The sequence below is a fragment of the Bidens hawaiensis genome, unplaced genomic scaffold (assembly GCF_021521415.1).
Source record: "Bidens hawaiensis isolate Kalapana, Puna unplaced genomic scaffold, B.hawaiensis_p1.1 tig00020431_1, whole genome shotgun sequence".
NCBI classification, from domain to species: domain Eukaryota; kingdom Viridiplantae; phylum Streptophyta; class Magnoliopsida; order Asterales; family Asteraceae; genus Bidens; species Bidens hawaiensis.
Genome location: NW_027493117.1, coordinates 184,345 through 256,433, shown reverse-complemented (window position 1 = coordinate 256,433; position 72,089 = coordinate 184,345). Strand labels below are relative to the sequence as shown.

Genomic DNA, 72,089 nt, shown 5'->3' with positions numbered 1-72,089 from the left:
CTCCCCTATCGAGATATAAGGTTGGGAGCTACGACAGGTGGGATCGTTATCAACCAATAAGTTAGTTGGGACTAGCAGCGACCAAAAGATGATGGCTTGAATTAATAAAAACAAATACACCTTTAATTAAATATAAAGTTAAAATCTTGTGATGATGAAGATGATGATAATAATCAACCGACTTTTTTAATTAAATATAAAGTTAAACTCTTGTAATGATGATAATAATAATAATAACCAACTGACGTTTTTATTATGATAATGTCAACAAAGAATGAGTTAGATTTGTTGTTAATTAAAGCCAGACTTTATAAAACAAACTGTCACATCCCGACTTAAGGCGGAATATGCCTGGGCGTAACACTGATTGTTCAAAAGCTCGAGACACTATTAAAGTGATAATAATTATTTAATTTATTAAATCAAATCTCAATTACACAATAAGAATAAATTCAAATAATTACAACAACTTTTGAATATACCCTAGGTGCAAAACTAATTGTCTTCAATCTTGATAACATCAAACACTTGTACCTGTAGCATGTATAAAAACAGATAGTGTCAATTACGAATAGTTGGTGAGAATACATAAGTTTTGATATATATTAGTTAGGGCTCGGATTTTCAGTATCCTCAGCAAACATTATATTCAGAACAAATCTAAGATGCGCTATCCTAACAAGGTAACGGGTATCCTAATTATGTTATATAACTAACACGTTGTCTGCTACTTTCCTTGTTTACCAGGTCAAAGACCGTTGCTTGATCTCCCGAAGACTCGCACTTGCTGTTATTAGAACGTGGCAGCTAAGCAAACATGCTGATTAGAAGGATTAACTGCTAATTGGACTCATTCCAAAGTTTCCTAAAATATAGAACATATTGTTAGCTTTATTTTTTTGTATAAATAGAGCCTAACTTGGATCACAACACACACACTTTTTAGCACTCGAGACTTACTAGTACCCGCTCTCATTGTAATCACGATCCGATTAAGATCCACCACTTGTAATCACTTTGTTATTAATAAATCGGTGGTGTTAGTTTTCACCACCCGGGGTTTTTTTCTTGTTATCCTAAGGATAACAGGTTTTTTCCTCGCAACAAATCTCTGTGTTCAAGCCGTATTTACAAGCACCTAGTCCTATTTTACTAATTTGGTTGTAAAATCACAATTGTTAATTTTTTACCAAAACAATTTGGCGCCCACCGTGGGGCTATGGTGCTTCAATCCTTAAAATCCGTTTATTTCATTTTCATTCACTTTCATTTTCTTTACAATGGCCTCACAACCAAAAACCAGTTCAGTCTATACTCCGGTGATCACCGCTGCTTCAAATGTCAACTCAGGACTTCCACCAGTGCCAAAAAAGAACGGTTTATAATATTTTCATGTTATTTAAGGTTTATAATATTTTCATGTTATCTCAAGTTTTGGCATTGACATGCCCGTACGTTTGGGACTTTCCCCAGTATTATCTCAAGCTTAGACATTTTCATGTCTCCCAAGTCAAGGCCTAGTCGCCAGTGAAAAGGATTTATCGCCAGTACAAAGGCCTTGTCGCCAGTAAATAGGCTTTATCGCCAGGGTTATCTAACATTGTTTTGACAGAACGAAGATCGGACAAATCGCTACATGTAGAAATATTACAAAGTTGTTGTTAACTTAGCAAAATTCCAGAAACATGATACTCAAAAAGATCAACAGTTGGGGACATCATATGTAAGCTAAATAGATTTATAAATGATCTCCACAAAGGTACTCTTTACACTTAGTTTTATTAAACGATTTATATTTCAAGGTATGATCTTTTGGTTTAATTGTGATAACTCACACAAGGCATAAGGATATATTATCATTAAGATATTTTATTTCAATTCCTAATAAGTCTTTTGATTATGTATTCTAAAAATATATAATCTATTTTATGTTCAAGATATGTGATCCTCAGGATATTTTAATGAAAAGTCTTAAAGATATATTTTCTGGAACTATAAATATTCAAGAAGCATGTTTTTAGGATACATTATCCTCGAAGTAACCTATTTCAGAAAATTAAAGACATGTAATATTCCAACTAAAACTTGTAAGTTACTGAACACAATGCTTAAAGCCAAAAGATTATATTATTACTAACCATAAGTGCAGGAAATTAAAAGGCAACACCCGGGTTTCGTCTTGAAAAGCCAAGATCCCTCCACCCGAAAATTGCCATATGTCCAAAAGTCAAGATATCGTGGGCTTCGTCTTGGAAAGTCAAGATCCCTCCACCCATGTATCCTAATATCCTAAGCATAATATTGTTTTAAGACAGAAAAGTAAATTGTTCAAACAACCATTACAACCCTACATCAGACCAACAAACACAAACACCAACACATAAAAAATTGGGCTCAAGCTTTTTCTTTACCACCATCACTGCCCAATTGATCGGCCTCACCAACCGCCTTCACCGCGTCCTTGATCGCCACATCTACTGCCTCCTCCACAACCTTCTCCACGCCATTAGGACCAGCATCCTCCACTTCCTCATCATTAAGCTCAGCCAAAACTTTCTCCTAAGCAACCACATCCTAGAAGGAAGTATCAACACCAGCATCTTTGTCCTCCTTAGCCATCTTGAGCCGAGACTGGAAGATGGAAATAGCAGCAGACCTCTTCGCCCCCTCAGTAACCTCTTGGATCTGCACCAGACGACCCGCCTCTTGGTGAACGAGCTCCTTCTTGGCCATTGAGAGTTCCTGCTTCAAGTCCTCAATCTCCTTTGTCTTCTTATCAAGAAGGCCGGTTTTGGCATTCGCAATCTTCAGCATCTCGGCTATGCGGGTGTTGGAATCAAGAAGTTCATAATGAAGGTCATTAAAGCTAGAGGATAACTGTTCCAGTCCCTGTCCAAAATAAACTTTCCTCAACATATGTTATCTTCAAAATACGAGGATACTATTGGAAGGCATACCTTGTTAAAATCAAGGCTACAGGTTGGAGAAGAGTCGGAAACTTCCTGGGTCTTCCTCTTTTTGGAACCTTTGGCACGACTGCTCTCAGGTTTTGGTACGGAGGCGGGAGCGGCTTCTTTTTTCTTGGTGCTACGAGTAGAAACCATGCTATCGATGTCATCTAAAGCAAAGACTGAGGCAGATTTACCTACGATTATACAGGCATAACGAAGCCTGCTGATAGTGATGATTCTTAAAATAATATCCCTAATCCTTAAAATATTTACACTATCATTTCGAATATTCCTTACCAGACATAACGAAGCCTGCTGATAGTGAGCTAAGCTTAGGCTCAGTTTTCGTGGTGGGAGGGGCAATCTCAAAGAACTACAAAGCTGCAAAAAACAAAAAACATATCAGTCATAAAAATTATCCGCATATATATTCAAGATAATGTATCCTACTTTTGACAACCCAAAAATACGGTAGATCCTCAGGATGAGGAAGACTGTCTCTCATAACAAAGAAGAACTGTCTCTTCCACTGATCGTTATTTTGGTTATTTTTAGAAACAAGTGGGGTACGGCTGGATCTAGTCTTGAGAAGGTATCTGAAGGAACCATGACTGCGGAGGTCATACATAGAAGCAAGCTCAGAAAGGGTGAAATAAAGAGCATGGTCGGCGATTAATCTCTCCAAAACAAACAAGGTCCTCCAAACCATGGACATAGTTTGGGCATAACTAAGACCAGTTCTGGAAAAGAACTCAGTGGTAAAGGCAGGAAATGGGTACGAAAAGCCGATTTTAAACGACAAAAACGGGAAGCATATCTAGGTTTTTGAAACATGATCAGAAGAAAGTGCGACATCAAAAGGCCTAAAAACAGTTCTAGAAGGAAACAACCCCGAGATTGAAGATTCACAATATCGGTGTTACCAAAAATACTTATCTCATTCACAAGACTTGCTAGGAGATTCTAAGACACAAAATCCTCAATACCGGAAGGACGAGGTTTCAGACTCATGATTTGAGAAGATGAAAAGTAAGAGAGATCAGGAAGATTACCTATGAAGATGGATGAATGAGATAAAGAATATTTATCTTGGATAAATATAAACATTCAAGGGTAACGGGCGGCTGACACGTATAACAAGAATGCACCGCACATCCCGGAATTCAAAATTCCAAATTTGAAAATTTTACAGCTGTAACCTATACCTACAGCTGTTAAATTTGGGGACAATTGTTAGGGCTCGGATTTTCAGTATCCTCAGTAAATATTATATTCAGAACAAATCTAGGATGCGGTATCCTCCAAGGTAACAAGAATCCTGATTATGTTATATAACTAACACATTGTCTGCTACTTTCCTTGTTTACCAGGTCAAAGACCGTTGCTTGATCTCCTGAAGACTCGCACTTGCTGTTATTAGAACGTGGCAGCTAAGCAAACATGCTGATTAGAAGGATTAACGGCTAATTGGACTCATTCCAAAGTTTCCTAAAATATAGAACATATTGTTAGCTTTATTTTTTGTATAAATAGAGCCTAACTCGGATCACAACACACACACTTTTTAGCACTCGAGACTTACTAGTACTCGCTCTCATTGTAATCACGATCCGATTAAGCTCCGCTACTTGTAATCACTTTGTTATTAATAAATCGGTGGTGTTAGTTTTCACCACCCGGGGTTTTTTTCTTGTCATCCTAAGGATAACAGGTTTTTTCCTCGCAACAAATCTCTGTGTTCAAGCCGTATTTACAAGCACCTAGTCCCATTTTACTAATTTGGTTGTAAAATCACAATTGTTAATTTTTGACCAAAACAATATTATAACAAAATTTCAGTTCACATAATCATGAAGATTAAAATGAAAGTATATATGAATATATAATTGACTACCTTGTATCACTTGAATAACTTGAATATTAAGCATTGACATAGGCACAAAGCAAGTTGCGAGGTAGCGAATCAACTCTTATATGAGGATGAGGTCAAACCAAACTTAAAATAAACACAAAAGCACATAATCATGAGGCATAAACACATAGCATACAACTAATCATGCATAAAAAAGGAATTGAATTGTGGTTGAATAATTGAGATAAAAACTTGAGTGCAATTGACTACGGTATATATGCTACCCCAAAATATGTGAATGCGGAAAAAAGGTACGTAAATTCACATTGATTGTTAAGTCCTAAAGAGAAGTCCCTAAAAAAAGAAATTTTATATAGGTTTAGACCAATGTTGCAAAAGTCGCTAGGCGGACCCTAGGCGGCCGACTAGGGAGTTGGGAGTAGTCGGAGTCAATGTTGAAAAAGTCGTTAGGCGGACCCTAGGCAGCCGACTGAGGAGTTGGGAGTAGTCAGAGTACTCGGACATGGTAATTATAATGAAAATTATTTTTTAGACATTATATATTTGTCAAAATAAGCATAATTCACATCAAAAGGGTACTCTAATTGACTCAGTAACTTTTGAATGACTTTTAACTAACTTTTAGAGAACTCTAGCCCGCGTAGCCCGACTTTTGACTGCCTACGCCGAATTTTGTCCGACTTTTTACCGACTTTTAGAAATTCCTAGCCCGGCTTTTGACCGCCTAGCCCGACTAGTCCGACTTTTGACCGACTTTGAGACCGCCTCCGACTAATCAAGGTCGACTTGGAAAAGTCTCCAAGGTAGGGGTCCTCGACTAGTCGCCGACTAGTCGGCCTTGGAATCCGACTTAAAGAAATAAAACTTGCAAAGGAAAAAGTAGATGCAAAACAGATTTTGACAGCAATCTGTTATAACTTTCGGACACATCATTAAAATAGTAAAAAATCATATAAAAATATGATATTTTACAGTCGACTAAATCAATGAGTTCCGGATAACTTTTGTTTAGATAAGATTTTGAGTTTTTGAGGTATGAATCTGCGCACTTTTTGGGCAAGGCTGTTGTAGAGTCGTTCGGATGAATTAGTATGAGCTTTAAATGTGGTTGAAAACCTAAATTGAAGAATTAAATCTTGAAATGTAACATCTCGGATTTTTCGTATTTGTTCAAACCGATTCGAGAATGTAATTCGGATCTTTTGAACTGATTAAAACTTGTATTTAACTTGGTTTAACTTATTTTATAATTCCATAACTTTCAATGTCACACCCCGGCTTAGGGTCTAGGTGTGTGACCCAACGTTGATACCTGTTTTGTAAATATATCAGAGTTTAAGTTGTAAAGCGGAAGACTTTGTTTAAAATATTATTATATTTAAAAGACGGGATTTTAAAACACCTGTAAATTTTTACAGAAGTGTTTAGATAATAAAACCATGATTTATAGTATTTTAATAATAAAACGTCTATTGAGCCATTAGATCGTCTAACGGCTATCCATTATCTCCAAACACCTACTCTTCATTACCTGTAAAACAGTTATGAAAATACGTCAGCAACACATGCTGGTGAACACGTTGACACAAAATATTTAAGTGACTTAGTTATCCCCTCGGGTATCTTATGACCCGACCCATCGTGGCTTAGGAAATAACCAAGTTAAATTTACGATTATAAACATCCAGTTCTACTTGAAACCTCTCATCGATACCGCAGCATCGAGGTCTTAGCAACTATTAATATACACGAGATAATCCCCTCTCGGACATTACTTGGGTCCGGCCCAACGTGGCGGAGGCATTAGCAAGTGTGGTGCAGTGTGCCCATCGTTTACCCACATATGTAAGGATCCAAACAAACGTATACAATAGCCTGAGGGCCATCATTACTTTTGTTTATAAAGTTTTAGGGATATAATCCCATGCAAACATTCACAGACTTGTTTTATAAAAAGTTGGACGTATTCACCTTCTCTTCTTGTTTGGTGTTTCTCACCGATTTGTCTTGTTCCCTCGGACCTATAGTACGAGAATAACGCTTTGTAAGTACTAGATCAATGATCTAGCTTCAGACCTTTAGTCCGATTGCATAACCTTTACCTTGACATTTATCTCTTTATAAAATATAAGGACCTCTAACCCTTTCTATTGTTAATCATTTATAAACCACGTTTCTTCTTCATGAAGAAACGTACATTTTAAATTTCTTTTATCATAATTTATAAAATCTTTATAATAGAGAAATAATATTTCATTTATAATCTTGACTTATAAAAATCTATTTTTCACTTTATTATATGATCAAGATATGGGCTATATCCTTGACTAGGGTCTAAGCCTTTTATAATATAATAACCGGGCAGAACCCCTACCTTGAATGGCTTATTATACGAAATGCCTATGCTTTACTTGGACCGCACTTCTACTTGGAGGAAAGTCGAGGGAGTATTTAGGTAGAGTTACGGCATGCATTTTGAGACAAAACTTGTTGGGATATCGGCATATCGGGGTCGTGGAACGCTTATCGAGGTTGTGTATGTGGGATGAATGAGGAACACCCCCATGGCTGCCATATTTATAGCGAAAATCCTGCAACTTCGCGTATCGCGAAGATGCATTAGCTTCGATGAGTCACCGCGTAGGCTTGCCACGTGTCACCTAGGCCTGCCACGTGTCACCGCGTGATGACACGTGTCCCGTGACATGTCCTACGTCTTCGCGTATCAGGAAGATGCAACTTGGATTCTTCGCGTATTTCGAAGATGCAAAACTTCAAATCTGTTCATTTTCAGTCCCTAATCTTTTGGTAACTTGCCATATCTTGATCTCGTCTAATCATCCAAAAATATAAAGGTGGATCTTAAGCGGCTCGCGGCGATGCGAGCGTGCGCCATCAAAGTGCCACATTGCGGCCATCGCCCGAGCCCAAGCGCGTGCGCGTCGGGTGCTTCGTACCCTCCGCTAGGACTAGGGAGAGTGGTTAGCCACATAAGAACATTATCATGGAAAGTGCCCTCCTTATAAAGTGCTTTATTTTCTTTACCACTTTCCATGTGGGATGGAGTCTCCTTACTTCATTCCCTAACATAAGCTTATTTCCATTCTTTATCTTATTTTACCCTTTGTTTATACAATGAATATAATTTTTTTAGTCCATCATCTTTATTATTTGTCAAAATTGGACCATATTTTTCGTGATGTTACATTCAGTCATGCCAAATAATCCTTAGAAACTTTTAAATCGCTTAAAACAGCTAAAAATCGCATTTTCGGGAACTACAGGGACTAATTTTGTCAATTCTTTCATATTTTCGATTAAATTAACGAAACTTAAACTCCAAGAAATGTTATAGCTGGTCCAATTTCGTTTTCTTAGTGTCCAAGCCAAATTTTTTTAGTTATTGTACCAGATTTTCTCATTAAATAGCTTATTTTGTTTCCTAATTTGTTTTTAGCAACCAAATCGCTTATTTTAGGCATAAATCGAGTGAATTAAGCTCCAAGAAAAGGATATTAACTAAAATACAAGTCCATACTCTTAGATTACTGATCAAGCACGAAATATTTTGGTTTATTTCATCGACTTGGTCATTAAACTCTTATTCGGTTACCTAAACGAGTAAATCTTCCAAATATGGTTCGTTTTTGCTATTCCTATATAAACAAGCTTCATAAAATCTTCCACAAACTTGATCCTAGCCCTAGAGAGAGTCTCCAGCAGTCACCTACCTCCAACCTTCATCAAACTCTTCGGTTTTTGCATTATTGTTGAAGATACACGCATACACGGTTGACTTTGCTTGCTTTAGGATCTTTGACTCTTCGTAACTGTTGATTATTTCACTTTTCGGGTAAGTTGTAAACAAGGAATCGTTCATATATATTTCATAGTAAATAACCTTCAATCAATTTTGGTGGTTGAAGGGTGTTGACTGGTCAATTTGATTAAACTCGTTAAAGGGCAAATCAGTCAACAAGTTTGACTTAACGTTTTCTCATACTTCTGGTCGGATTCAACGTTCGGTCCAAAAGACTTTTATTCTCGTAATGAAATTTTAAGTCTACTTACCAAAACCCGACTTCCGACTTACTGTTCAGATTCTGGTCAGTACCAGCTCGCTTAAATCTTAAAACAAACATAACTTGACTTCTAAACATCCGTTTGGATTGATTCCAGCGGCAACAAGTTTGTTTTTACTTATATTATCATATCCTAAAATCTCAGATTCTGAATTGCTTATATCTTTTGACGTGTAGTGAACGACTCGCTTATTCGTATTTATATTCGTTTGTCGTTAATCTAAGGTGAGTTTTATCATTCCACTATTTTGCCAACCTTTCTAAACATTTTGGGGACATATGCATACCTATCTGTATTTCATACTATATATATATATATATATATATATATATATCAAACAAATGCATACGTGTAATTGTGAGTGACTTAATCAAGCATACGTGTTATGTTCTTACTTGTGCCAATATTCATTCATTCGTATATGGTGTTGATATTCATTCATTCGTATATTCGGAGATGTCCAACGTATTCCCATGTATTGGGTGCTCATGCTATTGACCAACGCCCGATTCGCTTGGCAACGGTCTACATACCTGCTTGTGGTTTGATTATATTTACCGCTTTTATCACGTTATGCTTATTTATATTGTTATGTCAAAACTGGTGATATTCTCACTCAAATTTATGTTGACAAACTCTGTTTTCTACGCATATGCAGGTTGCTTGTATTGAAGATTGAAGTTTGGACACGTAGATAGGACCTTAGGATATAATCAAGATAATCATTATTTGAGCTTATATTCATATATTTAAATTTTTTTTGTAATTGAATAATGTGTGTATACTTTGAATAAAATAATTAATTAGATATTGTCACTTTTATATTATGATAGTATCTTCGAGCTGTGAGCAATTGGATCACACCCCGGCATTTCCGCCTTAGGTTGGGGTGTGACATGGAATCTGAGTTTGGTTGATTTCGTGTTTTTATCAGTTAGTTATGGATTGATTAGCTTGGTCAGTGATTGTTGTCCAAAACAGATACATTACTACAAGTAATGTTTAAGTTGTTTTGAGGGTAATTTTGGTATGATGATACTATAGACTAATTACCTTGGTGTTGTATATGAAAATAAATTATTCAAAACAGATGATAATATTATAAAAACGATTAAGGGTGACCTTAGTATATATATAACTAGATCATCTCCTTGTTGTTCTTATGTCTCCTCCACAACACACACCATGATGTACACTGATTATGTGGGTACTTGACATGAATATATGATGCTTTTGCAATCATATTAATTGAAAAGACAAACAAGAATGAAAGGAACATAAAAAAATTACAACTTGTGTTTCAAAAAATCTTGCCTACCTTGTGTTCTTGATAAACAGGTGAATATGAAAAAAAAAAATGAAGATGGCAAACGATTTTGGGGCTACGGTTTCATATATATTTTTTGTGTAAAAACATATATATTGTTTGTCTTGGTGAATAATTTATGTTTGAAATATGCTAGAAAAGATGTTATTCTATTAATAAAAGATGTCAGCTAAAATATTTAGGATAAAAATTAATTTAGGATGTCCATATTTATTTATGTCACGTGTTAAAAATATTAATCTACGCATTCCCGGTTCAACGTGTCAAATTACACATGTAAACTATGAAATTAATACATGTATTTGCACATATGATAATAATGCTAATAACTTGAAATGAATAATTTATGATTTAGTAATAATAATAATAATAATAATAATAATAATATAGATGATGAATGAGAACTTTATTACAATTGATCATGTGATTACGCAAAGAATAAGTTTTCGCAGGAAGTTTAGCAATTAACAGTTTTAACCCTTAGACTTTGATTTATAAGATACGTGAAATAGCATTTAAAATCGATGTTGTAACTTAACAAATACAAATCAATGATGAGTATTATAAATCAAAAAATAATCATTCATGAAAATCAAAAAATTAAAACGGGTTGGGTTTTCAGGTTCGGAAATTGCAGATGCCACACAAATCATTTATGAAATTAACTGAACATAAACAATAAAATTTTAAATTTTAAATGTAGGTGGTCCTTACAAATAAAGTATAATAAAAATATATAACAAACCTTTTAAACGAACATAAACAAACTAACGTGAACGAACATAAATTAACACATTACGACATGTTTATGAACACAAATGAACAAACACATTCTCCATTCATGTTCGTTCATTTATTAAACGAACAAAAGCGAACTTCCCGACCCAATGGTTCATGAACTGTTTGCTAAACGTTTGGGTCATTTACAACCCACTAGTAGTCGAAAACCTTGCTTTCTCCCATATCTTGTATGTTTTGACCTTGTTTTCTCCCATATCTTCTATGTCTATAAGTGGCTCACCTATCTCCTTCATGTCACAAATCGTGAGGTCGATCGACACCATCACATATCTCTTAGTTCTATCATTTTACACTATGTGGTATGATCCAAATGGTGCTACGGTAGTGATGATGTGGTTGCCATGAGTGTCACGTTGTGGTGAGGAAGAAGGCCACATGTGTGGAGATCTCCATGCACCGATGGATGCGGTGATCTCTATGCCGATGATGCGGCGTTCTCCACACAATGATGAAGGGAGCGATGAAAGTGATGAGCAACACATATACCGTATGATCTTATAGATAAACGATTAGATGTGAAAAACATGAAACTCTTAAAAACTCTCTATTTTTAAAATAAAATAATGATAGTTGATATGAAAAGTTTAAATCAAATAATATTATTACGATATATAATAAATAAACTTATTTTAATTGCAATAGAACATCTATAATTTAATACTTGATAAATTAATAACCTCGATAAAATTAATAATTTGTTTAGTTCCAACTTGGGACTAGCACAAAATTAGACCCCAATCGATAAAATAATAATTATTTTGAATCCTAATGTAAATATATTGGTCCTAGGGAAATGATAAATTAATAATTACTAAAATATTCCAAAATTCTAAGATTTTCTAGTAAAAAATGGATCTATAGTCACTTGTTTTTTGTGAACTTCAAATCTATATCGAGTTCATATTTAAATCTCCCCATTGCACTTAAGAGTTGAGGCACTGTATTCTCGTATTGAAACAAAAATTAGTAAAGAGTTGTTGCCGCATGCAATGCTTCTTTCCGAGTGACCGGTTCCAAAGGTACTGAATCATCATCAACCGGATTTTGAACGGTATCCGCCATAATTTCTTCAATGCTTTGAACCCCGTAACATGCATTATTTTCACATGGATAATCCAACAACTCATTCACATCCATTTTGTGCCGATAATGCATTCCCGTAATCAAGTTCTCAAGCTCACGAACATCTTCTCCAGAATTTACATCGTTTAAATCATTTGAGCCGGTTGGATTAGTCGAACAAATTTAACAATGTCGAAAACAATTTGCTATGGACTCTTGTTTCACATTTCTCCAAGCTGACGCAGCCAAATTGATGGAATCTAAAACATTAATCTTTTCTGGGGAAGAAATGTGCAACTCATAACCTTCCAAAATCTTACGATAAAACATTTTACGGTAGTACATTTTAAAGGCTCTAATAATCCCACCATCACATGGTTGAATTTTTGAAGTCATGTTTGGCGGTAGAAAAAACAACTTAATAGTTGCAACCCTTAAATATTATTTGAATGGGCTGGACAATTATCCACTAGCAAGAGAATTTTTCGACCGTGCATTTGATCATCTAGCCAACAAACATATTCTTTGAAAAGCAACCCAGTCATCCATGCTCTTTTGTAGGCACGGTATTCACAATCTAGGCTATTTATGTTGACATTCTTAAAACAACGTAGCTTTGCATACTTACCAATGATCCATAGAGGATTTTTTTCCGAGCCATCCTCATTGCAACAAATAACAATTGTAAGTCTTTTCTTGTCCTGTTTCCTACCTTCAAGTTGTTTTGTTATAAGTGAATGGTCAGCTTGTAACCTGTAAAACAAATCAGTTTCATCCATATTAAAAACATCTTTCATTGGAAATTGATTAATTTTTTCCTTTATAGACTCCAATTATTTTCCATGTCATGTGTGTCGACTAAGCCACTTTTTCCAAATCGGCGATACGATTTGTTACCATGACTAACTCTCCTGTTATATCCACATGCTCTTGATGTTGGAGAAGTCATTCATAAACAATTTTCTCCATGCCAGGATACTTGGCAGCTTTGTTACGCTTGGAAGATCCATCTTTGTCAAAGTTAGCCGATAGGAACTCTGATGATCTCTTAAGAGTGTTTGATACTATTCCTTGATAAACTTTCAAATCGAAAGTTTTGTCAACCCATTGCACCAAATCTTGTTGAGTGCATCCTTGGTGATTTCTCTTATACTCGCATAAGTTTTCGTTGTTGATTGGTCATCGCTGATTTGTTAACACATTTTAGTTTAGAAGCCATAGTTGATGCGATTTTAAATTTATCATTAGACATTTTATAGTGGCCAATCTAGATCTATGTACATTGAAGTTGACAAGTTCATTAATGTGTGAATGTACATGAAAATTTTGAATGTCCTTGTTTCTGTTTATTCAAATAGGTAAAGTGAACGGACATGAAAATTTTGATGGTTAATGCATTAATTTGAAAGTTTCTCACGAATATAAGCCAAACTCTTTAAATTAATAATTTATTAATTTATCAATATAATAATATCTCCCTAAATTAAAATATATCCTAATCCCAATATTATTAATTTATAATTAGTTAACTTACTTTTACAAGACAAACTGGGACTAAAATATTAGTTGGGGTCTTTTCTCCCCGACGTCTCTTTCTATGTGAGAAAAGCATGTATAACAAACAAACACTATATACTATCAATGTTACATTACCTTGTTAAGAACAATTATAACCAACTTACTAATTCAGTCTCAGACAATAAGTATATGTTTTTTAACTTACCAGTAAAAATTGTTATTAATGTATGATGGCTAGATTTGGAGTGTTGTTTTCGTTAGAGAAGAGCAAACGGGTACGTGTATCGAACCGGTACGGTACCTGTATTTTCCGAATTTTTGCCTTCAATACCGGTACCTTACCGGCTCAAAACCCAGATTTCGGTACCGAGCTCATCCTAGTTTTCATAGAGACAAAGTTCAATATGAGAGAAGAATGTTTGGCCATCCTCACTGCTATTCTTACTCTTTTATGAGGACTCAATTGTTAAGCCATTAAAGAGGCCAGACGAACACAACCATTATAATTGTATATGGAAACTCAATTGAAGGGTTATCTTTCATGAAGAGTCAATTTGATTGTCGTCATATAGTATCCATGAACATTATAATATGAACGTTGCAACTTTAAAATCATTAAGAAAAAACAAACTCAGATTAGAAAAAATAAATAAATAAACTAGGTGTAAATACCGGTTTATTTTTATAGCAAGTGTCATGAGTATCTCATCCTTGGGGCTACCACGCTTTCATATTATCATCTTTTGATAAGTTAAATACATTACAACATTGCATAACAACACTTGCATGGGTAATTGGTTCATATGTCACGAATCAATCATAATCATCGAATGGTACTATGATTTTAAAGACCTTAGGTATGGATGAGTACTGGTAATCTCAGTCTCACGCTCGATTATAAAAACGCATCTCATGTACAGTCTCATATCATATCATCGGTACCCATTACTCATTACCATTGGGTTCATAGGCATCAAGAATACTCGTTTATGATCCAATGTCATTAAAAAACATTCGTTGGGATACCTATTACCTGAAATCAACTTGAAATGTTAAATACCAAAGTATATGTCTAATAATTCTACAATATTAAAAAGTTACAGCATTTATGAACTCCAGTAAACTATTTATTATATCATCAAGATTATACAATATATAAATATATACGGTTTTGACGGCAGTAAGGGTAGCCAGGGGAGTTTTATCTCACATATTATACATGTTTCAGACCCACTGTTAATTTTAAAACCAATCCTGTTACCCATCATAGATATTTCAGAGTTTGAGTTTTCCCTCCGAGTTCATGTTGTTTTACCATCCTTAATCAATGTCGTTTCAAATAAATGTCCATACATTATGGTCCCTATATGTATGTGTTTAAATGAGTATGTATAGCGATACTAGTTGTTTCATTGCCTTGATTAACAAACCGAAGTAGCGTGTAATTTGTGTGCATGATATGCAAAGAAAACAAGTGATACATGACTTGGACTTGTAAATAATTTGAAGAAGCATTAACAAACTGCTATCAAAGGTAGTGGCAAAGCATAGAAGGCCGAACCCCCCCCCCCCCCCCCCCCCCCAAGCACCACCAAATTTTTTTGCTTAGTAATGTAACTTTTTATTCAAAAAATTTAGGGCATGCGAAACAAGGTCTTTGACTTTCGGCCCCTGATACAAAATTTAGGTCTAGTCTGATGCATAGAAAAACTAATGCTCAAGAAGGAAATAGATACACATACGACTAATAACCAAGATATATTCGGTACACTGTAAAATCATAACAATATTAATAAGCAACATATTAATCATAATAATGTATTAGTTTTAAATTTTTTTGACATTGCACAAAATATTATCTGTTAACATTTATAATGTGTTCTCAATATACAAAAATACTATTATTATTATTAATTTGTTAACAATGGTTATGAAAAAAATCAATTCTAGATAGTCAATCTTCCAAGATTAGACAACAACGGAAAACAAATTGAAACCAATTTTCAGATCTAACTCATGCATGATCATAATACATATAATATATATTAGGTGTTATATATAACCCAAACAGAACAAGGAAGCACAAAGGAAATAACCAACTACACTAATGACTAAACCCACTACACTAACCTACCGAAAATATGCAAAATACGGACAAAAGAAAACATAGGATAGGAGACATAATTCCCATGTTTTAGACTATATATTACTTATGGTGAATCTGGGGTTTTGGTTGGGTGCCTATCAGTAGAGAAAACATTAAAATTTAAAATCTTTAACATTATCAACTGAGCACGTTTATCTAAGGGGTTTTCCTCTAATGCCCTGCTATTAAATCTAAAAGCGTCGGTGATATTTGAGATTGAGAAATTTCTTATGATCCAATATCTCTCATGTATATAAAAACAAAACGGTGTGGGGTTCGCCTAAGTCGTTATAAAGTGAAAGCAATGTATTAGACCTCATACTTTCTATATATTAAGTTGTATACCATATTATGCTTAAGAATATATGGAATTATGTTTTTGTTCATACTCTATAATGATTACGTTGACCCATTTCAAGTCGGGTTATATCTTATTTATAACAGATGAACGACATGAGGGGTATTTCCTGTACATGTACTTATAATAAAGACATTAATAGAAGACCGACCCAAAGTATCTGCATACTAGCTTTCTGATTACCGTTATCATTAAAACAAAAAAAAGGAAATCATAATAATGTACATGCGTAAAACTAAAATAATGAGCAAGTTAGAAAGCAAATGAATGTGCATACACGAATACAAAGTTTTTTTTTTAATAAAGATGACTAACTCTATAATTCATTAATTCTACACCATCATCTAAATACAAACAATAGAGTTTGAACCCTAATCACTTGGTTCAACAGAACTCATCATCGGCTAAACCCCTCGTTTTAAAGGATTGACTATGTCCCCTAAATTTTTATTGTACGCCCATACTAAAGACATTAAATTGTGGGTGAATAGTAGATCGAGATCGGCAAAGTTGCTGTGGAAGGATTAATGTAGGTTCAACCTTAATTTGTAATCGGGTGTTTGGTGTTGTCCTCTGGTATTTATTTTATTGGGTGGTTGTACATGGGTGCTTCTAGCTTATTGCTAGTCGTTTTTTTATGAATAAAACTCGCTTTCGTTAGTAGTTAAAAGAAAAAAAAAGAAAAACTAAAGACATTAAATTAGGGCCATTGAAGAATATCTCATAAATATTGTCATTATGTTGGTAGCATGACAGCATTATTGTTCATAAATCATAATACTGTGTCATTGCAAAATCTCCAATCGTTGCACCAATAACACTACTACCAAACAACATCATGTATTAGAAACTCCCATACAGATATTATATTTAAGATGATAATTATATAAGAACTGTAAAAACATCAACATTTAAAATGTTTTCTCAAATATCTAAACGTTATTGTTTATTAAAAGTGGTTCTGTATATAATATAGACTGATTCGGGATTATCAATCTTTCAAAAATAATTGGAGCGAATTTTCTGATTCAATTCATGCATGATCATTAATAGATACGCAAAAACTTTTATATAGTCCAAAGTAACAAAACAAGAAAACAACCAACAACACGATCAAACTCATTTATTAACCTACGATCAGACTTCAAAACCCTAATGTTTACGAACCATCACTTCCACTATCACTCAACGGGAAACCAAGCGGCGTTGAAGGGCTTTCAACACCTTCAACCGCCTTTGCCACTTTCTCCGGTCCACTCTCAACGATCTTCGGGTCTGTTGACGTAGACGGCTTCGATTTCCGAACCAACATCTTTTTCAACAACTCCGATTTCTTGATTAATTTGGGTAGACTGAGTAGTACTTCAACAGCTATAACCTCATCTTCAGTAGGAAGTTTCAATCTACCAACGTTGCGGTTTGTAATCGATTTCATTGCAGATTGATTTCAAGTGAATATTAATATTATTATGATATGAGGTTTGAGTTATTTGGCAAATATATGATGTATTTATATAAGATCAATTCCTTGGAGAAGAGGAGTATGAGATATTTACGGAAAATAATGTTATATTTGCCTTATCATGATAGATTAGTAACGTGTTTGATAGATTTCCTAATATAATTCGATTATAATTTGCATAGGTTAAAAAATAAAAATAATAGTTAAATTTAATGACAATATCTTAAAAATCGGGGTAATTGGATTGGGGGTACACTTGTTCACTTGTTGAGCCGATTAAGTAGGTGTTGAAATTAAATGAAGCCATATTTAGTTTTTAAAAGATTTGAATCTTAATACAAAATTTAAATCTATGTTAATCAATAGTTTAGATAAGTATATTGTTAAGTCGGTTATATATTTGGTAATTAAGTATTATTTTATTTGGAAAAGAATAAAATCATTAATGAAGAGGCTTTCTAAAAGAAAAAATAAATTTAAAAAGTAGGATATCTGTTTAATTTAATTACACTAACATACATTTTTTTCCTTCAATTATATGATGAAAATTTTTTTTTCATTGGTGTATGGGAGGTTCCTATTATGATATGAATCAAACTTGATCTCATTCCACTAAAAGTGAGGGTACATATACAGAAGGATTATAACTAACTTGTAGCTATCTAGGGAAATATAATCAATACAATAATTACAATAATGAGAATATTATTTACAAATATAATCGGTTGACTAAGACACCCCCTCAGGCTTAGCGGTAGGGCCACGAACGCAAAGACTGGATTTGAATCTTGAAAATAGCGGACGAGGCAAGCCTTTTGTGAAGATATCGGCATATTGAAAGTCGGCTGGGATGTGTAGCACTTGAATGTCCCCGACACGAACTTTATCACGAACAAAATGTATGTCAATTTCCACGTGTTTTGTTCGTTGACGTTGAATTGGGTTCTCAGATAGGTACACGGCAGATAGGTTATCGCAATATACAATGGTGGCTTGGCGAGTTGGGACAGATAATTCAAGAAGCAAGTTTCATAACCAACTCATTTCGGCGACCGTGTTTGCAACTCCGCGGTATTCGGCCTCGGCACTTGATCGGGAGATGGTTGTTTGTCATTTCGATGACCAAGATACGAGGTTTGAACCCAAGAAAATACAATAACCTGATGTTGAGCGCCTAGAGTCCGGGCACCCTCCCCAATCCGCGTCCGAATAAGCGGTTAGGGAGGTGGACTTAGAAGGGGAAATATGCAAGCCATGGGAAGTGGTGCCACGTATGTATCGAAGTACTCGTTTAAGGAAGTGAAAATGAGGTTCCCGAGGCGAGTGCATGAAAAGGCAAATTTGTTGTACGGCATAGGATATGTCGGGTCGGGTAAAGGTTAAATATTGCAATGCACCGGCAAGGCTATGATATAGGGTAAGGTCCGAGAACGCAGGACCGGACATGGCACTCAGTTTAGATGTCGTCTCAACAGGTGTGGCTGCCGGCTTACAAGTTGTCATGTTGGTGCGGGCCAATATATCCTCCGCATATGATTGTTGAGAGAGAAACAACTCGCCATTTTTATGAGTGACTGAGATGCCTAAAAAATGATGAAGTCATCCCAAGTCAGACATGGCAAACTCACGAGATAGGGCTGCGATGATATTATTTAGCAAAACTTGGCTTGATGCGGTAAGTATAATATCATCCACGTACAATAAAAGATAAGCGAGCTGGCACCTTTTTTATAAGTAAATAGTAAGGAGTCTGTTATGGCGCTTGTAAAGCCACACTTTAGAAGGTAAGTAGCAAACCGTTGAAACCATGCTCGGGGTATATAAACATTTCTTTAGCTTGCACACATGAGTTGGACGTTCCAGATCCTTGAACCCGGGCGGTTGAAACATATACACCGTTTCATTAATATCACCGTGTAGAAACGCATTTTTAACATCTAGTTGATGTATCGGCCATGATCGGGAGGTTGCCAAACTAAGAACGGTACGAATGGTAGTCGGTTTTACAACCGGGCTAAATGTCTCATCACAATCAATGCCAACTTGTTGAGATTTTCCATTTACCACTAGCCGAGCTTTGTATCGTTGTAATTGGCCCGATGCATTAAACTTGTGGCGAATTAGCATGTGTAGGGGAATGGAAAGATGTAGGTGTGTGAGGGAGGAGGGGATGCTGGGTGTGAATTTGAGTGGGCAGAACTGTGTGGTGGGGGAATATTAGGATGTGGAGATGGTAATTGAACAGTGGGTTGTGGAGTTTGTGTAGGTGGTGCGGCCTGCTGGAAAACCATAGGAGATTGGTCATCTGATTTTAAGAATGAATAATCTCGTGGGCCGGTTAGAGGGATGGATTTAAACGGAACAACAAGACGGGAGAGAATGACCTTTCCTGTGGATAGTTCAAGGCATTGATAGCCATGAAAGTTTGCCGGGTACCCAAGAAACACACAATGAGATGAACGTTGTGCGAGTTTGTTTGGGCGGGTGGCGGAGGTGTTCGGGTAGCATGCACAACCGAATACTCGAAGATGGTCATATGTAGGATGATGGTGGTAAAGTGCGGCCATGGGGGAATTATTATTAAGTAGTTGAGTAGGTAAAATATTGTGGAGGTACGTAGCAACGTGAAGAGCCTCAACCCAATAGGATGGGGGTAAGTGGGCATGGGTAAGAAGGGTAAGCATGATTTCATTTATGCAGCGAATCATACGTTCGGATTTCCCATTTTGTTGGGAGGTTTGGGGACAAGAGAAACGAAATTGGAGACCTTTTAAGGATGCAAAGGTTTTTAAATTGTGATTATCAAATTCACCTCCTAAATCGCATTGAAGAGATTTGATGTTGACTTGAAATTGGGTGAGGATATATTTATGACATTTTGCAAATTTGTCAAAAGTTTCCGATTCGTATTTTAACGGGAATATCCAAGCATATTGAGTTTTATCATCAACCAAAACCATATAATATTTATAACCCGAGTTGCTTGGTGTGGGTGAGGTCCGCAAGTCACAATGAATAATGTCAAACGGTGACAACGTTTGTGACGATGAAGTAGAAAAAGGTAACCGTTTACTCTTAGAAAGTTGACAAGAATGACAAATAAGTTCCTTGCTACGTTTATTACATGAAATAAAATTATTCAAAATAAGCGAATTAAAGATAGATAATCCCGGGTGACCGAGATGGTTGTGCCAAAAGTCTTGATCATGGGAGAGATGGAATGCTGAAGTGGTTGTGTTGGTGACCGGGTAGAGTTGACTGTCACTATCATGTCTCGTGAGGATCTTCCCATCCGTGAAGTCCTTCACAGAAAATCCAAAAGGGTCAAATTCAATAGAGGTCCAATAGTCAATATTAAACTGACGGACTGATATAAGGTTTTTAATAATTTTAGGGGTAAAGAGAACGTTTTTAAGGTGTAAAGGTTTTGTGGAAGTGAGTAAGGTGCTGTTGCCCGATCCAAGAATCGGAATTCGCTGACCATTTCCAACAAGTATATAACTAATTGAACTAGATAACAATGAGGAATTTAATTTACCTTGGTCACCGGTGATGTGAGAAGTGGCGCTAGTGTCCACGTGCCCTTGCCCATCATGGTTGTCCATGTGCATTGCAGCAAATGCATTACTCAAGTCAGTGGGGTCTAAGGCATTATAATAAGTTAAATGAGCTTGGGCCGAGGAGTTTGAGGTGTTGTGTGTAGGCCGTTGTGGAGGGGCGGGCCCATTAGGAGTTGGGTTGTAATTCGGAACAGGCCAAGGTGGAGCAGCCCAACCAGATTGGGTGGGGTAAGGGCTCGGTGGAGGTGGCGGGTGGTTCCAGTAGTTGGGCCAGGAGGGCTGTGGGGTAGGATATGGTTGCCATTGAGTGTGGGTAGTTCGGTTTGGGCCTGAATATTGCCTTGGGTTGCCCCAAGGTTGGTTACGGTTTGGATTAGAAGTGAATTGGCCCGTGCGGTTGTTAGAGCCTTGTCTTCTGTTGTTACCACGCGGGCCTCCCCGAGAAGTATCTGATCGTTGATGAGAAGGGCGCCGACTAGGGTTCTGGTCTTGCATGACAGCCGCAACAAGAGGAGCTGCCGGTTCTCGTGCTGCTTGTCGGTCACGATCCGATTGAAGCATGTTACATGCGTCCACCCATGATGGAAGAGAATTGTTAATAAGGGCAGCAGTGACATCATATTCATTCGGTAGGCCACGAGTGAGTTGAAGAACCAATCTTTGTTCATTCATTGGCGAGTCCAAGTCAGCAAGTTGTGTCCCAATTTCTTTGAGGCGCTGGCAATATGCCTCAAGGGACGGCATGTCGCGAAGCTTTAAAGTCACAAACTGAGTTTCTAATGCAGCAACTTGCGGACCTTTGTTATTTTGAAAAATATTCTTGAGTCGGTTCCACGCTTCGAGAGCCGTGGATTCAGTCTCAAGAACACGATCGAGTATGTCGTGAGAGAGCGTCCCTTAGATCCATTGCAAAACAATGGAATCTATCTTTTGCCACGAGGGAAAATCCGGATCGTCTTTAGCAGGTGGTGGGGTGCCGTCGATATGAGCGGAGGCCTCATATCCCCTAGCATGGAGTTTAAACAATTTAACCCAAGAGGAGTATGAAACACTTTTGCCATCGAGTTCCCGTACCTTGTTCTGGATATTAGTCACCGTGTAAACGGGGTGGAGGGTAGGGGTTTTGGCAGAGGTTTCTGCCTCGGATTGGGTTTTAGCAGTCATGGAGACGTGGAGAGTGATAGAAGACCGAAGTCTGCAAATGAAAGAGGAGGATGACCGAAGTCGGCTGGTAGGGTTTCTAGGATCTTTGTTTAGGCTATTGATATCATGTGTTATGATATCAATCAAACTTGATCTCATTCCACTAAAAGTGAGGGTACATATACAGAAGGATTATAACTAACTTGTAGCTATCTAGGGAAATATAATCAATACAATAATGAGAATATTATTTACAAATATAGTCGGTTGACTAAGAGTTCCGAGAAAAAGAAAAAAAAACTGTGTTCAATAAAATAACTAAAACAAATTTATCATAGGCGCTAATAATATATATCGTAGAATTATTATTATTATTATTATTATTATTAACCGGTAACTCTTACATGTAAATGAGCTATATTTAATGAGAGGGTGAGCGTGAAGAGATCGAGGGTTTCAAATTAGTCTCACGCCAGCGAAACATTGCACCCGGTTATGTGAGCAGGGTGTGAAGAGTGATATCGTGAGCTAGACAACGGTAATGGGAACAAGGAAGTTGGTTCATTGACCAAGACAAACCTCCGTTGAGCAATATGTTATTTAACTAAAAAATTTTCTAAAAGGAAACCTATAAATTAACCCACAATTTATATATAATAACAATTTCATCTAAATTGTGCATTACTGTGTTGTAACATATGGAGCAGCTGTTGTACTTTGTTGTTACAAGTTTAAGCTACAATATTTATCCACGTTGCCTGCGACCAACCCATGTTTCTTGATACGTGTTGCTTCTCTATCATACCGCACCATCACACTCCACTTCTGTATTTTTATCATTTGATTATGGCTTCTCTGCCCTACAAAACAATCACAGCTCTATGCATCTCTATCTTCGTGATATGAATATCAATCTAACAATTAATCATCTTGATGGTGATCGTTTATGGTGGTGCCAGATCTGCATGTGTTATTGTCGGGTTGGAGTTTTGTGTTGTTGTTGGGTACCACAGGGTTCTGTCTTGATGAGCATCGATTGCGAATCGTCTGGCCATAGCAGCTCCCGGGTAATTTCTTCTGCTTTTATTCTTATCGGTTTGATTATTTTGTTTTTAATGTTTGCTGTACGCGTGTTGTATGTATTAGGTTTGGTTCCGTTGTGCTGAACACCTGCTTTGAGATTCTCTCATTTTTTGTTGCGTGCGATTGATAATGCTATCTAACCAGTATAGGTGTGCTTCATTTGGTCTATTTTATCTTAAGAAATAGATTGGTTTATGTACCTTGATTAAGGTTTCGTAGTCTATTTGTGAAGGGACATATGGGGTCTGTGTTTTCTATGCATAAGTCTTTTGTAGGTTACATTAATTTACGGTGTAAGAAATAAATTGAGAGACAACACAACTTCTCACTTCTTTTAATACAGATAATTGAACATTTAGTTGATTGATCTTTTTGTATTGGTCTTATTTGTATGATTGTGTTAGGCATTGTAGATCCAAAGGTGCTACTAGAATTATTTTCAGTGTACTAAGAATTGCAAGTAAAACAAGCATAAAATAACAATATAAGATAGGTTCACTTTCAACATAGTAAGAACATGTTGGATAAAACTTGCAAAAACAAAGCATTTGAACATTCGCTGGTCAACCAACATTTTTTCAAGAAGACATACAAAACAAGATAGAAGTTGCAGATGCTTTGGCACTAAAACTTTTCAAAACATAATATTACCCGGTTTCAGCAATGGAGATGGCATCAACTTACCTATAAGGAGGTATCCTACGTGCCTATTTCACACATTTGAAACTTTGGTTTATTTTTTTATAAAGAAGTAGGGTTTTTAGTTAAATCTTCTTTAACAGTTTGTTGATTGCAGGAAGGCGTCAAAAGGTTTTGGTTCAACTAGCTATAGTAAGTGCTACGTTTCAGTCAAGCTTTTGGCTTTTTAGTGTGTGTTCCAATTTTTTATCTTAATGTTGTCTCGGCCTTATCTTTATGTGCTTTATGTTTATTTATTTCTCTGTTTGTTACTTGCAGATGAAGAATTAATCTTGAATTATCAATAAAGTTGAGGGCTTGTTTTGTTAAGTTTTATATTAATATTTGTTTAAGTATGGAGAGCAAGTTTAGTATGTCTATAAATATGGTCTAGATTATTAGTTTTATGTGTGTGAGTCAAGAAGTCTCTTCTCCTTGTAAGTTCGTGAAGTTATGTTCGTTTGTTAAGTTCGTGATTATATGAAAAGAGTCGAGGGTTGTCACCCCAATATCTCGTGTTCGTTTGTTTGATAAGTTCGTGTGATATGATTGTTTGATCCGTCTGGGCCAACAATTGGTATCAGAGCTTAGGCTCGTTTCTTTATCCCGATTCAAAGATTGAAGTTGCGTTTATAGAGTTCGGTTATCGCCACAGTGTGCTGATTGAATAGTGAGAGGTTCATGGAAGCATCACAAGAATTGTTTATGCTCTTTGATGTTGTTCGATTGAACAAAAGGTAAAACGCATTTGTCCTTTAATGTCTTTTAGAAATTTATTCGAAGTCACGGTAGCCACCAGCAACCTTTAATAATATATATTTCAATTGTGATTTGGAATTTGGAATTGGTTTTCTATCTTGGTGAGATATGCCTCCTCCGCTCGTCCAATCATATAGTTGGTTTAGTTTGAACAAAAAGAAAAATTAAGTAGGTTTGAATTGGAGGTGAGTAGTTGGTGCCAAGATTACCTGTGGTGAAAATTTATTGGAGTAAAGAATTAATATAATGGTGGGCAGGAAGTTCAACAATTAATTTGCTTTGTATCTAAGAGTTAAATTGATTCTTGCAAATAATTTAGTTGTCTCGGTTAACAACAATAATTCCAATAAGGCCGCGGGTTCAGTTTTTGAATCCATGTTTTAAAAGCAAGTTCATGTTTAGCAAGATTGTTTTCGGGTAATCAAGAATGCTTTTCTTGATGAATTAGAGAAAAGAAAGTTTGGTTGTTATTGGAGATTGATTTCGAGATCGAGAATCAATTCCAACTAGAATAGCATATAAAAAGTAAAGATAAGAAAGTCACGATGGTGACTGGGGGACTTCCAGTATTAACGAAATCGAACTACAAAGTGTGGTCGACCAAGATGGAGGGATTTTTGAAAGACTATGGCTTTTTGGGAAATTATTGAACCTACAGTTGGCGTAGCTGTAGATGAAAGGAAGATGTACACAGCGTTGGGGTTCATATGTCAAACCCTACCGGAAGACATCTTGGTACAAGTTGGCGTACTCATGAATGCTAAGGAAGTATGGCGTGCTTTGAAGATTCGATTTCTTGGAGTGGATTATGTACGAAAGGTAGAAGATGAAATAGCAGCTCAAGAATCCGCTGAAAAAGAAAGATTGTGTGAGATCGCTGAGAAAGAAAGATTGGATGCGATTGTTCAAGAAGAACAAGCACGTAAGAAAGAAGCCCAGGAAGCTGCAGAGAAAGAAGAAGCTTTGCGAGCTGTTTTGAGAAGTGAAGGAAAGGAAAGATTGAATGAAGAAAAAGAGGGAATTTCTTCGAAAGAAGAAGAGAAGATAGTGAATCTCCAGTTATGTTTTCTGACTCAAACAACCTTGAAGATGAGAAAGTTGTTAAGATAAGTGAGCGGAAACAAAGATCCGACGACGGCGGCGGCGGCGGATTTAGAAGTATGTGTGAAAGTCAACAATTGAGCATTTGTTGATGAAAAGTCAGAACGGAATGTAAGGTTAAGAAGAATAGTTAGAAAGAAAAGTCCAGCAGGTTCTCATAAAGAAAAAGAGAATAAGCCGTCTACAAGTTCTAATAAAGAAAGAAAGAAAAGAAAAGTGAGAAAGAAGAACGTGGAGAATGAAGTTGTATTTGAGATCAATGTGACTGGTTTGAACGATGAACGTGAAGAACTTGTTAAATAGGTTTGTTACAAACAACTGAAAAGAAAGGGTAAAAACGAACCAATGATTAAAATTGAAGAGTTGAGTGTCGTTGGGAATTCAAGACCTTGGCGATACAAAAACAAGAAGATGAACAATTCAAGATTAAGGGGGTGAATGAAGAATTAATCTTGAATTATCAATAAAGTTGAGGGTTTGTTTTGTTAAGTTTTATATTAATATTTGTTTAAGTATGGTAAGAATATTATGGAATATTCTAGAATAAGTTTGCTTGTTTCCCAAGTTAGGTTTGTCTTGGAGAGCAAGTTTAGTAGGTTTATAAATAGGGTCTAGATTATTAGTTTTATGTGTGTGAGTCAAGAAGTCTCTTCTCCTTGTAAGTTCGTGAAGTTATGTTCGTTTGTTAAGTTCGTGATTATATGAAAAGAGTCAAGGGTTGTCACCCCAATATCTCGTGTTCGTTTGATATGATTGTTTGATCTGTCTGTGCCAACAGCAGAAAGTTGTGGCACAAAGATCCCCGAAGGTGGATAATAGTTAGCAGTTTAAAGGTTTTGCTCCAGCTCTTCGAACCACCAGGTATATATCTTGGTTGACACTTCAAAAGGATTAAACGAGTAAATTCTTCATTTTTGGCTCAGATGGGTAAAATGACTTTGAAAGGGGCCAAACAGTTAAGTAAATTCTTTAATTTATTTCTGAACGGGTCGGGTTAGATAGGTCGAGCAAGTAAATTCTATAATTTTGGCTAAAACAGGTCAAAAGAGTAAATTTTTTAACTTTCACTTGGTTAAATGAATAGCTCTTCACTTTTGGCTGAATTGGGTCATTAGGTTCAAATGAGTAAGTTTTATGGCAACTTTGGGTCGGTTTGGTTGATAAAGGCGATGATGATATCATATCTAAGCCTATCTGTATTTCTATTTCTTAACAACCGTTTATTGTTATATCATATTTCTTCGATTTAATTTCCGGTTTAGCATATCAGACTTATGGTATTAAAAGGGGCTTAGGTGCTTTACAGTTTAAAATCTAAATTTGATGCGAATTTTTGTTATGCTGTCAGCGGCTTTTCTGTAGCTTGGCTTTGAGTCGGTTTGGATGATAAAGGATATGATGATGACTAATCTGAGCTTCTTAAAAGGGTCAAATAGGTCAAATGAGTAAGTTCTTTTTTTTTTTTTTGGCTGAAATGGGCGAAACAAGTAACAAACGGGTAAAACATGTCACATGAGTCAACTGAAAAACTTCTATATTTTTGGCTGAAATGATTCACTGAAGCGGGCCAAAATGTAATTTTTTTAATTTTGACTTAAACGAGTTATACTAGCAACTAAATATAATGGTTTTGAATTGACTGTGTATAAAATTTTAGACACGCAAACATACATATTAAATTGATAGAAAACACTCTACAAGGCTTACATAGTTACATAGATACTTAATAGACTGTCTCTTAATCTGCAAGGTCGACAAACAAAAGAAAATCAAGCCTAGCAGTAGATAAAACAAGTATCACAAACAAACTCTTTTTGACAAATGCAGCGGCTAACTGATGGCAGGGGCAAGACATCAGGCTTTTGTATGTGATGTAAACAAGTTTGAGTAGAAGGTTGTACAAGTTTGTTAATGATCAAGTTGTAAGTTTTGTGTTAAAAAGCCTTTTGGTAACCATGGTTGATGTATAGAGGTGCAAACTGGTTCAGGTTAAAGACCAATTTGGTCAAAGAGAAGTGCATAATTTTTTATGGGTCAAAGTTTGCTGAGTTTTTTTGTCAAAATTTACGAGCCTACAACCCTACCCCTGCCCCCACAACGCGGGGGTCAAAAAATCTAGTTTCATACAATTTCGACATCTTCTACAAATATGAAGCCCCACTACCTTTTCAATCCAAACAACGCATTCTTTCAAAGTCGTTCATTCAACCAAAACCAACAAATTCACCCGAACAACCCCAACCATTTTAACCAAAATCATTTTCGACCCTAGCATGCGTTACTAACCCCAAATAGAACCAAACCAAATGAACCAATGTACACTTTCACCGGTTGGAACCTAACCCATATCAACCTATCTCCAACCACACCTGATTTCGATCCTAAAAACCCAAGCTGAACTTAACATTGTTCTTGAACCACAATTGATTATCACAAAATGAAACCCCAAAAAGAAACAACCGACAACACATGCATCCTAAGGGACCATACACAAAAGGTTTTTTGTTATAATTAAAGGAAATTAATGTTTTGTTTGTGTTTTATTTTTTCTTAATTAAGTACAAGTTTAAAAACAAATGAGAAACATTTAATATATGCATAAAAACAAAACAAAAAAACAACTATGATTAATTAGTAGTCAAAATAATGGCTCACATTCACATGATCACTACACACAACATAATACACACCTTAGTGTGAGAGGTGGAACGAGTAGGTACATGTAGACACGCTAGAGACTCAACAAGTGTATTCTTAGTGCATAAAGTACAAATTTTTGTTCAAAAACTTTGAAAAAATCTTTGTGCGAAAGGTACAAAACTTAGTGTGGAAAGTTCAAAATCTTTATGCGAAAATGTCGATGGGTCCTTGATTTCTTTGTAAGCACACAGATTTTAAAATCTTTGTGCTTTCATTCGCCTCAATTTATTAAAAAAAATGGACATTTATAAGAAAAAAGTAAATCTGATTAGAGGGACGGGGAACTCCCGTGATAGAGCCAAGTGATCAAGTAATAATCACAAAACCCGCCCCAACCACATCTATCAAGGGAAGATGGGTGATGTTCGTGACGGTGATCACGGGTGTGAATCTGTGATGGAGAAGGTCAAAATAAAAAATAAATAAATAAAAAGATAAAAAATAAGGTAAAAATAAAATAAAATAAAGATTAAAAAAAAGTGAAAACAATTTTACCCTTACAGGTGACGTAGAAACTATTTTGAATGTAATTTTTGCAAACTAATTAACTCAACAGCTTGATTTGATCACAGTTACAAGAAAGCAGGTTCACCAGATAACAAATACAAACACAACTAGGTTTCTGAGTTAAACCAAATTCCAAAACACAAATCAAGCGGCTTTCGGTTTCTTAATCTTTCGACCAATAACGAAATCATCATCAGATCCTTCATCACTTGATCCATCAATGTCATCCGTAATCTTTCTTTTCTTCGATTGCGAAGGTGGAGCTTTAGAATCACTTTGTTTCTTCTTTTCTGTTGAAACAATCTTTTTCTTAACTGAAACCGAAGTATCACTTTGTTTCTTAACAGTAACAACCGTTTTCATCGGTGTACCAAGTTTTTGTTGTTGAGATTTCTTTCGTTTTGCATTATATATTTTTTGAGCCACGTCTTTGTGAAGCAGCCCGGATTCCATCATCCTGTGCAAGTGAAGTCATAACAAAAAGAAACGATTTTTATCAAGAACTCTTGTTAATAAAAAAAAACCAAGATATAAATTTAGTTCCAGGTAAAATGGTTATATATAGGACCTATCAAAATGGTTATATGTGTGCAAAATGAACGTTTAGTGACCAGTTTGGAGGGAAGTTTGTTTATGTTTGTTTATTTAATAAACAAACGAACATGAACAAAAAAGTTTGACATTTAAACAAACAAGCAAGAGAACATGTCCCGTTCGTTCATTTATGTTTGTGAAAGTTTCATTCATCTAGATTCGTTTATGTTCTTTCGTTTATGCTCATTTATGTTCGTTAATATATTCATTTAAAACTTTTTGGCCTATTACAACTTAGTCTAACTTAATGACTTTATAGGCCAAACACATTGTATTACACATTACTTTTAATTGGTTTTAGCTCAGTTATGTTCGTTTATCTATGTTCAGTTATGTTCGTTCATTTACATTTCATGAACAGTCCGTTTATAATTTTCACAAACAAACACGAACAAGAAAACCCAGTTCGTTTAATTGTTCGTGTTCATTTAAAGTTAAACGAACAAACATGAACATGCTTTGTTTGTGTCCTTTGATTGTTTACAAGCCTATTTACATATCAGCCACCTAAAGGCCCTAGTTTTGAGTTTTGGCCAACTTTGACGCAGATGCAAAGTAACTTAATTCTTACCAAATTGCAACCATCTCGCTCTTTATTTCAGTCTCTTTGTATAAGGTTTCATAGAATATCCTTAACGGGTCTCTCTGAAAGATTAAAAAAATATAAAAAACTTCATTAGTTTCCACAAGGAAAACCTTAAAAACAAAGTAAATTTAGGTCAATTCAAAAATACATCTTCCGGAGGGTCACGTTTTTGACCGGGCAAGTCATAAACTTTCTTTTCTTTCTTCTCCTTCTTAACACTTGAATCTTCGCCTTTAACGACCGTTTTCTTTTCGTCTTTCTTCTTCCCATTTTGCTCACTTGCTTTCTCCTTTTGTTTCTAAACTCAAAATATGCAAAATTAATCATATAAACAAGAAAAACATTACCCAAAAAATACGCACATTTACAGCCATTCAATAAACAAAAACAAAGTCAAGATGAGCGCTTTATCCGCTCAAAAGATTGTTCATTTAACCAATCATAACTACCGAGAGCTGACTGCAAATAATCTAAAACATTTTGTCGACAAATTGTCATGCATTGTAAGTAAACCTTAACATATAAAGACACAACTTTTAATCACAATTCACAACTATGGCTTTCATAAACTACAAAGAACTACCAATTACAGAATTAACAATAACCAGCTTACAAAAGCTAAAAACTTTTAAACTGCAATTCAAATCTTTTAATTCATAACTTCAATTAAAAAGCAGAAAACTTTATATCACAAACCTTATCAGAATTTACGGTTTTTTCCTTCTTGATCTCTGAATTGGATGTCTTCTTCTACATGAAAAAAAAAATACAAAATTTAAATTAAAAAAACCAAACCCGTTATCCACACAACCTATGCAGTTAATGCAAAAAAATATCGGATATCCGTCAAGGACCGATATCTGAGATATTGGTAATTTTAATTCCATGCATAATTTATATATATATAGCAATTTTACACCAACAATTCAGTATACTCTCCTACCACTAACAAATTAACCTTTTGCAACTTTTAAAACACTAAAGTTTGGCAATTAAGAGGGACTTAAAAAACTGATATCAGCAAAATCAGTGATATATCGATCAAATATCGCCAACCGATATTTTGACTGATATTTTGCTAGAGGCCCATTAACCACTATAGCACAGATATTGACCGCATAGTCCACAACTTATAATATCCATTAAAATTGGTAGGACCGATATTTGAGAAATCGGTAATTTTAATATCATGCAAAATTTGTATAAATATATATATATAGCAATTTTACACTAAAATTTTAGTATTCTCTCCTACCATTAACAATGTGACCTTTCAAAACTTTTATAACACTAACTATAAACACTAAAAATTGACGATTATGACTTAAAAAACTGATATCCGGAAAATCAGTGATATAACGATACCAATATTCTTCCGACCGCTATTTTGACTGATATCCTGCTGGAGGTCCGATAACCGCCATAGCACAGATATTGACAGCATAGTCCACAACTTATAATATCCAGTAATATAATAATAATAATAATAAAAGATTAATCACAAACCATGTTATCATTCCCAGCTTCCTCCTTCTTCACCTTAGAACCAGTTGCCTTCTTCTGCATATATATATATATATATATATATATATATATATATATATATATATATATATATATATATATATATATATATTTTAAACCCAAAAAAAAACCATATTATGAACAAACCGAATCAGCAGTTGCAGATGAATCTTTTTTGGGTTTAACATTGGTGGGTAACTTATTAATAGGGGTAAAATCATCATCATCATCATCTTGTTTCTTGAGTTTGGGTGTTGGTTTCTTGAGCTTTGCATCTTTTAAAGAGAGAGAAGATTTGGGTAATGAGGCATTGGGTTTCTTGGTCTTGTTTTGGAGGAGTGAGCTGAGTGATTTTTCGTCGTGTTCATCTTCTTCGATCTTCAAACGGTTTGCATTTTCAGACGCCATTTGTGTTTGGAATGAAGAACAATTGAGGGTTTTGAATTGGGAATTTGGGAGATTTGAAAGACAAAGGGGAAGGAAGATTGGGAGATTTGGAATATGGGCCTAATGAAAGGTATTTGTGGGTCATGGCCCAATACTATCTAGAAAGTGGGAAAAAATCCGGACCCGCCTGTTCATATCCGGAACCGGACCCATCTGTGGATACGAATCGGGTTTCAGTTCTTCAGAAAAATCATACCTGGAGCTGGACCCGGACCCACTGAAACCGGTTCCACCAATACCTGATCAAAACCCGACCCTACCCGAAACCTAATAAAAACTCAGGAACCCGGTCAAATAACTGACTATACCCGGAACCAGTTGACAGGTTCATACTTTGGGTGATCATACCCGAAACCGGTTCCGGTTCTTGAAAATACCCGATTTGTGACCAATATATATATATATCTATATATATAGTTTTTATTAAAATCTATTTTGATAATTGTATTTTCAAATTTCAGTATTTTTATGATGTATAAGTCTAAGATGATACGTTTTATGTGTAGATATGCAATTATCGTTGAAAATTGAGGCCCTTGATCGAATACAAAACAAAAGATATGGACAAACTCTTTACACCCACTTATTATTGATAACCCGAAAGTATAAAACATACACAAACCCAATACATATTTACAGGTTTACTGCTAGAACAATTGTGATGAACGATTAACCTAATTCTATTGGACTCTAACTCTATTAAGTGTGGTATCCAGGTAGGAATTGATGGGGCGGACTGATGTAGGAGCTTCTCTTTGGGGGCATGCCATCCTAGCGGCTAGCGCCCCACGGTTCAATACTCGGAGAATGAAGATCATCGGGTGGGCAGGTGACATGCAGTGATCCAAGTGACCGATGGAAAAAAGAACTCGTTATAGAAATACCATATTAACATAATAGTAAATTTAGTAACTCAAATAGCCATATCGACTAGATGTCCTAGCTTAAAACAAAAGTGCAAGTGAATAAAAGACAACCTATGTATCTTGTCTTTCTATTTGACTTCATGTCCTTGAAGGTTAAAGTATATTTACATTGAAAATATATGGTTTTAAAGATTGATATATCAAGATATAAAACATGTGATGGAACCGTTAATTTTGAAGAGACTAAAAAGTTTCACATCCAATTTCGTGAGTAATCGTGATACCTTATTATCTTTAATATAAGCAACATGTTGTTAAAAACCATCCAACTATCCTCATTTTGATTGTTTAATCTTATGGTTGTCTCCCTTAACTTCTTTTATATTTTGTCATATATAAACGTATATATTTCATGCCTTATTATTGATTTGACTTATAGTTTTTGCAAAGGTGGTATTTTTCTATTTTTATATAATTTATAATTATATAGCTACTACTATTATTTTATTATTTTAGACTTGTATATAAAATTCACCCTAGACACACCCATCTAATTCTACGTCTTTATCCTCAACAAAACCACAATCACCTCCGACCTCACCCTTGGCACACGATACCACCACATCCAACATGCTAACCTTCCATGCATCAAACTATAACAAAACCCGCGGTTTCTTAGTTCGACAATTTTAATTAAATTTTTGCAATTTTATTGTTCAGCTATTCGGGCTTTCCGCCCTCATCTCTAATACTAAGCTAACTAAATTTTTTTAATAAATAGTACGTATGATATTGAAAAATCCAGTGTGGATAACAATGTGGGTATTTGTGTATGTGACCAGACGGATTGTGAAATTAGTTTCATTATGTTTTATGGGTATGCGACGAGTATCGTATTAGATGATATCAGGTTAGATTATCCAAAACATGTATACCCATTCACCTAAATTATGCATATGAAGATTTATTTATTTATTTTTATTTTGTATTTGAACTAATTCAATGATTCTAGTTTTTATATCTCCAAATTGACCACGACTAGATTTGAGTAATCGCAGAGTAGCACTGAGTCCGAGTTGGAGAAAATTGCCTCGGAAGAGTGCCAAGTATCGAGCAATCGCCTAGTACTTAGCCGAGTTGATTGAGTTTATTATTGTTGATTAATAATAAAAATAGCAACCATAAAATAGTTGGTTTATTCCAACATTTTTGGCTTAACAAAACAGATTGCTATAAAAGTTTCACTTATCATCTGAACCAAAAAGTTTCAAACATTTTAGATTTATAACAATGTTAACAGCATGTTTACAAAACTAATGGCAAAAGCTTAACAAATAACAACCCTTTTGGCTTTGGCATTGGCTTTGGATAAAACAAAACCATTTATGCCACCCTTCATAGATTCGTGGAGAAACACAGAATGAAACAGCTGGTCCAGGCGTCGCAGGCAATCCAGGCATGGCTCCGTCGCCAACCGCCCAAGATCAAGGTCTTCCTCGCCTCTGTTTCCGCTTTTGCAGCTCTCATTGTTATTCGTCTCTTCGTTTATGATCATGATAACCTCTTTATCGCTGCTGAGGTCGTCCACGCTCTTGGCATTTCCGTCCTTATTTTTAAACTCGCCACCGAGAAAACCTGTGCCGGTACGTTCATTGTTATTGTTATTGTCATTATTATCATTTGTTCATTTTTTGTGTGAAATTTCAATTTCATGCATCTCAAAATTGATAGAAAATCCACGATCAACCGTTATTGGATCATGAATCTGTACAAAGTTTAACCGATTTGATATAATTAATCAACGGTTCAGATAATGTGAAACTGATCACTAAAATGTCCATTTGACCAACTTTTTCCCATAATGTCCACCTCAATCTCGTCGACGTGCGCACTTTTTAATCATTAGTCGATGAGATTTTTCTACTCACAAAATTTTGTGGCGCTTTATAAAACTGCCAGTTCGATAGTTTCTTTTTATAAATTGTCGGAGCTGTGTGGTTTTTTAGAGGCGTGACGAGATTTTTTTCGGTGTCTAGCGTGATTGTTTCAATGAGATTTTTTTTGGCTTCCAACAATATTTTTTGGACAAGTGGCAGGACTGGTTGGTTAAAAATTCGTCGAGTAATGATTAAAAGTTGTCAATTCGACGATATTTAGGGGTGAACATATTGGGAACAAGATGGGCAAATGGACATTTCTAGACTTTGACCATTCAAATGGACATTTTGGTCATTTTTCATTCAGTTATTTGTATGTCATTTTAATCTTATTTTCGAAATCCTTTATAAAATTAACACGCATTTTGAAGCTAATTGAGCTTATGGATTAAATTAGTTGTTATTTAAAGTTTCTCCATTTATAATTCTTAATAGAAATTTTGTGTTGCAGGTCTTTCATTAAAATCACAGGAATTAACTGTCATATTCTTAGGAGCTAGACTATACTGTAGTTATGTTATGGAATATGATGTACACACTATACTTGACTTAGCCACATTGACAGCAACAGCTTGGGTCATCTATATGATGCGTTTTAATTTAAATTCCAGTTACATGCTTGAAAAAGACAATGTTTCAGTTCTCTATGTTGTAAGTTACTTCTCATTCACAATTATAATATTACAATGTCTTCTTTTTTATATTATTTATGTGTTTCATTAACTAATATTTTCATGTTTTGAATTTCAGGTTATTCCTTGTGTTGTATTGTCACTTGTTGTTCATCCAACAACACAACATTACATCGTGAATAGAATCATTTGGGCCTTTTGTGTTTATCTCGAATCGGTCTCTATACTTCCACAGCTTCGGGTCATGCAAAACACCAAGGTCAGTTTCAACCAAAATTTATTAAGGAAATATCCGCAAAATGTTCATTTGACTCCACAAAATCAAGATAATCGTCATCAGAGTCTAAAATCCCATAAATGTCCATTTGAATGTCGTTGGGCTCGGCTTGTTTGCACATGTCAGACAACGGTATTTCTGACCAATTTGTCGCCATGCTGTAAAAATTTGGTCGAACTGAACAATTTCTTGAAAATCCAACTAAAATTTGTTATTACATATTGAATCTGGTGAAGACCGATGATATTTTTGGTGTGTCCCGAACAAATTTTAATGTGATTTGACCAATTTTTTTCGTAAGTTCTGAGTAAATTTTATGTGAGGTTCGATGATATGTTTGGTGAGGACTGACGATATATTTTGTGAGTCCCAACCAAAATTATGTGAGCTAACGAAATTTTTGTGTGTCCTGACAAAAATTTGAGTGCGCGTTTTATTCAAAGTAATAAAAGAAAAACGATTAAAACTACGTACTTAAAAATGGTCAACCGACATGTAAAAGTAGTTGGGTCGACCAGGTTAGTAATGAACATTTAGGAAATTCTTTTGGACGTGGACATTCTCTTAATGTACGAGTCAAATGCACATTTTGTGAATTTTCCATTTTATTAACCCGTGTATGCGTGTTACCCTCTAACTTGAATCTATTACTCTTTAGATTGTTGAACCATTCACAGCACATTACGTGTTCGCGTTAGGTGTCGCGCGATTTTTAAGCTGTGCACATTGGATTCTACAGGTAGATGTTTATATACATTTATGATTATTATTTTATAAATACTTTATATATTGAGCAATTTAATACAGGTTTGGGATACTAGAGGACGATTGTTGACGGCTTTAGGTTATGGATTGTGGCCATCATTTGTTCTACTTTCTGAAGTTGTGCAAACATTTATACTTGCTGACTTCTGTTACTATTATGTTCAAAGGTTTGATTAGTACTCACTTTTTTTTCTTGTTAATAATGTTAAGTTTGTTGGAAAATGACCAAAATGTCTATTTTACTAGTTTAAGTAAACTAAATGTTCGATGCATTTGACCATCTTTTCCCAAAATGTCTACCCCAAATCCAGTCGATCCATCTACTTAATAATTATCACCATACGAGATTTTCAACCGACAAGATTCTGCCATGCATTAAAAAAAATCTCGACGGAAGACGAGATAATTGTTGGCGGAAGATAAAAATAATCTCGTCGGATGTCAAATAATTCTCGTCGGGACGCCTAAAAAATCTATCGGGTGATGATTATTAAGTAGTCGGGTCAACTGGATTTAAGATGGACATTTTGGAAAAATCTCATTCAAATGGACAAAATGTTTACTAATCATCACCTGACGAGATTTTCAATCAACAAGATTCTACCACGCGCTAAAGAAAATCTCGACGGAAGAGATAATTCCTGTCAGAAGATAACAAAAATCTTATCGAAAGACAAAATGTCAAAATAAATATCATCGGGACATCTAGAAAATCTAGTTGGGTGATGATTATTAAGCAGCTGGGTCAACTGGATTTAAGGCAAACATTATTAAAAACCTTGTCCAAATAGACAAAACGTTTATTTTGACCAGCCAAATAGACATTTTATTTATTCATGCTAAGTTTATTAACGCTGATACTGAATAATACTATTGTAATCGTAGTGTTATGGGTGGACGGCTAGTTCTTCATCTACCTTCAGGAGTAGTATGACACTATTATTGTAAAGAAACAAGACTTCACTCATCCAAGATCTGATTTTGACCAAACTTTGAGTCCTTCCTAGCATTTTTTTTCTTTTCTTAAATTGTTTAATTACATGTACAGTTTTATTGTATTTTGTGATATATGTTATTATATTATATAACAAAATAATATATTTTGTGGTATTAATTTGTTACAAGCAAAGAGAGTTATATTTATAAGTTAACTCGACTCTGTACAAGTTTTATAAATGTACTTGTGTACGTATATGCAATTCACTTTCTCCAGACAACTTTTTATAAAACCAGAATATTATTCATTATTACTTGTACCATACGCATTGAAAGTTGTACAATTAATTGGATTTTGTTATGTGCACGTGAGAGGCCGTTATAATAATAATAATATGATTTTATTCGTTTTGCAGCAGCTTCTGATTATTCTCTTTCTCTCACTATTCATCGTCTGTTAGATATCAATCATTACAATAACAATGATCAAGATTTGATCTTTCAATTCATCAACGCATTGATTTGATTCCAGAACAGAAACCCATTAGTTTTTTGCAGTCAATTTCACATTTTTCTGTTGAAATCGACGATTTAATTCAGGTATGACGTCATAAATTCGTGTGCTTTGTTCGAATCAGTTTCGTTAATGAGTGAAATCGATTGATTGCTGTGTGAATTCTGGTTCTGGGTGTTGAATTTTGTGTATTGAATGTGAGATCCAGTTATTACTGTGTGTTGATTTGTGTGTGAGAAAGTGAGTCAATTGAAAGCTTCAAAGATGAAATCTTGAATTTTTTTATTAATTAGTTTCTTGCATTTTTTTAATTATTATTATTATTATTATTATTAAGTGTAAATTGCTGAATTCTGTTATTACAGTTTCAGAAAATGCAGAAAGGTGGATCTTGTCAGTATTCAGCTCCCAAAAAGGTACAAAACGGGCCGGTCGGGTAATTGGTCAACGAGCGAAAATGGGTTCGGGTCAATACGGGTTCATCTTGAAACGAGTGTGTTTTAGAAAGAAATGTTGTATCAAGAATTAAAATCTTTTATTTTCTTCGTCTTGCAGTTCTCTAATCTTTCGGATACTATCAAATTTGCATCTACCCCGCGGAAGCTACGATCAGGTATTCGGTTTATCTTCATGTTTTATGTTATTTCTTGATCTTTAAAGCAAAAAAAGTTGGTTACTTTATTTGATATCAACTGAAAAAGATTATTAATTTAGCTTTAAAACTAACATGTATATCATTTGTTATAGAGTTATGCAAGTTCAGGTTGAATCATGAATAAATAAATAAATATATAAATAAATAAATAGATTTAAAATTATATTTCTGGGCTGAATATTATTTAGAAATTAGAAACAACAAAAAAGGTAGTAGTGCCTTGGTAAAGTTATGGGCCTGTTAAGGCCCAAATTAATCCAACTTTTTTTTCATCTTGGATTATAACTAGATTTGGGCCTCCTAAATGGGCCCAGGACCAACATGTTCAGACTGCAGTAATTTAGAAGCTAGATTCTATTGTCCTAATTTTTTGAAATGCTCAACAAGTTATTTCCTTTATATAGTTTGATATTCAATATTCATTATATTTGTGTAGCTTTTATGAACTATTATTAATTTATTATTAATCGGCTTATAATTACACGTACAGCATTGGAAAAACGACATCATGGATCACAAAAAACAGGTGCACCCACAACACCAGATTCAAGAAAAGAGATGGACGGATCTAATTGGCGATTAAAAGATTGCAAAAAGAAGCACAAAACAGCTGCGGTTAGTTATCTAAATCTCCAAAACCTGTAAAAATTTACATAAAAAAGGTCACAGTAATCTCACATTTTACATTTTGCGACATTTTGCAGGACAGACATAAAGGCTCTAAAAAATGTTTAGTAACAAAAGACGAAGAGGAAGCGGCCCAAGCCTTATTTGCATTGGCTCAAACGATTACCAAGACTTGTTTGAATAAGGCTACTGAAGTGGAAGCGCCGTCAATGGAAATTGTACCGCTAAATGAAGCTGAAGTGACCGATGTGAAGAATGTGTCACATAAGAGATGCTTGGTTCATGTTTACATATGCCAGTTTATTAAGGTTGTGCAAGAGAGTGAAGGAAGTCATGTGAATGTAATATCCGATATCAACAGTATTTGTAGTCACTAACAAGGGTTTTGAAGGCAAACTAGATTTCATTTGCAAAAATTAAAGGCAGATGAGTAATGAAAAAAAAAAATTAGGAAATTGAGTTTCTATGGTTAATGAATGATGGAAATGAATATATAAAGTATTTAAGTATTTTAGTGAGTTTTATTATTATAGACCTTGTTCTAGACTGATGATAATAATGAACTAAAATTACTAAGAAACTTAGTATAAATTCACTGTCAATATGCATTTTAATTTTCACACTTGGGTTATTAGGCCTATAACATAGTTATAAAGAAAATTTGTAAATATTGTCCTTAATGGGGATCCACAATCTCCTATTTCTGAGGCCCATTGGACTGGATCAAATATCAGGGTAACATGAACAGATCAATCTATGACATTAAAATATTTTTTGAAATAATTCAAGGCAATAGCATTATCTATAGCACTTTGAAAAAAATATACCTAAAGCCAAGTAAAACACCATGTATCACAATTATGTAAGCCTAATTAGAATCGTTTCTCTTTTTTCACTCCTTAAATACAATAGTTTAGATGTAAAAACTTTTATGTAATTTTAATCATATTTTATCTTATTGTTTTATAATTCCTAACCTTTTATTACTAGATTATTTGATATGTTATTTATTCAACATGTGTAATACACGTACTTCTAAAGAATATTACTAAAAAATAAAGAGTTCACATAAATGCCTTTGGTTGTTTAAGAGAGCTTAACCGACTCCCCCTTTGACCGATCCTTCTTCCCTAAACAACCCACATTGCCCTACTTTCAGCATTTGTGTATCATAAACATTTCAGCATAAGATTTCCACCATGTCCTTGTTTCATGGTGTTTTTTTAGCTTAGGCGGAGGAGAGATGGAGATGCCACCATGATACATAAAATGGTAATAATAGAATAATTACCAATTAGGTTCATGTTTGTAAGTAGAGGGGGTATTCTTGTAATGTTGCCTTAGTGGCGGTTGATTGTTGTACTTAAGGGATGTAATATTGTTGTACTTAAGGGATGTAATATCAGTGAAAGGATCATGTTTTGGATGCCAACAGGACCGGCCATAAGGTACGGTCAGTGGTGGGGTGATCGACGGTCACAGGCCCGACACCCCGCCATGCCTGATTTTTTTTTTAAAAATTATGTGTATTTTTATTAAAAAAAGTATATATATTTAGTGTTTAAACTCAATTACATAACCACTAGGTTGGTCTAGTGGCAAAGAGATATTATTTCCAACCAAAAGGTTATGGTATCCAGTCTCATTTGAGACATGTATAATTATATTTTTATACAAAAGATTTTTACACAACATAAATTATAGCAAAGTAAGCTCATATCAAAATTAAATTGTTTAAACTCAACAAAATACTCCTTTTACATAAGACCCAAAAAAATTTTCGCTTTCGGCCCAACATTTTTTTTGCTTTCTCGGAGCCGGCCCTAGATACCAAAATATAGTCTCTCTCTAATTCTCTATAGTTCTTTCTATATCTTTCTAAATTGAACCATGTCACACAAAAATATGGAGGAGAGGGGCTCATGAAGAAGGCCCAATTTTAATATACCTTAATTCTTAACTATGCATTCGCTACATTGTTTCTTGCTCCCTACATAAAAAACGGCTCAAAACCATTTTATATTGCGGAAGAATAGGTCCCTAGGAAATTTCCTTTTAACATTTGCGAAATAATATGAGTTTCAGTTTAAAAGCATTAAACGTCCTTCTCAAATTGATAGAAATCCGACTTGGTAATATGAGCCTGTATTTCATCTCGAGCACTTGATCGCCTTCTACCGCTTTATTTGGAAACATAACTTAAAAGTGTTACAACTAACCATAGGTTAGTAAATATGATCTATAAGATCATATAAAACAAAACGTATATGGATGGGATTGAAAAACTTCAAAATTTCAAAAAGGTGAGATGCCGGCATATATACACACCAGTATACTACAGAGACTCAACGGCGTAGGCTACGCCTTGATCGTAGCCTATGCTCCCTTCTGACATAAATTACACACATACCTACACGCTTTGAACCATTTTGATGCTAGCTCAGGATGGTTTGCACACTAACTCATACACTGATTTAAGGTCAATAGTTCGATGTATCACAAGATATTTAACTTGATAAAGCCCATACGATCATACTCATACCCTTGAAATATAAACCCATAATGATCATCATTCAACTTTCGCACACCTACAACTCATACAGTATTCGAGTTGTCATCAATGTAGTAATAACAGTCTTAGCATACTTTATGCAATTACAATATAATTAAACTAGCATAATTATTATTACTTTACAATAAGCAGAAGTAGAGTAATAATTACTACACTACTTAAATTTTGTTGTAATATAATAGGTTTACTCTACTTCAATTGTTGTAAAGCAGTTATTTGCTTACGAATGCCACCTCATCCTGTTTTTCTTTACTTCATACGTTTCAAATGTTAAAACCATTTTCCATTTGATCCTAACACTATTAATATTATAACAATATTTTCTGTTCTTCTCGTGCAACTAATTCAAAAAAACCACACGCCTACAAATAAGGCCGCCCATAACATGATTTGAATTCCTCTTCTGCAATGCATTCTGGCGACAGCCTAGGCCCACTTGTCATGCCATTGGGCCCAATACATCTGGCATCATATCAGAGCTCATTGGACCATTCGCGTGAAAAGGAGAAAACATAAAAACACATTAATAATAATAATAATAATAATAATAATAATAATAATAATAATAATAATAATTAATAATTGTTGAGTGGCAAACAAGAACTTTTGTAATGAAAATATTACTATAAAAAGTATAATTTTCATGTATGTCAATTCAAAATACAGTGTGTTTTATCTTGGTGTAGCATAACAATGTTTTGTTAATGATGTTAAAATTTCTGTTATTGATAACTTTGATATAAATTTTGCTTATTTAATTTTTAGTGACTGTGTGTAATTGCGTACATTTTGTAGTTAAAAAGGTAGTCAATTCATTAACAAACTTGAGTTTGGTTTGATAACTTGAAATATTGTTTGTGGAGTATACTTGAAGATGGTGGGCTAGATATGAAAGTTGATGTAAAGTTGAGAGGCTAAAAAGTGAAGTCGCTGGATGATGAGGGGTTGAAATGCGATACATGAAGAAATGAAAACGTTTAAATGGGTTGAGCTGTGGAATATTGATTGCGGTTATTTTTCCTCTCAATATTGTTGTTTCTTTTAATCACAAAAACGAGGGTTCATTCATATAGGTCTCTAGATTGTTAGATGAATCTTGTTTTTTTTAATTAGAGTGTTCGGTTGAGAGATTGTTTTGTAATTGTTTCTTTGTTCTTTGCCTCATTGTAATCTCATCGCTTTGGTGAAGATTTAGTTTAGGAATTAATCACATATTCAGATTATATCTATAAGTCGTCAAATTCATATTGTTCTTGAGTCTAATTTTATCCTTTGTGACAGCAACTTTTTACTGGATTGTTTTGAAAAATAATGAAGCAATGATTTTGTTATTGATTATTATTACTAACAATAGGGCACCTTATTATTTGGTTACCACTCAAGTCACATGTATCTTTGTTTATGATATGTGCAATCCCATAAGAATCAACATATATCACAAATTAATTAAAACTCAAAAATGTAAAACAAACACAAGTCGAGAACCCGAACTCAATTCTACCGCTTTTATTGAGAGGATTATTGAGAGGATTACCGGTACGTGTGATTGTAATTAAGAGAGAAGGTTGATTTATTTGTCGCCAGAGACGGTTTTGCAATCAACGAATATGATGATGGTTGTGTTAACTAATTTGTGTTTTAGTGTATATTTTGGTTGTTCTTAAACCGTTGAAACCAATCATTCCCAAATTGATGTTTGTTTTGCCGGCTTAAGATGCAAATAGTTCGGTTCATAGTTTGGCTTTGGCGTTAGTATTTGGTTTTTATCTATTTAAAATTTTATAGTTAATCTGTTGTCATTAAACTATAACATAATTCTTTTCTTTGTTTTAAGAAAATCTAACTTAATTATATGCCCAAGCACTATTCTAAGTTGTTCTTGCCCAACCACCTTTTTTGAATATCATAGGGAAATAACTATTAAATATGTCATTACTTTTATTTACTTACATGGGCCAGCATCACATATAACTAAAATATCATCTTCAATTTATTAACTTTAGTTAGAAAGTTGTATATAAAGACTAAGGAGCAGGTATATCATCTGAACTTGCTAAACAAAATTATTAAATAATTATTTCCGTCTTATTTCTTAAATTCAGACTTGTATATATTTTTGAAAACTCAAACTTAAATTAATGGCATTTAAGTAATTCGACCATATAGATGCCTATGTGAGTTGCGACAAACGTGACACAGTGTAGTCATGCAACACATCGTCTCTAGACCTGTCGTCCTTCACTTGACTGCGTGGTGTTATTCACCAGGCAATTCAGGAGTTTTATAGTCTAAAAGCATTTGAGTGATGTTTTTCACCAGGGCAGTTTATGAGCTTTATAGTCTAAAAGCTTTTGAATGTTTGTTTCCAGACAAGCCTAAAACGACATTAGTGGATTTACATGATATTTTCAGAGACACATTTCTTTTATTTTATATAGTTAAATAGTTAAACTAGTATAAATCTTGCACAACTATAGGACCATGTGTACGTAGTGGATGAAACTCCTATAAGGGCGTTTTGCGACATGTCATCATAGAGACTTTTTGGCTAAAAGGAGTGTAGTGGATTGAGTCACTTCCGATTATATCTCATTATTATTTTCTTGATATTTTTAATAAAAAATAAAACAATTAAAGGCCACTCGCCACCAGTCACCTACCACTTTCTTCCCCCATCCGACACTTTGTGGGAAGCCCTTCCCCTGCCCTCCAAAACGCCCAAAGCGTCCCAGGGACGGTGTTTATGGGCTCTTTAGGTGTGAGAAACGCCTCACTACGTATGGTTTAAGTATAACAATATTGTATGTTCAATTTTCAAATTAATTAGAAGAATCTTTTTGGATGGCTATATCGAGAAAATGGAGTGTTAACATGTGTTCATGCGTTGGTAATTATATTTCACTGAAACGAATGGACTAATGTAGGCCATACTATTGTTGCATTCAAAATAATCTTGGTTTTCATAAAATAAAAGGAAAATTCCTAAAATAAGTATTTATTAAAACAAAATTTTAGTTTTAGGTATAATTTTCAAACAATTCTAAAAATAGATATTTGGATACTATTCTTCCCGAGTTGTTTGCCGAAACCTTTCAAATTCTTTTTTATTTTTTTTGCATAAACCTTTCAAATTGTTTGGTATGAAAACCGGTTAAGGTTAACCGGTTTTCATACCAAAGAATTTAAAAGCTTTATGCAAAAAAATAAAAAAAAAATTTGAAAGGTTTCTGCAAACAACTCGGGCAGAGTAGTATCCAAATAAACGCACCGCGACGAGTAGGCTTTAATTAATTGTATCGTGGCGAGTAATTTTTTTCTAATATTTTCTAATTAAATAGTATTAACGCTAAAATAGTAGTCACGAGTAGATTATAAGGTCAAACTAGTCGCGACGGGTTAATTGGTAACAAAGTACTCGTATCGTATATGTTTACGGAAGAACTACTCGTATTGGGAATGTTTAAGGAAGAACTACTCGTGCATAGTATTTGAGATTTCAAAGTAACCGGTCTAGTTAGTTTTTTGTAAAACTAACCGGTTCGATGAATTTGGCAACAAAACAACTCGTTGTGGTTAGTTTTACTCGTGTCTCGAAAAGTTTTAATCTACTCGTCACGACTTAAACATGTATGCAGTACTTATGGTTGTTGTTTACGATGCATGCAACTACTTTAGTCGTGACGAGTAGATGGTTAGCGAATTTACTCGTCACAGTTAGTTTATTGCCACGCGCCATGTTTTGATTGGATCCAGAAACTACTCGTGAACTAAAACAATCTACTCGTCACGACTAGTTTATAATACCTATTTTTGGAATTGTTTAAAAATTATACCTAAAACTAGAATTTTGTTTTCATAAATACCTATTTTGAGAATTTTTCCTAAAATAAATATATAAATCTTAAATGCATCAATGTTGTGTACTCATTGAGGAATTTTTTTTACCCGCCCATTCAAATACTTCAATCCAATTTTCAAATTTACATCTTTTCCATCACATAATGTAAAGTTGTAAACATTTTAATATCTCTACAAGAAACATTTATTTAGCCGTACCTTGATACTATTAAAGCAATATATTTTAAACAAATAAAAATTTTGCTTTTAGGTTGCATTTTTTTTTGTTTTTATTAATTGTTTTCTTATTATATTTATTATGAACCTCAAAAAAATTGTTTTTAACAACCAAAGCGACATCCTTTAGATCATACGAATACATGATATGGGCTTGGGACGGGAACTGAGTTCAAGCAGTACTAACATAAACACCCCCCCCCCATACCGCAAATCACTAATTTATATATAAATTAAATTAAATTAAATGATATAACATTCTCGAATGCATACTATAAAAACTATCAAGAAATCTAGTCACGAGTTAAATGATATAACTCAAGTCCCAGATCGATAATCAACACGAATAAATTGACTAACCCTCATTTTTATTAATCAGAAAATATAATTCTAAAAACTTATTACAAACCTCAAACCCTAACTCGGTTTTACTCTTGATGAACCCTAACTTGGTTGCACCAACTTCGTTTATTCTAATGTCTAACCATAACTCGGCTTATATAGACTAACAAAACTTGCTAGTCAAGACATTACCAAATATATAAAACCCTAATAACTCTGGGCTAGGCTTTACACTTGGGCCAAACAACAATTGCGCCAACAATCACCCCCCCCCCCAATTGTTGTATCTGACTCACCCAACTCACCCCCTAATTTCCTACTCGAAATTGTCGGATCTTCAACTTCACGCTTGTCATCCTTTTCTTGATTCTCCCGAGGCATTTCTTGATCTCTTGCAATGTTCTTTGGGCTCCACTTAACTTGAAGTAACACTTGCTTCGTTTGATAATTAGACGTCTTCCCTTGGGCTTGAATCTCTTTCTTGACCACGCGCTTAGTTTCTTGAACACTTTTCGTTGGACTTTGAATTTTGGAACTTGGATCTTTGATTGGAATCTGACTCGTAACCGGCTTGTCTTCTTTCAGTCCAACACTTTGAAGATCCCGACCTGCAAAATTCTTCATTCCAATGATAGCTCGTTTACCGGGACTTACTATCTTGAGGCTAATCTTGTATAATCGGTCCTTGGTCCTTGTCACCTTCATCAAAAGCTTACCTATATCATCTTTAATGGTTAGTAAATTATGTTTCATGTGAATCTCGCATTCACCTTCCGTTGCTTGACCAAGGCTTATGATATTGCACTGTAGGCTCGGGATGTAGTAAACATTGGTCAACAGGCGCTGCTCCCCTGTTTTCCCTTCAATTAAAATCGACCCTTTTCCCCGAATATCAATACAAGATTCATCTCCGAACTTCACCGTTCCCGTTTCTTGTTCATTCAATTCAAAAAAGTACGCTTTATTACCCGTCATATGATTCGATGCTTCGTTGTCGAGATACCAAACATCTTTCTCCATCGCCTCGGTTTCGAAACGCTTTGGAATCACACCGTCTTCATTCAGTAAAATTGTCTTTTGATCACCTTTAATAATATATTTTTAACTACACAACCATACAACCACCATTTTGTAATTTGTGTTTCTTCTGCACCAACAAAAGTCAATCGATTAAACAGAACCTCTTGTTCTTTCGATGGCAACACACAGAACAACAACAAACTGCCACCACAAGCCAGATTCGGAAACCCAACTTGGTTCCGATATGCACCGGTGATAGCTCCTCCTCAAGCCACCGCTCGCTGCCGACCGATTATCGATTTCTTGAACTTGGCTCTGATACCAATTCAAGTCCCAGATCGATAATCAACACGAATAAAACGACTAACTCTCGTTTTTATTAATCAAAAAATATAACTCTAAAAACTGATTACAAACCTCAAACCCTAACTCGGTTTTACTCTTGATGAACCCTAACTTGGTTGCACCAACTTCATTTATTCTAATGTCGAACCATAACTCGACTTATATAGACTAACCAAACTTGCTAGTCAAGACATTACAAACTATATAAAACCCTAATAACCCTTGGGCTGGACTTTACACTTTGGCCAAACAACAATTATGCCAACAATAACAAGGTTACATAATATACAAAATCACAAACTTTATATACAAATTAGAACATTAAAAAGGTGTCACCAACCACCAATTCACCATAACTTAATCTTAAGTTTCCATTAATCTCCAACACTAGAAACAAAACAAAAACATTAAACAAAACAACATCAACTCTCCATTAGCTTATAAATAACAACAAAACATGGAAGTATGGCCCTCGGGTTATAAACATACAACTCCTCGATCGTAGAATACGACCCTGGATACTCGGCCCATGAATCGTAGGGCCCATCTTCCTCCATCAGCGCGTGCCCCTCCACGCGCTTCATATTCCCAGCAATCACACGGCACACAAGCATTGCCCTAACCCCATGCGCCCCAACAACTAATGAATTGTGGGCCCTACCACTACTAGCAGTTGTGCACACGCCCTTTTTCTCAGTTTGGAACCCGTGGCGAATAATAGTGCACACGGCGCAGCTTGGGGCCAAGCTGCATAGAGTCGACGACCCGTTGGAGCCTAGGGAGCAAGAGAGGGTTGTGCAGTGGAAGCGGAGGAGCTCGTTGCCATCGGCTGCGCAGCGGGAGGTGGTGGCGGTGGCTCGGAGCTTGACGGTGTTACGGCAGTCTTCGAACCGTTGGAGGGTGCGGCGCGTGTTGTTCACTTTCAAGATACGTTCGATGGTGAAGATCGGATGGTCCTTGTTTTGCCAGCTGGACTTGAATATTATTTCTACTATGTTTCGACCCGAGTCTTCTGGTCCAAGCTCCGAAACTAACGAAATAAAATTTAACGAATTAATTTACATAAATATAAAAAGTAACTAGCTAGGTAACTCTCGTAGATTATGTTCAAGAGGTCCAAAATCATAACACGTTACAATATAACGTTAGAGCATTCTCATCCAACCTCTCATTTTTTGTGAGAGGTGTTTTTATAATTTAGAGAGTGATTCAGGGTGTTGTGAATGAAGAGTTTTTATATTTTAGAAAAAGTAGTGATTTTTTGTATATTTGAAAAATTATTGTTATCTCTTATAATTTTTTAATATATTTTGAGAGTGGTTGTGAGTGAAGTAAAGAGAAAAGGTAATGATAAAAGATATAAAAATATTATTTAATTGAAATAAAGAGAGAAAATGTAGTGAGTTTTAGTGTAAATTTTGATTTAAAGATAGGGGAAAGAATAAGAATGCTCTTAATTGTTTGTTTGGATTGATGTCTAGGTCAACCACTAGTTTTGGCATTGTTTTCTTTTCTAGTTTAGGATTCGTGCGGCCCCAAAGAACATGTCACGAGCTTCATTTGCATTCTTATCACTATTTTATAAAAATTTCTAAACATTGAACTTTATCCGAATATCAATAACAGATAATATGACAATATGAAATTAATTGATATTTGTCTCACTATAGTATGTGTAAAATGATTAGTATGAGATGGATATTGACATCTCAAAGAAGTGAAGAACACATGTTCGTTTTTTCCTTAGAACGAAGGCAAATGTAAAATGAATACATGGTCCCAAAGGAATGTGGTTACATGATTACTTACCCACATGCACACAAGACATAAAAGTCACCTTCATGTATATCTTTTTGGTCTTGAATAAATCCAATAACTAATTTGTTTGATATAAATCCATATAACTTTACCTATAGTACTTAAAACCAAAAGGAAAAGGAATTTTATATTAATATATGCATTAAATATCTAATTTTTGTTTAACTTTATTGATGTTACATATTAAAAATCTTCCATAATGACAGAAATATTAGCATTTATGTATAATTAATTAATTATTCTTCTCATTATCTTATAGACTACAACTGACCATTTACTATAACTTTTTTTCTTCATATTTGTATAAAAATAATGAAATTAATTATATTTATCAATTAAAGAAATGGAAATGAAAAGAATACCAGCATGCCTAACAGCTTGATGATGTTCCAAGCTTTCCATCTTCGGAAACACTTCTCCACATTCTGAACACAAACAAATTGTACTTCTTGGAATAGCATTAGCAACCCTGCATGGACAAATCATCATTAAGTCAAATGTTCTTAAAAAGAAAAAAAACAAATACGGTTTAATCAACGTTTTGGAAAAAAGTCCTGAAGTAAAAAAATAGTTTTTTATGGGATTGTGGTTTCATACACTGTTGACTAGTCCTGTCCTTCAACGTCATCGAAAATTGTAAATCATAGTTTACAATTAATCTAAACTACAGCTAAGTTAAACTACAGTTTAGCTTAACTGTAGTTCTTTGCTAGTGTAAGTTTCCAAAACGATGTATGTAAACTAGGACATAAGCCCTGAACCAAAAAGTACGGTTTTAGTTGAACCAATCTGACCGGTAGGTCCGGTTTTATAACGCTACAAGTATTAAATTTACCAACTTGTGTTAACTAAATTATAATTCTGAAAAGAGAGATTAATTTTTATTTAATATTACCATTTATTATTATTATATAAAAAAATCTTTTTTCTATTTATTTGTTGGATTAATATAAAATAATAAAAAATAAAACAAAATACATAAAATAAATAGAAATTAAGCAAAAATTACCTGGCAGGATCGACAATAGCATGACATTCATAACACCCAGAAAGCTTTCTCAACTGCATGCCTCGAGAAGCTGACGTGTAACTCCCATGACCGTTAGATTTACCCGAACCAGTACTCAAAGACCTAGTATTTGTCGAAGATGACGATGATAGAACACCATTACCAACATGTTTCTTCCTTCTAAGACCAACAACCACACTTTCCGGTGAGTTATCCGGCTTATGAACAACCCTAGTATTCCCATTAGCAACATCCCTAAAACTGCATATTGAGCTACAAGAACTCAACTTTGAATACCCATTTGAGTTGTTCCGAACCGGGTCTTGTTGGACCTTCTGATCCGACCCGGAAACATCCATCTGCTTGCACTTCAAAAGGTTCTTGATTTGGACCCATGATGTTGGTTGTGGTTGTTGTTTTAGTTTAAGGTTTTGTGAATGGTGTTTTCTTCTACGTTTTGAGGGTTTAGGGTTTTGTAGCTTGTGTGTTTCGGTAGGTGGGAGTTGAAGGACCGCCATTGAAGAGTTAAAGAAATAATATTGAAGGTGAGTTGTTCATGGAAGAAAGAGAGAGAGAGAGAGATGCCTTTGAAAGGTGTTTTGCTTCTTTTAATGAGGAGTGGATCTGAGGTAAATTTGAGGAGGGAAATAGGGTAGGGTGAGTTTTTTATGTTAATTTTGAACCTTTTTATAGGTCTCTTTTTTCTTTTTTTCTGTTTTAGTTTTAATATTGGCATTGGTTATTCACACACCCTTGACCTATTGATACATCCTTTAACATAGGGTTCCATACGATCGTATAGCCCCTATACGATCGTATGTAGGTGTGTGGATAACCAAAGGGTGTACGAATAACATATCCCTTAACATTTGTTGAATGATCTTTTAGCATGATAGGGTTTATTGGTCAGTTAGTTTTGGAATGACTCTTTTTTTTTTCTTTTGCTTTTTATCCAAAGGTTTTTAAAGTTTAAATCACAATATTTATGTACAAAAAGTTTCTTTTGTTCTTATTTAGGGGTGGCTTTAGAAATTTTGTTAAATGTTGGCTATTTGACATCTAGTTGCTTTGTGTAATTGTAATTTACTTATTGATCTAGTAAGAAATCAATATATCAAACAAGCTAGGAAGCGTGGAGTGCAAAATTGTTTTAGAATGTTATGATTTCGAACACTTAAGACATCTAGGAAGTTTAGGGTGGCAAACCAATGAACAACGGGGGTTCAAAGGAAAGGCCTCTGGTAGCAAGGTCCAAGGGGAAAAGCCCTTCAATGATATCTATGTTACAACTCATGTTCTACTGATAAAATAGTTAACTAACAGTTATGACTGTTATAATTGCCAAATGTCACGATTTTTATGAAAGTTTACGATTCATTGCAATTGTTCACCCTTGTAAATGGAAATCGATATGGTTTGATTTTAGTATGAAACTCTTAACAGACTTCACACTTGTTCTTGATCTCTGTTAGAATCATCCAATTGAATCTTCGTAGGTAACATCGGCTTTTAATTTTTTATACAATATAAAAGTTTAGTTAGGTTTTGAAAGTTTGTTGGTATGATGGTTTTGTTCGGGTATGGAATGTTACACCCCGCTAAAGCGGAAACACGAGATGCATCATAATAAGGTTTTACAACACATTGATAAACGAGGAGTTCATTTCATGTCTTAACAATCTTGTTTCAAATACAAGAGTTGGGCTCTAGGAAAATACTACATCTGAATAGTCTTAACATAACTAAATCTTTTACAGTCGTCCAAAGTAGCTTGTCATAACGAACTCTGCTATCATCAGGTTCAACAACAAATAAACCTAACCATGTCAACCAAACGGGTTGGTGAGCTTGTAGGTTTTATCTTATACAACCAAACAAAACAAGGTTTCAAAATACATATGTTCAAATAAAATATATCTTTAGTTCATATATGCAAACAAACCATTAATACTAATAAACACACGTTGGAATTCCTGACTACATTTCAACCCTTCAACTCGTCTGATTACAGAACAGGTTATTCCAAATAATGTGCACTCACAAGGATTGGCGCGACAACATCAGAATGGGGGTCTGTGGGTCCCCAATAGTACTATTAACGTTATTCAAGACTTCAAGGTGTTTGTTGCTTCGTGTTAATCAAGGAATTTTTTATGCGAATGGCTTATTTATGTATTAAGTTGATTACGTATATCTTGACTTTCAATTTAAACAATAATAACACATGTTTCCCCCAAAAACAATTTAAAAACAGTAAAAAGTGGGGACTACAAGAACTCACAGTTTCGGTGTAAAGCCAGTTGAAAACCAAGCTTGAACTTGTAGCCAGTCGGTCGCGATCCTACACTCTGAAGGTCTCCTAATAAGGCTCGGTATCAAATGTATATTTTGACTCGGGATAAAATCACAAATATTGAGAAATAGCGAAGAGCCGAGTTTTAACGATCGAATCTCGTATACTGTCACACCCCGACCAATGAAGGCGGAAACATCGAGGCGCGACATGATTGTTCATTTGCACAACGACACTATAAAGTGACAATATTTAAACAACTCATTTAAATCCATATCATCATAAATAACACAACAATTGTTCCTACAAAATGCCAAATAGATAGATAAACAAATAACTTGTTCTTTCATTTTCTAATATCCTAAAGCCAAGATGATAAGTTTCTTCAAGTAATCCAATCAAGCTAACATCAAACCTGTAACATTGCATAAAATAGAGTTTGTCAACACAAAGGTTGGTGAGCAATTTTCATAGTTTTGGACAATAAGTATATAGTATGAAATCCACAACTAGTATATGAAAATAATAAATAATAGCAACAATTTAGATAATAAAACCGTCAATAAGAATACATTGACGACAATAATGAAATCGTCAATAAGAATACATTGACGACACCTTTCTATACGGGGATACCATATATACTCGGAATTAACGTATGATCATACTTTGATGAGGCTACCCGCCTTAGCATTCAAGAGGCTACCCGCCTTAGCATTCAAGAATTTGCACATAATCATGTAAAGCATATAAAACCAAATCGAGCATTTATTTAAGTAAACATACACAATAGGTGTTGTGGTTTAAGACTCAAGTATAAATCATTTGAATTTGAATAAGTATGCAATGCCACCCCCAAAATAAAAGATGGAAAACGGGGGATGAGAAATTACTCACATTAACAAGTAACTTGAAAGATAGTGTCGTGAATAATCGGAGAGATCGGTTTAACGAGCAAGACCTATATTAAACAGGTATTGTGTTAGTAGGCGTCTTGGAAGGGTTTAAAGTAAAATACATGACAAATAAAGTAAATAAATAAAGTTTAGGGTTTAATATGTAAATATTTGAGAAATTAAAGAAACGAGTTTTGTAAAATAAGTTACTCGAAACTGGGTCTCGATATTCTATTCATTAGTTTTTTTTTACTCAACCTATGTTTAGTAATAATGTGGGTTAAATGCAATATTGCAAAATCCTTGGTTATAAGAATACTAAAACGAGGTTTAAACGAGTGTTTGGGTTTGTCGGTTCGAGACTTGATAATTGACCAAGCTCAAAGTTAACTTCCCAAAATAATAAATGGTATGAGAAAACTCAATAAAATCAAAATAGACTTAACCAAGTATGTAGTTCTATTGTGAAGAACCTTAACGTTCGTAAAGCGAGTATACGACTTTATCAGTCCGAACTTGTTATAAGATCAAGTTTGTTTAGCGATGTGCCGAGTATGTTTAGAAATTTACTAAAATTGTTTTAAAATATACTCTTGAAGAAAAATATGAGTTTTGGTGGCTAAAAACACACTTGTGTGTCTTAAGCGAGTGAACTCAGTTTAGTTCGGTTTTTGGTTCGGTCCTTGATTCGGAATAAGACCGAGGATGGTTACCACATACCCAATTACCATGGAACTTGTAAAATAACTTATAAATGATAATACTCAAGTTTTATATTCAAAAAGTTAACAATAAAGCTTTTTGAACGAAAGTTCGGTTTTTGGTTTGGTTCTCAACTTGGGATGAAACTGAGGCTAGTCACCACATACCTAATACCATGGAACTTAACAAATATGAACAATAAACTAAAATATGCAGAAGTTAAGCAAGTATAACAAGTTATATGTTTAGATTTGTTAAATATATAAACAAGGACTACAAAGTCCTCCATGTAACCTTGCCTTACTAGCCCGACATTTCAACCGGTCGAGACAGGAGAAATGAAAGACCGAAGGTAAACAAGGAGTGTATATTATATATATGTTGTATATGTTGTAACATCAAGCTTTAAGTATCGAGAAGTTAGTTAGAAAGAAAGATTAACTTAGTTTGACCTTGAGAGTCAAATTATGAAGAACAACCTTAGAATTCAAGAATTTGAGAGAGAAATGAGGAAATGAGCAAGCACAAATGAAGAAGACGAGTGTGTATATATAGGGTAAGTTGAATGGGTCTTTCATAAAGGGTGTTGCATGAAAATGGGTTGGTTATAAACCCAAGAAAGCACAAACTACAAATGGGTCCTTAAAGTCTCCATTTTGGTAGTTTTTGTCCCTGGAGTTCGTTTTGATCGTTTTCGGGGCATTTTAAGAACCGAAAAGGATGTTTTTTTAGATCCGAATACTATAAAACAAATATATAACATAAAATTCATCATTTTGATAATATCGAAAGATTCGGGATACAAAACGGGTCGGGTTTACATTAAGAATACAAGTATAAAATAACCCGAAATTGACAAATGTCACAGTATCCCCTACTTTAGGAAATTTCATCCCGAAATTAAGAAGATGTAAACAAATGTTGATATTTCTCCTTCATCGAGTATTCTCGTTACCATGTAAACTCCGGGCCACGTCGTGATTCTCATCGAACTTTAACTAACTTGATGCGACTTCTCTTGGTTTTCTTTTCGTTGCGGTCCATGATTTCAACGGGTCGTTCAACCATGATCATTGATTCATTGACATGTACTTCGTCGAGAGGTATACGGAGATTACCTTCGGCTAAGAACTTCTTGAGATTTGAAACATAAAAGGTCGGATGAACACCGGTGAGTTCTTTCGGTAGTTCGAGTCGGTAGGCTACTTTTCTGACTCGCTCAAGAATCTTGAATGGGCCTACGAAACGGGGAGCTAGTTTTCCTTTCTTTCCAAAATGAACAACTCCTTTCCACGGGGATAATTTGAGAAGGACGAGATCGTCGACATTGAATTCGATCGGTTTTCGCCGTTTGTCGGCGTAGCTCTTTTGTCGACTTCTAGCGGCAAGTAGGTTCTTGCGGATTTGGTAGATACGGTCGGTGGCTGATGACCGTCCTTTGAGTCATGCAAAAACCTAATTAACCTAAGCATCTAGGGTAAGTCAGGTATCGTATCCACCAGGAGTATGTGGTCAGTGTGAAATGAAATCAATTCCTAAACATATGAAGTAATTCAATTAAAGTGCTGATCACACTAGCAAACGGTTTATATGTTATAACAAGCAACCAAGTAATCACGTATTCAATCAATTAACAAAGATAAATCACACCCGGGAATCCAAGTAATTAACCTAACAGCAAACTCATGCAACGTAACAGATTAACAATCACTGATCAATACCGATTGACTAACTAGATAAACCTTAGGCATCAACACTTACTAACACACGACACTGGTTATCAAACAGTCCCTGCCAGTGTGACTCAACTAAGGGAAAGCGTATGCTTCATCACATTCAACTAGTCAAAACAATCCTATTAGCAATTATCATAGCAACTGGCACAATAATCGTTCTGATCGAAATAAACCTAAACCGACTGAGTGCACAATAATACTAGAAATCAATACTCATAGATTAATCAAAGATCATTACAATCAATTTGTTTTAAATACATGAGAAAAACTGAAAGATACAATACTCTACATCCCGGGTACGACTCGAAGAAACTAGCCGCACATCGGCATCTCTCGGGCCTCGGTTATGATCTGGTAGGCCATGTAGGACACTTAGAGATGATTGGAGGTGATGGGGGCTTGCTCTTTTGCTCTGAAAATCGCCTGAAAGGTGCAGAATGGCGTCAAGGGTCGTCAAAACGAATATAACATAAAACCCTAAATTTTCACGATTCTAGGGACCATCGCGTAGCGCGATGGTCCTCTCTCCTGGTCCGTCGCGCTACGCGAAGGACCAAAGTCAACGCTATCATGTACAGGGCATCGCATAGCGCGATGCCCCACCTTCAACACCTATCGCGCGACGCGATGGGTCTCTTTTCTCAGCAATTTCGTCTAACTGCCTCGGTAAGCGTGTTGGACATCCGGGTCTTCATTCCATGCTCGTACAGGTCCAAATTACGCGCGTTAAGTACCTGTGACCTGAAACACAATAAACTTGTATGAAGTACCAAAGTTCCTAAACTAAACGATTAAAACGAGTACGTTAACACACGAAAATATGTACAAATAAACCGAACATCACATCCCCACACTTATCTTTTGCTTGCCCTCAAGCAAAACTCTAAAGTAAACATTAACCACCATCATAGGTCAACCAATTATCACCATTAATACTAGCAAGGTTTAAGGTCATACCCAATTTCCCAGACTGACACTTTCTAGATTGACATCCCACAAATAAAGTTAATGCTACCATAAAACTATAGAATTGCCCAGACAAGTGTACTTTGTTTCCGGTTAGAGCATACATGTTCACACCCCTCACACTATCAACACTCCTCTCGGTTTAATATCTGGACTGAAAAAAGATGTGCCAGTATATGTCTCTGCCCTCAAATACCTAATATGAGTTACAACTTAATATGCTTGCAAGTCAGTCTTATCTCCACCCATTAACCACCGGTTGCATAAAGACTCGGACTAAGGTTTTGCTGAAGCTTAGGTTTGGGTGTGGATTAGGCTTATTTAGTGACTCAGGTGGATGAAATCCAGTAAAACAAACCAATGTACAGACTCACAACTACAAACGACTAGATACAAACTCGACTGCTATTAACAACTGAAATACTGAATTGATAGATTCTTTTTGTCTTTTTGCTGATTTTTTTACTATAATAATAACTGAAATGACTGATAATTACAACTCAGAACTTGACAACTTTACAACTCGTCTAACTAAGTACAGCTCGAAATATATACAACTCGATAACGAACTGGATTTCATCACACGAGTAAAAATAAAATAAAGGCCAAGGCTGAAATGGTGTGTAATGTTCAGTTTAACAAACGAAAAAAAAATATGGTCCAAACGGGCTCCTAGGGGATACTGTCGGGTAAGGAATTTATTTAGTGAGGAAAATATGTACGGAATGGGTTTTTTAAAGTCCAATGGTATTAAGATCTCAAAAAGCATGTGACAAGCAAGTTCTAATTCTGTAAAACATACCGGTTTCTCTCAATAAATGAAAAGACATGTTTTATATCTATTATATAATATGTGTATTAAGTATAGGGGCTAATCTCACAATATGTCTGGAAATATGGGCTGCCGATATGAAACATGTATACCCGTCCCCTTGACTCGTTATCCCGACCTAAACGATTCCATTTTCAAACTTATCATTTTAAAAACATTTGTCGGGAAAACTATCGAGAAGCTGAAAAACCAACCATGACCAAAAACCTCTAACTTGGTATTAATAGCAATAAGTGACAGTTAACAACTTAAGTTTCTGAATACTGTACGAGGTACTATCGGGCTAAAAATTTTCAATTTTCCCCCATCCCCACACTTGAGGTTGACATTGTCCTCAATGTTAAAATAATAATAAAACAATTAATAATCATTTGGGGGACAGGGTTGAACTGACAGTTTTTCCACTTAAAACTCGGGGAACAAATATGATGAACTTAATCAAATTATAGAATTACAATTCTAAAAACTAAATTAAAAATAACAAAATAGTTTATGAAACTGAAATTACCTGATAGAAAGGACAATGCAATGCTAAACTCGGCTCACAACTCTCAACACACTCGTGACACATGTCTCCACCACTGACCAATTCCGTCTAACCAAATCTGCACAAATCTCGAGACATGTATAAGCAACCACTCACAAGTATAAGACATAGATCTTTCGAGAGTTAAAATTATTATTAGATTATAAAGATATTACCAAGCCGAGTTAATCAATTTCATAAAAAAATTTCGTTAATTAATTAAAAATAATAAAAGACCTAACTCACTTTCGTAGGAATCACAGTTGCATTTAGCGTATGCAACAAGCCTTTTAAACCCCCCGGTAGCCTGAGTGGACGAGTGAGGTCTCGTGAGGGTTTATAGTGAACACACTCACAAAGTTCCAAAGCAACACAAACAAATATACAAAAATATACAAATATACAAATCAAATACAGCAGACAAACATCACCAAATATATACAAATGTTACCCAACCGGTTACCCATACATGTTTCCAATTATAATATAATATAATACAGACCATATAGATAAAAACAAAATAAATAGAAAACAAACAAAAATGGCAACCGGCGTCTTCTGCCAACTAATCACCTCCCTCGGGGTCAGACTGATCAGCTGCCTGACGCGAGCCAGATGCCTCCGCCTGATCTCCAACCTGCTGACGTGTCTGTAAAGATGCTGGGATCGGTACCTGCAAATGAGTGAATAGTATGCGGAAATACTCGTCCTGGAGGGCCATGTAGGCCCGCATCTCCATCTGCTGCTGATGTATACTCTCTAGTGTGACTGGCGGCTGCGGTGGCTGGCGTAGAGGGTGCTACTGCTGAGGTCTCATGATGTGGGGGACATGGACGGGCTGTCGATGAGTTGGGATACCCATCTGAAGCGCGACAGCCGCGTCTGTCCCCGGAGGTGGTGGTGCCTGAGGACCCTGTCGGACCGGGACGAGCAAGGGTGGATCATGAAACTCACAGTACCCGACCCTCCGGGCATCCTCCAATTCGTATGGGGTCGTAGCAGGCCCTCGGGTGAAATAATCAATCGTGTAACGGTCAAATACCCCGAGGCGCTCTGCGATACGAGTAATGTACGGCCCCATAGCTAACTGGGCTGACCGGCCCTACCAACTACGGCTCCGAGAGAATGACGCAAGAAGCAACGTCGCTATATTGGCCTCCCGGCCCGTGATCATCGATAGCAGTGAGAAAAGATCAATGTTGCTGCACTTATCGTGGCCCGAATGACGACCCACGATAGAGCAAGCAACAATGCGATGAAGGTAACTGTGGACGGGGTCCCGAATGGACGACTCGACAACCGTGCTCGAGTGGGCCCAGTCCGCTATCGTGACCCAAAACTGACCCAACTGGGCCTCGGTCAGCCAGAACTGTCGGTCAGTCTGTGACCGAAGAGTATAGCCCCGGAGGCTCATAAGGAACTCTGGGGTCAAAACCTCCTGCTCGGTGTAGTACCCAGTGGCCACGACGAACTGTGGTTCAGACATCTCGAATGTCTGCCGGCCAAGGGCCAAAGACATCGCATGGGGCTCAGAGAAATCGGTGGGCACGTCTCGGAATGTAGAAAAGAACTCACGTGTGAGCTCGACATACTGTATCGAGTCACATGTGAGGAGCTGTACCCACCGGTCACTCAACATCGCTCGGACGTCCACCTCACGGCCTATTGCAGCGAGCAGAGGCCAGTCGATCGTCCGATGCCGGAAAAGCAGCATCGCCGCGAAACGACGATACGTAGTCTGCTCCTCCGACAATGGAGCGAATAGAAGAATGATGTGACGGAAAAGGCGGCCGTCCCCCACGATCGCCTCTCGATCCGTATCGGGAGTGATCAGGATCTCGTCCCCATCGTACCTGATAACCCGTGGTGGATGCAGCATGGGCTGTGGGGGCTCTGGTGTACCTCTCGGTCGGGCCACAGGACCACGTCGTCCCGCGCCGGCTGGTCTCTGCCTCTTGCGCCCGGCGGCGCCTGATGACGGTCCTGGAACGTCTGACATACTGCATGACAGAGATAAAATATTAATATAGGACAAGAAAAATGAGAAAAATTCGGGATAACCTATGTACATCTAAAAGAAATCCAAGCATCTTCGCTCGAATGGAGATTGAGTACGGGCGGATAATCCTAAATACGATTAACGCTCAAAATCCCGAACACGACGTGACACACGACTCGACTCGAACAAACTGACTCGAACGACACGAAAACAGACACACTAACTACTGTCTCGAAAAACGTGCAACACTACAAACATAATCGGGATTCACAGAATCGGACGGATCGGGTCTCGAGATCCATTTATATTATTATAATATTAAATTTTTAATAAAATATATATAAATTATTACAATATTAAATATAATGATATTATTATTAGCAATAAAATTTTATAACATTAGTAAAATTAATATAATAAATTAACATATTATTAGTAGTATTATTAGTAATGGTTAAAATTTTAAAATATTACTATATTAGATATGTATTATTATAATATTAAATTATATTTATGTATTAGAAAAATAAATATTATTAATATTATTATTATTAATTAAAATATTAAAATATTTTTATGTGATATTATATGTTAGACATTAAAATTAATTTTTATAGGTTTTATATTAAGATAATATTATAATATTAAAATATATTATAATAATATTAAAAATTTTAAAATTTTATTATTCTTCATTTATTTTACTTATATTATTATTAGTATTATTTAAAATACAAAACCCGACCCGACATCACATTTTAAACATAACCCGACATAAAACTAATCTCCCGCCAAACTCCAACCCGCCAAAACCCGGTAACCAAACATAATCACCCAAACCACAGTTTCTAATGCTCTAAACTTAGACCGACGTAACCCGACACCAAAATTAACACCCAACACCCCTAAACAAACAAATAATAATTAATCGATTAAATTGAATCTGTTACCTCGTTAAATGGGAAAACTAAGAACTCAAATACGGATGTGTTGGTGATTGCCGGCGGTGATAGATTGCGATGGTGGAGTGGCAATGATGGATGGTGGTTGTTGTGGCAACGGCGCCTGGTGGTCGGAGACGGTGGTAGGTGGGTGGATGGACTACGGCGACGGAGAGTGGTGGAGTGGGGATGAGGATGGTGACAGTGGTGTGATGGTGGTACAACGGTGATGGAGAGAGAGAGAGAGAGAGAGGTGAAGAGAGAGACGGGAAGGCAGTGGTGATCGGAGAGAGGGAGAGGTGAGGGTGGTGGGTTATGAATATATATATATATATATATATATATATATATATATATATATAATATACATATGTAACATCCCGAAATTTCCAAAATAATATTAATTATATTACTTAATAATAGATGGAAAGTTTACTCGGGTTATCAGGAAATAAATAATAGAATAGGAGTTGGTATGGGTCGGGCTAGTGTTGGGTAATGGATGTGGGTTATGGACTTGGATTAATTAAGATGGGTTAAATGAGAAGGGGATCTAAGGGATATAAATATCCCCTAAACCCAAAATATCTTCATTCCATCTTATCCTTTCAACACTCCAAAAAACACACACATACACCACAACTTCGCCGGCGGCCGGAACCGGGCAGATCCGAGGAGAGGAACGGGCAGATCCGAGAGAGAGAGAGAGAGCGATTAGTTGTGTTAACAAGTTAAACGAGATCCAAACAAGCTCAAAAAGGTATGATTCTTGATCTTTGAAGTTTAAAGATCCAAGCTTTTTAGTGTATAAGCGACCGAAAATGGTCGGGAAGCGTAGTGGGTGATATTGAACCATAGAAAGGGTGTTAAAATCGCTCAAAATGCTGGAAAGAAACCGAACAGCGGCTGTCTGGGCAACTTCGCCTGCATCTGGGCAACTTCGCCTTCAAAGCGATGAACTTCGCCTGCAAGCTAAGTTCGCCTGATGAACTTCGCCTGCAAGCTAAGTTCGCCTGATGGCAACTTCGCTGTAAAGTTAAGTTCGCCTAACTGGTAACTTCGCCTGAGGCCAAGTTCGCCTGATGACAACTTCGCCTGAAGCCAAGTTCGCCTGATGGCAACTTCGCTGTAAAGCTAAGTTCGCCTAGCTGGTAACTTCGCCTAAAGCTAAGTTCGCCTAAGGTTAACTTCGCCTAGAGCTAAGTTCGCCCGAGGTTTAACTTTGCTTAAAGTCAAGCTCGACCCCAGCCAGGGGCTCTGCCCCTTGGACCCTGCTAGGGGCTGCCGCCCCTAGACCCCGCTGCCAGGGGCGCTGCCCCCGGACCCCCGTTCGTTGTGGGTAGTGGTTAAGACTGGAAAGATGATATGAGTAGTGATAGTTGTTTGATACGTGTACTTGTTATACAGTCAGCCGTGCACAGCTGAAGAAAGGGATTACGATTAACGGTGAACGTAACCGTGTTCAGGTGAGTTTCTAGCCCCATTCCTTGTTATGTTTTCGGGGCTGTGTGCATACTCAATGTGATAGTTAATACACTTACCTTAAATGGTAAGTGTATGCCGTGTATAATATATGTGATAGATACGATTGATTTCTTGACGGTACGTGAACGATCTTCGGATATTGCACGTATCGTCAAGGGAAGTGATTAGCTCCTTACATGGATATTAAATAATAACTTATAGATAGTGTTCCTTCTATGGAAAGTATAGTGTTCCTTCTATGGAAAGTATAGTGTTCCTTCTATGGATAGTAAAGTGTTCCTTCTATGGAAAGTATACAGAGTGTTCCTCCTATGGAAATTATATATAGTATGGTAATGGTAATGGTAATGGTTCTTTTAATAGATATTACGTGACGATCCTCCTATTGATATTTATACGAGGTTAAGGTAGTAATATGTGTCTTCGGATACGGGAAGAAATATATGGGAATAAATTGTATGTTGCCTGATTAACTAGAACTCACTCAGCGTAGCTGACTTTTAGTATGCACGCAGGTGAGCTGATTATAGAGTTAGCATGAGGATGGCACATGGCATGGATTGAACGGTTGGCATCTGAAGAAGAAGAAAAGATGTTTTAAATATAAGTTTTGTGTTATGGTATCAAAGAAAAGATTTAATGTTTTGTAACAGATGATTGATGTTTTACCTTCCGCGAAAAGTTTTAATAAACTCTAATTTGAAGAACTGTGTTTATGAGTAAATCCGACGCTAAAGTAGGGCTACCGGGTTTGGGGCCTTACAACATATCATTATATTATATTTTTTTTGGATTAACCATGGCCTATCGCGTAGCGCGATGGGTCATGGTGAGAAGGATCGCGCTACGCGACCCATTTCTGGTCAGGCTAAGGTTCAGGGACAATCGCGTAGCGCGATGGTCTCTGATCTGGCGTCATCGCGCTACGCGATGACGTCAGATGTCTGGGATGCCAAGGTAACCATCGCATATCGCGATTGTTAACCTCCTGAGAACAGAAAGTTTTTTCAAATTTTGCGTTTGGCATTTTCCGACCCGGTCACTTTTCGACATCCCGACATCACCCTGAACACGTTTCCGAAGTCGAAATTTGCAATGCGTACCTGGATTGACGTGAAATTGACCAAGACTTACTGAACCTCCATGATGCACACTTCACCAAAAGCCTCCCCACACTTGCGATTTGCTGTATAAAACTCGAGACAAAAGTCAAACAACGACTCAACAAACAGAAAATAAAATGGACACACTTACAAACTCCGGGTTGCCTCCCGGTCAGCGCTGAATTGCGTGTCTACAGCTCGACAATGCCTCGAATGCCTCAATTATCCTCATAAACCGATGAGGTCACAATGAAGCTCACCGATTCCCTATCCATCTTGTGAATATCATCCATCTCCAAATATGGCTTCAACCTATAGCCATTTACCACTTGCTGAATATGATCATCAAAGTCTTCAATCTCAAATTGTCCATGATTCCCAACTCCAACAATCAAGAATGGGCCCGTCCACTTACTCTTCAACTTACCCGGGAAAAACTTCATTCTTGTGTTGTATAACCATACCTTTTGACCAACCTCAAAGCTTTTCAACCGGATCTTCGCATCATGAACCTTTTTCATTTTCGCCTTGTAAGCCGATGCACACTCATACGCTTCATCCCGCAACTCCTCGATCTCGCACAATGCTAATTTCCTAGCTTTACCTGCATCATCTTAGCTATTATTAAATTCCTTAGTAGCCCAATAAGCACGTTGTGCAATCTCAACCGGTAAATGGCAATCCTTTCCATACACAAGTCTATATGGTGTGGTTCCAATTGGCATTTTAAAAGCAGTTCGGTAGGCCCATAAGGCATAGGTCAACTTTGTTGACCAATTTTTCCGGTCCGTTCGAACAGTTTTCTGTAAAATTTGTTTAATCGGCCGATTTGAAACCTCAACCTGTCCACTCGTTTGTGGATGGTAAGGTGTTTCAATTCTATGATCCACTCCATATCTTTTAAGCAACTTCCCAAATTTAAAAATTTTAAAATGGGAACCCCCATCACTAATAATAGTTCGGGGAATTCCAAACCTCGAGAAAATGTTGCTTTGTACGAAATTACAAACTATAGAGTGATCATTTGGCTTAGTGGCTATCGTTTCGACCCATTTAGAAACATAATCGACAGCCACTAGGATGTATAAATTACTGTACGAGTTCGGGAATGGGCCCATGAAATCGATCCCCCACACGTCAAAAATATCAATTACTAGTATCGGTTTCAAGGGCATCTCATCCCTCTTGGAGATACTCCCGAGTTGTTGACACTTCAAACAGCGTGTCGCAAACTCGTGAGCATCTCGAAACAGTGTTGGCCAATAAAAGCCACTAGTCAACACTTTTCTAGCGGTTTTCTGTCTGCTAAAATGACCACCACACGCAGATGAATGCGCATGCTCCAATACTGATCGAACATCCTTTTCAGCTATGCATCTTCTAATCATCTGATTAGCTCCAATCTTGAATAGATCGGGATCCTCCCAAATATACTGCTTCGCCCGTGACATCAAATGTTTCTTCTTCCTCCTTGGCCAGTGTTCGGGTAAATCACCTGCAACTTTAAAATTGACAATATGAGCAAACCAAGGGTTTTGGGAAACCGCCATAATCTGTTAGTCGGGGAAAGACTCGTTTATGGGTCCATCCCGGTCTCCATCTTTAATCACAATCCGGGACAAATGATTCGCAACAACATTCTCTGTTCCCTTTTTGTCCCGGATTTCCAAGTCAAATTTCTGCAACAACAAAACCCATCTTATTAACCGGGGTTTCGCGTCTTTCTTGTCCATGAGGTACCTAACTGCAGAATGATCCGAATAAACAATTATTTTGCTACCCCATATATAAGAACAGAATTTATGCAAAGCATACACTACCGCAAGCAACTCCTTCTCGGTTGTAGTATAATTCAACTGAGCGTCCGAGAGGGTTTTGCTTGCATAGTATATGGCAACGGGTTTCTTCTCAACCCGTTGACCCAAAACAGCCCCGACTGCATAATCATTCGCGTCACACATGATTTCAAAAGGCAATTCCCAGTCGGGTGATTGCAAAATCAGGGCTTCCACTAACTTCTGTTTCAGAATGTCGAAGGCCTTAGTACATTCCTCATTAAAATCGAATGGGGAATCTTTTAACAATAGGTTACTTAAGGGTTTGATGATGTCACTAAAACCTTTAATAAATCTTCTATAAAACCCAGCGTGCCCGAGGAAAGATCTAATGCCTTTGACATTTTTGGGATGAGGTAAAGTGGAAATAACTTGGACCTTAGCTTGGTCCACCTCGATCTCACGACTCGACACAACATGGCCCAATACAATCCCTTCCTTGACCATGAAATGGCTCTTTTCCCAGCTAAGAACCAAATTTATTTCGACACATCTTTCAAGAACTCTCTCAAGTTGATGTAAACAAGACTCAAAAGATGTGCCAAAGATTGAGAAATCATCCATGAAAATTTCTAAAGACTCCCCCACCATATCGGAAAAAATACTCATCATGCACCTTTGAAAGGTGGCGGGAGCGTTGCACAGTCCGAATAGCATTTGCTTGAATGCGAAGGTGCCAGACGGGCATGTGAACGTAGTCTTCTTCTGATCTTTAGGATGAATCGCTATCTGGTTATAACCCGAATAACCATCTAAAAACAATAGAATTTTTGACCCGATAGCTTTTCTACAATCTGATTGATAAACGGAAGCGGAAAGTGATCTTTCGATGTTGCCGCGTTCATTTTCGATAATCAATAAAAATACGGCACCCGGTTACTAGCTGGGTGGCAACCTCGTTACTTGAGTCGTCCTTAACGACTTGGATGCCCACCTTCTTTGGGACTGTTTGAGTCGGGCTCACCCATGTGCTGTCTGAAATGGCAAAAATAATTCCAGCATCGAGCCACTTCAGCACCTCCTTCTTCACAACTTCCCGCATGTTCGGGTTCAACCGTCTCTGAGCATCATGCGTGGGTTTAACATCCGGATCTGTCAAAATTTTGTGCATCACTATCGAAAGACTAATCCCTTTCAAATCCGCAATGGACCACCCAATCGCCTCCTTGTTCGCCACCAGCACCTTCAGCAAAACAGATTCCTGTTCCAAAGAAAAGTTAGAAGCTATAATAACAGGCAATGTGTCATTCTTGCCCAAAAATGCGTATTTCAAATGCCTCGGTAGCTCATTCAGCTCGACTTTCGGTGCTTCCAGTAACGATGGTTTCAACCTGGTATCAATATTCTCGGGAAGCGGTTCCACCTGAATCGACCACGGGGGTCGATCTCCCCGTAAAGCTGCAACCTCCAGCTTCTTCTCCTCCTCTTCCAGCTGCTTATCAGTCTCCACCTGTAACCTGTCAAACATAAAGCACGTCTCCGTTGTGCCGTCCGGATCCACGACAGAGTCATATAACGGAATGCACTCGTCAATAATGTCCGCCATAAAGCATTCATCATCGACTGGAGAATTATTTGCATGTGTGAAAACATTAAATCTAAGCTTAAGGTTACCAAATGCCACGTCTATAGTACCGGTTCGACAATCGATTTTGGCATTTACGGTGGCCAAAAATGGCCTACCGAGGATAACCGTGGGCTGTTTGGTTCTCTCACCCGAAACATAATCGAGAACCAAAAAGTCAACTGGATAGTAAAAATCTTCCACCTTAACAATCACATCATGTAACATTCCCCGGGGAAGTTTCGGTGTTTGGTACGCGAGAACAACCGTAGTCGCGGCTGCCCGAAGCGGACCAAAGTCATACTGATCGTATAGACTTCCCGGGAGGATGCTAATGCTAGCTCCCAGATCAAGGAGTGCCCGTGTCATTTTGAAATCACCCACCTGAATGGATATAATGGGCGTTCCTGGATCTTGTAGCTTAGGTGGAAGAGCACCCGAAAGAATTACACTCACATTATCTGTTAAATCAATCTGTTTAGGGATCTTTCGGTTCCGTTTCTGTGTGCACAAATCTTTCAAGTACTTCGCATAGGCGGGAACTTGTTTTATGGCATCTAAAAAAGGAATATTAATTTTAACCTGTGTAAACGTTTCCCACATTTTCTCCTGTTGCGGGCCCCGTTTAGATGCCATCTTCGCCTTTGATGGCGACAACAAGGCATCGGGATAGGGGACGGTTTTGGCCTTCCCCGTGTCCTTAGACTTGTTATTACCATCCTTCAGAATCGGTTCGTTTATTTTAAATTTGCTTTTATTATTTTCAATTATAACCGGGTCTGGCTCGTCATCACTGACGACTGACTCATCAACATCTTCCACCACCCCATCGACCCGAGATGGTGGACCCCCAACCTTATTATCATACTTTTTCCCATTTCTTAAAATACTTACCTGACTAACGTGCTTCTTCGAACTCGAACTCGAACTGAGGTGTTGCGGGTTCACTGTGGTATCACTCGGTAACTGACCCGCGATTTTCTGCAACTTTGCCATATCTGCTGCAAGCTAACCAATCTGTTTTAACATTGCTTCTGCTGACTTGTCTCTTAACTCGAATTGTTTCTGCATTTCCTTCTATTTATCAGTCACGACCTTCAACAACGCATCTAACTTTGCATGTATCGACTCGTCTGAATTTCCCGAACTACCCTTCTGCTGGTCCTGATTCTGATTACCCGACGAACTATTACCCCGGTAACCATTTCTGTTATATCCCTGACTGTTAGACTGACTGTTCGAACCACCCTGTCGGTAGCTGCTCTGCTATCGGTTCTGACTGGACCCCTGAAAGTTCGGGTTCGACTGGTTCGACGTGTTCCCGTATTTGAAATTCGGGGTGATTCCTTAAGCCCGGGGTGATAAGTGTTTGAATTGAACCTTTGGCCCTTGGACTCCCCGTATGCGTAACTGACTTCCTCCTCATTAGTATACTCGTCATCATCGAACCCGGGGCAATCTTCAACCTTATGCCCTAATCCACCACAATCTGAACAAACCGGGAATTTCACCCCGACTTTACCAACCTCCTTCTTTTTCTCTTTCCGATAACTCGCGAGTTCCCGTTCCAACTCTGCAATTCTGTCTGACTCGCTCGAGGCTGATTTAACTGTTCGGGTGACCCCGACTTTCCGTCTTCATTCAGCTGTTGCTTCTGACTTGGAATCCTCACACATAAACTCAAGGAAATCCCAATCATCCTCTTCGGGTTGATTCAATAACATTCCATTACATGACGATTTCAAATACTTTCGGTCCTCGTATGTCAACCCATCAACGAAACATTTCACTAACTCCCACAACTCAATCTGGTGGTGCGGGCATTTCCTGATCATCTCCTTATAACGAATAAATGCCTCATAAAATAACTCACCCAGTGACTGTGAAAAATGTCGAATCTCCATCCGGGCTTCGTTAGTCTTCGACTGCGAATAATACTCGTTAAGGAAAACCTGCTGTATCTCGGACCAGTTCTCGATACTGTGCATCGGTAGCGAGTTGAACTAGTGTTTTGCTTTGTCTTTTAATGAAAACTGGAAAAACCGCAACCGAACCTCGTCCTGATCATAAGTAACATCACCAATAGACCCGCAAATAGGTGAAAAATCTGACAAGTGTGAATACGGGTCTTCTGATCCCAGTCCGTGAAAATGGGGGGAACTATGTTGATGTAGGACGGACGGGATTTAAATGTCGGCTGTCCCTGAACACGCACCTGAGGGACAATCGGTGATGCACCATCTGAAATAGCCGGTCTGAACCGACTATTAACACCCTGAACCGGAGGCCTGTAATTCCTCTGTCTAGCCCTCGGTTCCTCAAAACCTCCCCGATTAACCTGAATCAGATGTCTCTGTTCCTCCCGATATCTGCCTATACCACCTCGATCAAGATTCCTGTTCCTCCACCTGTTACCTCTTACCCTAATCGGTTCCTCAACCTCTTCAACACGCAAACCCGCATTATCATTTCTCGGCCCAAATTCCTCCTCATCTCCTTCTTCTTCGTCTTCAGTATGAATACTGACATGGTCAAACTCTTGAATGATCTGTTGTCGGTGACGAGGGGTATTGTTCGGGGCTGATGGCCTGGGTCTGTCATGGTTTCGGTTTCGGTTTCTGGAGTGTCGGGCTGCATTCTGAGATTGTTGATTGGTGTTTATTGGTGGTGGTGGATCATTGTTTGGTGGATTCAGTTCGGGTTGGAAAACGTTAAATTTCGGGTGGTGGGTCTTGGTTTTGGTTCTGACCTTCCATATCTGGCTGTCTGATCTGAGCTCGGTTCTGCCGAGCTAACCGTTCGATTTCTGGATCGTAAATCAGTGGAAACTTTCTTCCTGAATGGCGCGTGTGCATAAACCTGTTACCTGCACAAATAACACACCCCGCGTAAAATGGGAAAATAAAACCCAACTGAAAATAAAAATAAAAATAACAACTAAATTAACTTAGAAATCAATTAATCACATGAACACTAAGCGCACTAACTCCCCGGCAACGACGCCATTTAGATGACCGTCGTTTGAGTCATGCAAAAACCTAATTAACCTAAGCAGCTAGGGTAAGTCAGGTATCGTATCCACCAGGAGTATGTGGTCAGTGTGAGGTGAAATCAATTCCTAAACTTATGAAGTTATTCAATTAAAGTGCTGATCACACTAGCAAACGGTTTATATGTTATAACAAGCAACCAAGTAATCACGTATTCAATCAATTGACAAAGACAAATCACACCCGGGAATCCAAGTAATTAACCTAACAGTAAACTCATGTAACTTAACAGATTAACAATCACTGATCAATACCGATTGACTAACTGGATAAACCTTAGGCATCAACGCTTACTAACACACGAAACTGGTTATCAAACAGTCCCTGCCAGTGTGACTCAACTAAGGGAAAGCGTATGCTTCATCACATTCAACTAGTCAAAAAAATCCAATAAGCAATTATCATAGCAACTGGCACAATAATCGTTCTGATCGAAATAAACCTAAATCGACTGAGTGCAAAATAATACTAGACATCAATACTCATAGATTAATCAAAGATCATTACAATCAATTCGTTCTAAATACATGAGAAAAACTGAAAGATACAATACTCTACATCCCGGATACGACACGAAGAAACTAGCCGCGCATCGGCATCTCTCGGGCCTCGGCTATGATCTGGTAGGCCATGTAGGACACTTAGAGATGATTGGAGGTGATGGGGGCTTGCTTTTTTGCTCTGAAAATCGCCTGGAAGGTGCAGAATGGCGTCTAGGGTCGTCAAAACGAATATAACATAAAACCCTAAATTTTCACGATTCTAGAGACCACCGCGTAGCGCGATGGTCCTCTCTCCTGGTCCGTCGCGCTACGCGATGGACCAAAGTCAACGCTGTCATTTACAGGGCATCGCATAGCGCGATGCCCCACCTTCAACACCATCGCGCGACGCGATGGGTCTCTTTTCTCAGCAATTTCGTCTAACTGCCTCGGTAAGCGTGCTGGACATCCCGGGTCTTCATTCCATGCTCGTACAGGTCCAAATTAAGCGCGTTAAGTACCTGTGACCTGAAACACAATAAACATGTATAAAGTACCAAAGTTCCTAAACTAAACGATTAAAACGAGTACATTAACACACGAAAATATGTACAAATAAACCGAACATCAGTGGCTTCTTAGACCATTTTGGTTCCGGTAATTTGAGCTTCACCGATTTCATTCCAACTAATCGGGAAACGACATTTGCGACTGTAGAGAGCTTCGAAAGGAGGCATGCCAATGCAAGAATGGAAACTGTTATTGTAAGTGAATTCAATGTAAGGAATGTGAGAATCCCAATTCCCACCGAAATCGAGTACACACGCTCGAAGCATGTCCTCAAGTGTTTGAATCGTACGTTCAGATTGTCCATCCGTTTGAGAATGATAAGCGGTGCTAAGATCAAGACGAGTTCCCAAGGTTTCTTGAAGTGATCGCTAAAAACGAGACATGAATCGAGCATCGCGATCGGAGATGATGGTCAAAGGTAAACCGTGGCGACACACGATTTCGCGAACGTAGATTT

General features: G+C 36.6%; 4 protein-coding genes and 1 pseudogene across 4 annotated transcripts; 2 read left to right on the top strand and 3 right to left on the bottom strand.

Annotated features, from left to right (window-relative positions):
* Nucleotides 1-11,896: 11,896 nt before the first annotated feature.
* Nucleotides 11,897-17,554, bottom strand: LOC143560726 (CENP-B homolog protein 2-like; annotated as a pseudogene).
* An 11,702-nt stretch (nucleotides 17,555-29,256) lies between these two features.
* On the bottom strand, nucleotides 29,257-32,224 carry LOC143560725 (uncharacterized). The gene is made up of 6 exons (XM_077048966.1): nucleotides 31,964-32,224; nucleotides 31,799-31,852; nucleotides 30,989-31,042; nucleotides 30,441-30,590; nucleotides 30,278-30,351; nucleotides 29,257-29,569 (listed from the first exon to the last, which is right to left on the bottom strand). The coding sequence occupies exons 1-6, from the start codon at nucleotides 32,222-32,224 to the stop codon at nucleotides 29,257-29,259; spliced, it is 906 nt and encodes a 301-aa protein (XP_076905081.1).
* Nucleotides 32,225-34,513: 2,289 nt separating this feature from the next.
* On the top strand, nucleotides 34,514-37,674 carry LOC143560712 (uncharacterized). Its single transcript, XM_077048953.1, has 6 exons — nucleotides 34,514-34,772; nucleotides 35,518-35,717; nucleotides 35,817-35,957; nucleotides 36,634-36,714; nucleotides 36,783-36,907; nucleotides 37,626-37,674. Exons 1-6 carry the CDS (start codon nucleotides 34,550-34,552, stop codon nucleotides 37,672-37,674), a joined length of 819 nt encoding a protein of 272 aa, XP_076905068.1. The 5' UTR covers nucleotides 34,514-34,549.
* Nucleotides 37,675-38,561: 887 nt separating this feature from the next.
* LOC143560724 (uncharacterized) lies at nucleotides 38,562-39,849 on the top strand. The gene is made up of 4 exons (XM_077048964.1): nucleotides 38,562-38,606; nucleotides 38,746-38,803; nucleotides 39,336-39,460; nucleotides 39,550-39,849. The coding sequence occupies exons 1-4, from the start codon at nucleotides 38,565-38,567 to the stop codon at nucleotides 39,847-39,849; spliced, it is 525 nt and encodes a 174-aa protein (XP_076905079.1). The 5' UTR covers nucleotides 38,562-38,564.
* Nucleotides 39,850-48,162: 8,313 nt separating this feature from the next.
* On the bottom strand, nucleotides 48,163-51,170 carry LOC143560723 (uncharacterized). The gene is made up of 3 exons (XM_077048963.1): nucleotides 50,653-51,170; nucleotides 50,006-50,112; nucleotides 48,163-48,855 (listed from the first exon to the last, which is right to left on the bottom strand). Exons 1-3 carry the CDS (start codon nucleotides 51,168-51,170, stop codon nucleotides 48,248-48,250), a joined length of 1,233 nt encoding a protein of 410 aa, XP_076905078.1. The 3' UTR covers nucleotides 48,163-48,247.
* Between the last annotated feature and the right edge of the window lie 20,919 nt (nucleotides 51,171-72,089).

What these genes read in the sequence shown, in the direction of transcription:
- LOC143560712 (XM_077048953.1), top strand. Translation starts at nt 34,550, where the DNA reads ATGAAACAGCTGGTCCAGGCGTCGCAGGCAATCCAGGCATGGCTCCGT. An exon ending in GGGTCATGCAAAACACCAAG is followed by an intron (nt 35,958 to 36,633) that starts GTCAGTTTCAAC and finishes ATTACTCTTTAG; the next exon opens with ATTGTTGAACCATTCACAGC. An exon ending in GTGCACATTGGATTCTACAG is followed by an intron (nt 36,715 to 36,782) that starts GTAGATGTTTAT and finishes AATTTAATACAG; the next exon opens with GTTTGGGATACTAGAGGACG.
- LOC143560725 (XM_077048966.1), bottom strand. Translation starts at nt 32,224, where the DNA reads ATGGCGTCTGAAAATGCAAACCGTTTGAAGATCGAAGAAGATGAACAC. An exon ending in CATCTGCAACTGCTGATTCG is followed by an intron (nt 31,853 to 31,963) that starts GTTTGTTCATAA and finishes ATATATATGCAG; the next exon opens with AAGAAGGCAACTGGTTCTAA. An exon ending in AAGCTGGGAATGATAACATG is followed by an intron (nt 31,043 to 31,798) that starts GTTTGTGATTAA and finishes TTTTTCATGTAG; the next exon opens with AAGAAGACATCCAATTCAGA.
- LOC143560724 (XM_077048964.1), top strand. Translation starts at nt 38,565, where the DNA reads ATGCAGAAAGGTGGATCTTGTCAGTATTCAGCTCCCAAAAAG. An exon ending in AGTATTCAGCTCCCAAAAAG is followed by an intron (nt 38,607 to 38,745) that starts GTACAAAACGGG and finishes TTCGTCTTGCAG; the next exon opens with TTCTCTAATCTTTCGGATAC. An exon ending in CCCGCGGAAGCTACGATCAG is followed by an intron (nt 38,804 to 39,335) that starts GTATTCGGTTTA and finishes TTACACGTACAG; the next exon opens with CATTGGAAAAACGACATCAT.
- LOC143560723 (XM_077048963.1), bottom strand. Translation starts at nt 51,170, where the DNA reads ATGGCGGTCCTTCAACTCCCACCTACCGAAACACACAAGCTACAAAAC. An exon ending in GCTATTGTCGATCCTGCCAG is followed by an intron (nt 50,113 to 50,652) that starts GTAATTTTTGCT and finishes TTGTCCATGCAG; the next exon opens with GGTTGCTAATGCTATTCCAA. An exon ending in TCAAGCTGTTAGGCATGCTG is followed by an intron (nt 48,856 to 50,005) that starts GTATTCTTTTCA and finishes TTATTTCGTTAG; the next exon opens with TTTCGGAGCTTGGACCAGAA.